A 72,089-nucleotide genomic window follows, 5' to 3' on the forward strand; every position below is an offset into this window, starting at 1 on the left:
CAGTGTCAGCCTGAATGGGAAAATACAACCATTTAATAACCTGCATCCTTCTTGACCACAGAAAACATAACAGCAGCAGAGACAACCATTATAATATTAGTACAAATATCTAACTGAATGTCAACATCTTATTCAATTAACTGGATTACAGATTCTTCTGCTCATTTTGCTTCCTCTTCTTAGTTTTCTTTGTTGACGCATTGTATGAAAGCTTGTATTTTTGCTTACCTTGTGTGAAAAGATTACAGCGGCAATTCCAATAGGTACATTGCAGAATAACAGGTTCAAAATGGAGCAAACCATGTAGGTCGGGACATTGGAGCGGGTGGGAGTTGCATTCATCGTTGTTGTCTGTGGATCACACTCGCATGCACTGCTGAAGATCTGCATAGGTGATCGGATAGCAGGTGTCGGAAAACATATAGCAAATGAAACAGGTGGTGCTTGCACCTGCAAGGAGGAGACAAGAGCATAGCAACATCTGTTAACCCTTTGAGCAGTAATAGTGAACAGGTGTAATGATGAATCCTGCACCCCCTGGATATCGTGCATCTCCTAGCAATCACCTTGATTTCGCACTTTTGCGCAGACTGCTCAAAACTGATTTGGTGCATGAGCATGTATACCTGCTGTAATATTTGGGACCCCATGTTTTCTAGGAATTTGAAACTTTATTTGTACCCATTTTTTGTATTACTCTACTCCAAACGGTACTGGAATGTAGCTTACAGCATTGGAATCTAGATTTTAAACTAAAGCTTCATACACTCTCAGCATGACACATCTGTAGCTTTAGACTTATTAACATAAAATGTATGTTGTATTATTTGCTACTCAGACATTAAACGTGTTTGGAAGTTATGATTAATTATGAGCTATGATGAACTCTGTTGTCAGTTTTGCATTTGACCCCATGTCTGCCTTAGATGGGTACACGGTGGGTCGAATGGCTGCCTCTCATTTGTAAACTTTCTAATCCACAATAAATGCCACACCCACAACTTGGGGTGGGGATGCCAAATATATTCAAATCAATATAGAGCCGTCTGCACAAGTGCGAAATCAAGGTGATTGCTAGGGGATGCATGATATGCAGGGGGTGCAGGATTCGTCATAACACCTGTTCATTGTACAATAGAAAGGTAATACAGTGCGTATAAAACTATATCAAACTAGCTGCAGTTACAGAACCAGTGGAAGAGACGAACTGGTAAGGAGGGATCTGCAGTAGTCTGTATGGGAGAGTTGTGCGGAGTAATTGGTGTGGAATTGCCATGTTGCCCAGGTAGAATTTGCTAGAGTGGAAAAGTACAGAGACAGCTCTCAACGCTGACATCTAGATTCTTAGCTGTGGAGGAGGGGGAGGTAGATTCCAGAGGAAAGGAGATACAGAGATCTGAGGGTGAGGAGGAGGGGAATAAAAGGAGATCAAATTGCGAGAGGTTTCTGTAGAGTAAGTAGAGCTGAAACCATTCTGGAGAGCACTGAGCAAGCAGTGGATAAATAGAAAAGCAGAATGTAGTTGGACAACCAGCAACTAGTTTTCAAGATGTCTAGGTCCTGGCAACATAACTTGATAAATTACATTGATAACTGTGGAGCAAAATGAAATACATACTCAATAATGAAAATGTATTGGTCCTTATGACTGATTATACCACAGAAACTAAAGCGACACAACGCGCTGGTGTGTCCCGGGCTTTTGTAGATGTATTAATTAAATCATCTTACTGTATTGTAATGCTATAAACTGATATATCAATCGCCTTTTTGTTTTATCACCACATTTATACATGTACACTTAGTAGGATTTTACTGGTAACTCTGTTTAGTGTTTAAAGTCCTTTATTTAATGGTTAAATATCAATGTCAGTTGCAAGTTTGGGAAATATTTACACATCATTAAAGATGCTAAACCACCTTCCCTGTAACAGCCTAGTACTTTATTGAGGAAGTCTGTGATTTATGATTATTTTTACATCCTTTCCCGAGGAAACAAACACAGATAGACAATTGTAGCTGTAAGTATCCACATGCGTTTTCCTAGAAAAAAAGTGAATGTATTAATGTAGATCAAATGTCTGTATAATTTTCTTGTAATCTCACATTTCATAGTGTACTTTTGCAAGGGATTTCCTCGATATTTTAAATTCCTTAGTTATTCAAGGCATGTCTTTGTTCCACCTCACCCATTTGACATTTCTCTGTATTTAATTATCTCTTTCGGCATTTATGTTACACTGTGTTCTATTCCCGAGTTCCCTATATTGGGTTACTTTCTTTTAAGATTTTACACTGTTCCCTGCTATTGACACAGTACATTCCATCAGCAATTCATAATCATTGTAAGGTAACATGGTCATAATTAATTAAACTAATACTGATGTAAACAAATTACATAATGACAGGGTGCACAACCGGGCTGGATTAACAAATTCTGGGCTATAATTCATTTTGCTATAACTTTTCATTAGAACATAAGAAAGTTTACAATCGAGAGGAGGCTATTCGACCCATTGTACTCCTTTGGTGTCCATTAATAACTAAGTGATCCAACGATACTATCCAGTCTATTTTTGGATGTTCCCAAGTTTTCAGCTTCAACCACATCGCTAGGGAGTTTGTTCCAGATTGTAACAACTATCTAATGGAAACCTCATTACAACCTAGCTACAGTTTTTTTTTTTTTTTAACACATCATGCACTGATATGCATATGTGACAGGATAGTCAGGAATGGAGGCTCAGAGCCAGAACTGCACTGACTGAACATAATGCTTTGACATACTCCTTGCTTGCATTACCAGTACTTTTTTATTTTGATTTCCTCTGTGCCTCCTTTCCCTTAGCTCTTAATGATGCCTGCACTTACTAGCTTTTACTATCTAGGACTTGTATTGTTTACTGTATATTTCCTATACATGCTTGTACATCGGAATTTGTAAATTGAACTCTACTGTATTTTTGCACTTTGTATTGCTCTTATGTTTTGTAAGTTGTTCTGGATAAGGGCATCTGCCCATAAATAAATAATAATAATAATCACAGGTACAGAAAACAAGACTTTTACTGAATAAACACACAAATTAAACAGACACAAGGCCCAAAACAAAATGCACGCACGCATGCATGCATGCACATCTCCTCTAATGTGAGGCTGAGGCCTGCTTTTAGACCCCAACCACCTGCATTGCATAACCAGGCAGGGACCCCAGCCAGCCACCCACCCCCTCCCTGCCACAGCATGAAAAATACAAATAAAATGAAAGGTGGTTCCTATGTTCTAATAGAAAATAACACAGAGAGCCTAAGGGTTTGCATGATGTAGCAGGGAGAATCCTCTGTCAAAATCTATTTGAAATGGTTATTTTAGACTGATGGAATATTACAATTACTTGTGATATTTATTTCTCTTTCTCTTTGTCTTTTTCTCTCTCAGACACAAAGAAACATAAAAGTTGTAAAATGTAATTAAATAAATGTAATACATATAATAAAATGAAAAAAACAACTACAAAAGTATCGGTAAGTGCCGTAGAAGAGTACATAAAATAAGACTAAGAAATCAGTAAAACAAAAAAGGAAAAACACTAGATGACAACAGCTTCTGTAGTGTCACACGTCACTCAGTTTCATGAACCCAAATGTCTGCTTCAACTGTGACAAGTTTGAATGTGGCTGAACACACAGGGTTCCAGAAACGGCACGGTTTACAAGATTGTGCGGCTTTCATAACCAGTGACAGGTTCCTGTTTCTTACGCAAGTGCCAAACTTAAGTGGCATAACTATGTTCAAATGCACATAGTACAACCACAGGACATACACACAGGTGACAAATTAAAGGAAAAAATGAGTGGAGGAAATAACGAATGCAGATGCCTCCAAACAGGTGTACTGCATGATACAATTAAGCATGCTCTGTGGCATGTATAAAAATGCTAAGCAGGCCCAGTTGACCTCAATTGTGCATCACGATGGTAAGTGGAAAGGCTCTAAATGGCTTTGAAAGAGGTCATTATTCGGGCAAAAATGGCAGGAGCTTCAGTCACAAAGATGCTCAACTGCCTAGTGTTCTTGACAAGTGGACGAGTACATGAGTGGTGACACCAAGAGAACAATACAGGCCTGACTGCATGACCCCTACAGTGAGGGGATCTGGAGGCTCTGTAATGCCGTTGGTGCATTTTCCTGGCAGGGTTTGGGTATGACAATGATGTGAATCATATGCTATGGCCTTCACAATCACCAGATCTCAGATCCCAATTGAACACCTATGCGAGATTTGGGCCCAATGTGTTAGACAGCATTCTCCACCACCAGCAAAACTCCAAAATGAGGGAATATCTTTTGGAAGAATGGTGTTCCATCCCTTCAGTAGATTTCAGAGACTAATACAATCTGTGCTAAGAGCATTGAAGCTGTTCTGGCGGCTCATGGTGGCCCAACACCTTACTGAGACACTTTATGTTGGTTTTTCCTTTAATTTGTCACCCGTCTGTATATGGGGTTTCATGACGTTTCTATTTGCTTCTTAAACAATTATATCATTACAGGAGTAACACAGGAGGAACTGTATGTCATGTTTAGGATAAATAGTGCTGCTGTAGATAAAAAGGAAACTGAGAATACTCCAACCGGTGAGAAGATGCATGCATTTTCTTAAGGTATGCTTTTGAAACTTACTCTGGCAAAAAAAAAAAAAAAAACATGTAAAGTCTGGACCATTCAACCCTGGGGGCTGTTTAGCTGTGACTGGATGTGTGTGGGTGTGGGTGAATGGGACCATAAATGAATCATAGCTGTCTTATGTCATATATTAGATAATTTAGATCTGAATTCTTGCCAGTGATTGAAAAACAAACAATTCATTGTAAGCTATGTCACAACTGTACCTTTCATGAAATGGACCAGCAATATGAATGCAAGTAATATATGTTCAAAATCGCATTATGAAATAATTGCAGAAATTGGGAGTGGTCCATGGCGTTGAGTACAGTGGGCTGACTTAGTTGCAAAGCTGTACCACCATCTTGTGGCGAACAGTTGTCAGGATAAAAACAGTTATTAGAGAGGCCTTCATCCTGCAGTGGCGCAATAAAGGCTGCTATTGCTGACACACACGCACACACATTGTATTCGATAAAATACATTAGAAATACTGTGTCCCCTTTTAATAAAGTGAAAAATTATCCTACAAGGAATACATTTGATCTTGTAATTGGCTTCAATAAATATAAATTAACTTCTATAAAACTTTTCACAATTATATCAAGTTGTATAAGTAACTGTAAGGTAATATACATTCCCATTTCAAGTGAACGCAGAAGATGGGTACACCTTGGGGGGTTGTTAAGTGTTATTGCATGAGAAACCCAGACAAAATCTGGAAAATCAGGAGCATTGAGTTGAGCCAAATCCCCCCATATTTTGTATTTAGGGTTGGTATGAGGATCTATGTTTAATCATATAATCAAATAATATGAAAATGCATTGGAGGGACACATCCATACCAGCAGATGGCGCAGTTCAATAGGGACCGTCCCTTAAACTCTAACTTGACCTTTCACCTTTCACAGGAAGTAAACAAACAGGACCTCAAGATGGAGTAACGTGTTCGAAAATATGTTTTTTTGCTGCCGACTTTTGTTTGTTAACTGGAAATATCGGTGTGATTGAGGTAAATTATAGATTTTAATAATGTATGCTGTTTTTTTATTAGACAATTATTTCACAATAATTTAAGAAGCTGATGCATGCAATATACAATGTACAACCACGTATTATTTTATTTTCCATTGATTGTGTTGTTTAAACTGGTAGTTGCTTTAGATGATCATTTCAAAGATATGTAAAACTCTCGAGTGTCGTTATTATTGCATATGATCCATAGCACGCTATTAGACAATAATAATAATAATAATAATAATAATAATAATAATAATATTATGTCAGTTAAAATTAAAATAGTCTAAGTCAACGTGCAGGAATTGTTTTTCCTTACATAAAAATACATACATATAATAAGCCCAACAAAGCAGAAAAATAAATAATTCAAATAAAACCGTTTTGTTGTTTGCTTGCTTGCTTGTTAGCGTGATTGGTGTGGTGTGGTGTTTTACAGGTGCTGACCTATGAGAAGAGCCATGACTCAGGCCGAGGCCATTCGTCCTAATTCCTGGCTGTTGTTCTTTGACCTTATGGGGCAGAAGAAGCTGCTGGGCTTTGGGGTGCTGCTGGTGTGGATGATGGTGTTTCACTTGCTGGTGAACGTTTGGCTGCTCTGCGTCTTCACCTGCCTTCTGGTCATCCTGGGCGGCTGGCTGGGGTCCCAGGCCGTACTGGACACCAACAGCGTGGTCCACCTAGAGCGCTTCATCCGGCTGGACAGGACACCACACTCACCCGAGTCTGAGCTGCAGCTGGACGAAGAAATTTCCAGTACGGTCAGCAAGATCATCAGGGACTTTGTGTCGTCCTGGTACAGGACTGTGACCTCTGAGCCTGAGTTTGAGATTGAGGTGCAGAAGGCCATGCTCTCCATGGCCCTGCAGCTGAAGAGCAGGGCCCAGAAGGTGGACAGGAAGGCCCTGGCCCAGAGAACCCTGGAGCTCTGCGGCTGCCATTTGCAGAGCTACATGAGGGCCAAGGAGGTCATCGCGGAGCTAGAAAAGCAACCAGGGGGAGACAACCGTTACGCTGAGGGCAACCTGTGGAAGCTTTATTGCAAAGTCAGCAATCCTCACCCAGCACTGAAGAGCTCTGCCATGGAGGTGAACTATGCGAGGGCCATCGTCGACCTGCTTTTACATGTGCTAGTGCCGCCCCCCCATTTAGAAACCAGGACAGGACGGTATGTGGTGGGGGAGCTGATAACCTGCAATGTCCTCCTTCCTCTCATCACTAAGATGTCGGACCCCGACTGGCTAAACTTGATGATTGTGGATGTCTTCACCAAGTCCAGTAAGCAAGGTGCAGACAGGAGTGACCAGCTGGCGCCTTCATCAGCAGTGCCTCCTGTGCCTCCTGTGCAGCAGCAGCAGCAGCAGCATGCAGAACAAAATAACCTAGAAATCCCAAGCTCTTTACCCCTGAAGATCCAGCTGGAAACTCCAAGTGTGAGTGGAGCCCCAACCCCAGAGCTAACGGCCTATGATGTCATCGAGCACTCTGAGATTTCCAGCCAACAGGAAACGGAAGAGGAGGAATGCAAGCAAGATGGCAGCGTTTCCATCTTCTCCGCTGCCAAGACACCCGGGATTGTTGCCATGGACTACTTGCGGCCGGAAACCTTCAACCCTTTCTACTGTGAAGACTCGGACCTGGAGTCTCCCCTGTCTGATCTCAGGAAAGGCTCAACAGAGTCCCTGTTGCCCACGGGGGCTGAAGAAACGCTGTCTGAGCAGCTCGGAGACGGTGTCATTGGGAGCCTGCTGGACCCAGATGAGGAGTTTCAGAGTGACACGGGGTTAGGAGATGACTGCCAGAAAACCTTTGTCCCACACGGGTCAGAACAGACCTCGGCATCCCAGGCCAGTGCTGTACTTATTGCAGCAGAAACCCCAGGGGGAAGGCCAACTAGCATTGGAGATCTGGGGAGTGTTACTTCCCAAGAGGTGGACAAGGATGGCACTAGAGCGGAGCAGGTGCCCTCGAACTCGGAACAGGCAGGGGACTGTAACCCTCATGAACTGTCCATTGTGGTGCCCCTGCGCACCTCTTCCCCAACCACGGGAGTGATCTCTCTCGCCACTTTCAGCTTTGAGCCCCTTAGCAGCCCAGATGGGCCCGTCATGATCCAGAACCTCCGCATCACTGGCACCATCACAGCCAAAGAGCACAGAGGCACTGGATCCCATCCCTACACCTTGTACACCGTCAAGGTAGCTCCCTGCAGCTCAGTTTAGCTTATTTTTCTTTGTCCCTCTGAGGTGTTTACATTGTGTTGTCTGCCAGGGAAGGGGGATGGGGTTTTGTGTTCTGCTTTTCCACTGAAACCCACATTATATCATTTTCTTCAGGTTTAGGTTGAGTTTGAGGTTGATTTATATAAAGCATCATAACAAAGTATAAATTAGTTTTTGTGCTTTTCATAACACACAAGGCAGATAAAAGGGGGACAGTGTAAAGCTAAAACAGACAAACAAGAAAACAAACATTTTCTTTTCTTTAGGCAGCTCTTTAATGTCTTCCAGTGAAAACAGCCTATCAGATTTATCTCAGAGACAGGCCTGTTCTTAAACTACATGTTGATTTGTTAACATGGTAAATATTTATTATTATTATTAGCTGCATGCATATACATTGTTATATAAACTAAAGTGATCAAAGAAAACCAAAGCAACTGGAGGATCAATTAATATATATATTTTTTATGCCAAGGCAGAGTTTCAGAGAATTTAGTTTTGTTTAAAACATGCATTCCAGAGTTACCTGCTTTCTTTAAACCTTTGGCGCTGTGTAAATTTTGCTCTCTCCTGTTTGTCTGTTGCCACAGTATGAGACCGCAGTGGACACCGAGAACCCAGGTACTCTGCAGTCTGTGGCCTACCACATGGTAAACCGGCGCTACAGCGAGTTCCTCAACCTTCAGACCCGCCTGGAGGAGAAGCCTGAACTGAGAAAACTAATCAAAAGTAAGAGAGCGAGCCACCTGAGTGTGAACAGACTGGATTAAGCAGAACAATCTCTGCATCATTTATAGCTCAATTAGAAAACCTCTGTCATGTTGATCTTATCTTTATGAACTGGAAAGGAAAAGTGTGATAAGGTACGAGAGAATTTGCTTACAATGTTCTTCTTTTTCTTTTAATATTCCCCCCATTTTTATTATTTCATAGCTTTTGCACCATTTCACATAAAATCATATATACACTCACCTAAAGGATTATTAGGAACACCTGTTCAATTTCTCATTAATGCAATTATCTAACCAACCAATCACATGGCAGTTGCTTCAATGCATTTAGGGGTGTGGTCCTGGTCAAGACAATCTCCTGAACTCCAAACTGAATGTCTGAATGGGAAAGAAAGGTGATTTAAGCAATTTTGAGTGTGGCATGGTTGTTGGTGCCAGACGGGCCGGTCTGAGTATTTCACAATCTGCTCAGTTACTGGGATTTTCACGCACAAACATTTCTAGGGTTTACAAAGAATGGTGTGAAAAGTGAAAAACATCCAGTATGCGGCAGTCCTGTGGGCGAAAATGCCTTGTTGATGCTAGAGGTCAGAGGAGAATGGGCCGACTGATTCAAGCTGATAGAAGGGCAACTTTGACTGAAATAACCACTCGTTACAACCGAGGTATGCAGCAAAGCATTTGTGAAGCCACAACACGTACAACCTTGAGGCGGATGGGCTACAACAGCAGAAGACCCCACCGGGTACCACTCATCTCCACTACAAATAGGAAAAAGAGGTTACAATTTGCACAAGCTCACCAAAATTGGACAGTTGAAGACTGGAAAAATGTTGCCTGGTCTGATGAGTCTCGATTTCTGTTGAGACATTCAGATGGTAGAGTCAGAATTTGGCGTAAACAGAATGAGAACATGGATCCATCATGCCTTGTTACCACTGTGCAGGCTGGTGGTGGTGGTGTAATGGTGTGGGGGATGTTTTCTTGGCACACTTTAGGCCCCTTAGTGCCAATTGGGCATCGTTTAAATGCCACGGCCTACCTGAGCATTGTTTCTGACCATGTCCATCCCTTTATGACCACCATGTACCCATCCTCTGATGGCTACTTCCAGCAGGATAATGCACCATGTCACAAAGGTCGAATCATTTCAAATTGGTTTCTTGAACATGACAATGAGTTCACTGTACTAAACTGGCCCCCACAGTCACCAGATCTCAACCCAATAGAGCATCTTTGGGATGTGGTGGAACGGGAGCTTCGTGCCCTGGATGTGCATCCCACAAATCTCCATCAACTGCAAGATGCTATCCTATCAATATGGGCCAACATTTCTAAAGAATGCTTTCAGCACCTTGTTGAATCAATGCCACGTAGAATTAAGGCAGTTCTGAAGGCGAAAGGGGGTCAAACACAGTATTAGTATGGTGTTCCTAATAATCCTTTAGGTGAGTGTATATATATATATATATATATATATATATATATATATATATATATATATATACAGTGAGGGAAAAAAGTATTTGATCCCCTGCTGATTTTGTATGTTTGCCCACTGACAAAGAAATTATCAGTCTATAATTTTAATGGTAGGTGTATTTTAACAGTGAGAGACAGAATAACAACAAAAAAATCCAGAAAAACGCATTTCAAAAAAGTTATAAATTGATTGGCATGTTAATGAGGGAAATAAGTATTTGATCCCCTATCAATCAGCAAGATTTTTGGCTCCCAGGTGTCTTTTATACAGGTAACGAGCTGAGATTAGGGGCAGTCTCTTAAAGGGAGTGCTCCTAATCAAAGCTCGTTACCTGTATAAAAGACACCTGTCCACAGAAGCAATCAATCAATCAGATTCCAAACTCTCCACCATGGCCAAGACCAAAGAGCTGTCCAAGGTTGTCAGGGACAAGATTGTAGACGTACACAATGCTGGAATGGGCTACAAGACCATCGCCAAGCAGCTTGGTGAGAAGGTGACAACAGTTGATGCGATTATTCATAAATGGAAGAAACACAAAATAACTGTCAGTCTCCCTCGGTCTGGGGCTCCATGCAAGATCTCACCTCGTGGAGTTTCAATGATCATGAGAACGGTGAGGAATCAGCCCAGAACTACATGGGAGGATCTTGTTAATGATCTCAAGGCAGCTGGGACCATAGTCACCAAGAAAACAATTGGTAACACACTACGCTGTGAAGGACTGAAATCCTGCAGCGCCCGCAAGGTCCCCCTGCTCAAAAAAGCACATGTACAGGCCCGTCTGAAGTTTGCCAATGAACATCTAAATCAGCCAGAGGAGAACTGGGTGAAAGTATTGTGGTCAGATGAGACCAAAATCGAGCTCTTTGGCATCAACTCAACTCGCCGTGTTTGGAGGAGGAGGAGGAATGACCCCAAGAACACCATCCCCACCGTCAAACATGGAGGTGGAAACATTATGCTTTGGGGGTGTTTTTCTGCTAAGGGGACAGGACAACTGCACCGCATCAACGGGACGATGGACGGGGCCATCTTGGGTGAGAACCTCCTTCCCTCAGCCAGGGCATTGAAAATGGGTCGTGGATGGGTATTCCAGCATGACAATGACCCAAAACACACAGCCAAGGCAACAAAGGAGTGGCTCAAGAAGAAGCACATTAAGGTCCTGGAGTGGCCTAGCCAGTCTCCAGACCTTAATCCCATAGAAAATCTGTGGAGGGAGCTGAAGGTTCGAGTTGCCAAACGTTAGCCTTGAAACCTTAATGACTTGGAGAGTATCTGCAAAGAGGAGTGGGACAAAATCCCTCCTGAGATGTGTGCAAACCTGGTGGCCAACTACAAGAAACGTCTGACCTCTGTGATTGCCAACAAGGGTTTTGCCACCAAGTACTAAGTCGAAGGGGTCAAATACTTATTTCCCTCATTAACATGCAAATCAATTTATAACTTTTTTGAAATGCATTTTTCTGGATTTTTTTGTTGTTATTCTGTCTCTCACTGTTAAAATACACCTACCATTAAAATTATAAACAGATCATTTCTTTGTCAGTGGGCAAACGTACAAAATCAGCAGGGGATCGAATACTTTTTTCCCTCACTGTATATACACTCACCTAAAGGATTATTAGGAACACCTGTTCAATTTCTCATTAATGCAATTATCTAACCAACCAATCACATGGCAGTTGCTTCAATGCATTTAGGGGTGTGGTCCTGGTCAAGACAATCTCCTGAACTCCAAACTGAATGTCTGAATGGGAAAGAAAGGTGATTTAAGCAATTTTGAGCGTGGCATGGTTGTTGGTGCCAGACGGGCCGGTCTGAGTATTTCACAATCTGCTCAGTTACTGGGATTTTCACGCACAACCATTTCTAGGGTTTACAAAGAATGGTGTGAAAAGGGAAAAACATCCAGTATGCGGCAGTCCTGTGGGCGAAAATGCCTTGTTGATGCTAGAGGTCAGAGGAGAATGGGCCGACTGATTCAAGCTGATAGAAGAGCAACTTTGACTGAAATAACCACTCGTTACAACCGAGGTATGCAGCTAAGCATTTGTGAAGCCACAACACGTACAACCTTGAGGCGGATGGGCTACAACAGCAGAAGACCCCACCGGGTACCACTCATCTCCACTACAAATAGGAAAAAGAGGCTACAATTTGCACAAGCTCACCAAAACTGGACAGTTGAAGACTGGAAAAATGTTGCCTGGTCTGATGAGTCTCGATTTCTGTTGAGACATTCAGATGGTAGAGTCGGAATTTGGCGTAAACAGAATGAGAACATGGATCCATCATGCCTTGTTACCACTGTGCAGGCTGGTGGTGGTGGTGTAATGGTGTGGGGGATGTTTTCTTGGCACACTTTAGGCCCCTTAGTGCCAATTGGGCATCGTTTAAATGCCACGGCCTACCTGAGCATTGTTTCTGACCATGTCCATCCCTTTATGACCACCATGTACGCATCCTCTGATGGCTACTTCCAGCAGGATAATGCACCATGTCACAAAGGTCGAATCATTTCAAATTGGTTTCTTGAACATGACAATGAGTTCACTGTACTAAACTGGCCCCCACAGTCACCAGATCTCAACCCAATAGAGCATCTTTGGGATGTGGTGGAACGGGAGCTTCGTGCCCTGGATGTGCATCCCACAAATCTCCATCAACTGCAAGATGCTATCCTATCAATATGGGCCAACATTTCTAAAGAATGCTTTCAGCACATTGTTGAATCAATGCCACGTAGAATTAAGGCAGTTCTGAAGGCGAAAGGGGGTCAAACACAGTATTAGTATGGTGTTCCTAATAATCCTTTAGGTGAGTGTATATATATATATATATATATATAAAAAATCTTTATATGTAAGCTTTGTAATTATACATGAAGTAGCCCATGATTGGTTAATGTGCCATGTAGGAGTGATCTGCATGTGTTATTGACGAGTAAGGAGATTAATTGAGCCTCTTTTCCCCTAATGTTTCTATTTCTTAGATGTGAAAGGACCCAAGAAGCTGTTTCCTGACCTTCCTTTTGGAAACATGGACAGTGACAAAGTAGAGGCGAGAAAAGGCCTATTGGAATCTTTCCTCAAGGTCTGTCGGATTCTTGTCTCAATTAATTTAGATTTAAAAACATCATGTAGTCTTTCAGATCTGTCTGCTGGCTACCTCATCTCAAAATACCCTTTGCTGTTTTTCTACCTTTTGTGATAAGGCTCTTCCTCCACATTGAAGTGGGTAATCCTGAACAGCACGCCATATAAGCACAACAAACAATTCTATGTGCGGATGTATCCACATAGCTGGGTCATGGGGGACTGTTGCACTGCGAGCTGCAAGGTGTGTTGAATCCCTCGTCTTTCACGTCATTTTGTCTTGCAGCAACTTTGTGCGATTCCGGAAGCAGCTAACAGTGAGGAGATGCAGGAGTTCCTGGCGCTCAATACAGACGCAAGAATAGCTTTCGTGAAGAAGCCCTTCATCGTTTCCCGGATAGACAAGGTGACGTGCAGGCCAGCACTGCTTTTAAGTGCTTTCTATTGTCGCAAGTGTGATGCGGCTTATGGACGGCACTGTCATTCAGGTTTACGTCACTGCATGTCTCGTTACTAGTTCAAACTTATATTCATGTGCAGTAACCTTTTTTTTGTTTTTTTATCCCCCCCACCTCCTTCCATCTCATTCTTTATTTATGCGCAGATCGTGATGAATGCCATTGCGGACACGCTGAAAACAGCCTTCCCTCGCTCCCAGCCTCAGAGCCCCACCGAGGACAATGGGGAGACTGACGCAGATGGGAAACCGTCTGACAATAAAAAATCTAAGTGTGTAAGACTGCAGGCTGGATACCACCTTGTGTATCGAGCTGCGCCTCACTCTGATTACAGATTAGTGCAGTATTCTGCAGTCAGAGGCCCATAGTAATATGTCAGACTGAGACTAACACTTCAATATTTTAAATGTGATGTAGTTTTCTCTAGGGAAGTGGGGTGTTCAGTAGGAATTTGTATTTGAGTATGTAATGAATTGAACATTAGTAGGTATGTTAGTTTGTTAAGGTAATGTACAGTGTTCCCCCCAGAAATTAGCCTAGGCATGGCTGTCTGTTTCAGATTTGTTGGCCTAAAGGTAGGGTGTGTGGGGGTGGGGGTGCTTGCAGATTTTTTTTTTTTTTTTTGCGATGTCGATTTGTCTCGACATTCAGACATTTGTATCCAGGTCTGGATATAGCTGGGGGAAACCCTCATGTAATTTTGCAGCCCAGAAGGCAGAATGTCCGCTCCTATATATCTGTATGGCTGTAAAGTATGATTTATTATTTTAGGTCTCGATTGAGGTTCTCCAGTAAAATTGCTCCTGTCCTCAGCGTATCTGATATTCAGCCTAAAGTGCTCTACTGTTTTGGAGAGGAGCAAACCGTAAGTATATTTTTCGACATGCCCCGTGGCCTGTTCTTCTGTTTGTTAGAATAATATTTAGAAACAGTGTACTCAAAATCTATAGTTGTAAGTTATTCTCCTTCCATATTGGAGAAACACAACTTAAGTTCAGGTCATATAGAAAGACAAGCCCTTTGTTTCCAAGGGTTATTAGCAAGGGTCAGTGCCCCCCAGGTTTTATTACTGCAGCTGAAACCCAAGATATGCCTTGCTGTGTCCAGGTCTTCAGTGGCCTCTCCTTGGCGGGCCTGGAGGATTTCCTTCAGAAGCAGGAGAAGCAGTTGAGCCTCCTGCCAGCCGTGGAGACAGGGGACAAGAGAGAGGGAGAGACAGAAAACAGGAGCAGTGAAGACCCGAGCGTTCCAGATAGGGGACTACAGGAAGAAGCCAACCGAAATGCTGGTAAGTTCAGCCTGGGATACCAGCGGACTGGATGAGGTTTGTAGTTTTACACTGGCTTCAGGGAGCAAGCTATAGGGCATCCTGTTATTATTTATGTAATATGAAATTAAGAAATTACATGTTTGGTTGACTTAAGGGTTAGAGAGTTCGTTTTGTTTTCCTTGCTATTATTTAGCTCCTCTTTACAGTAACCTCTCTAAAACATCTCTAAAATAAGATCCTTTTTATCTGTCAGAGACTCTGAAAAAGTCATTCATGCTTTTATTTCTTCTCGCCTGGACTTGTCAAAGTCAGAAAACCCTCTCCCGTCTGCAGCTTGTGCTGAACGCGGCTCTGAGGCTTCTATTTAGAACAAATAAGCGTGAACATATCACCCCAATCTTATATTCCTTATATTGGTTACCAGTTAGTTTTATAATTGATTTTAAGATTTTACTAATTACTTGTTAATTGTAAACAGTTTTTTGTGCAATTTTACAGAGGACATTTTCGCTTCTTCCCTTCCTCCATTTTATTCTTGGTGACAGATGCAATTATTTTGCAGAAGTGCATTCTCATTCGCTTCATTCTTCTCGGCTTGTCTGCTGTTTTGGATTTGCATAACATTTTCTGTCCTTTGGCAGTGTTTTTTAAATGTACACTAGTGTAAAATCAGTTTAATCATATTTCTGTGACGTACAAATGGGCCTCCTTGTGTAATTCTGGATATTGTTTTGTGCACTTGTCTGAAGCCACAAGACTCTATGGAGATTCAAACCATATTCTGTTTTACAAGATTACAACATTTTCAGATGACTCTTTCTTCCCATTGAACTGTGCTAAAATAATACCTTAAATAACACAAAATAACAGCAATATGTGACTCACTGTAGAAAATTAAGTAATTACCATTTGATCTGAAAAAGGATTTCATTCAAATGAAAATAAATTATCCAATGTATTGGTTGTGAAATGATGGCTAAATACATTGGATGAGATAAATGCTATAAGTATTGCTTTTAAATGGAAAAAAAAATCACACTTCAGGAGAATAACATAACTCCTGGTAGTCTGTGAAAATGAAGGCTTTTGCTCCATGAGGAAACCAGGCCTTCATCCTTTCAATGAGTGACTGTTGCTGAACGGGGGGGAGTATTTTATCTAATCCAGTTGACCGCTCCTACATTTCGCACTGAAGGGAAACTCTTGACTCCTGTGTTACTTCTAAGAGACAATTAGTCTGATCGTGCACATTCCTAGCATTTTATAATTGTATTAAAACGGAAATTAGTGTTGTCAGTGTTTGTTTTTTCTCTCTCAAGGCCAATGTAACTTGGCACTCAAGCCAAGCACTCTCTAATCCTGTCACAGTTGTTAGATGGCTTGGCTAAAGCCCTCTGCAGTTACCTACCCTTCAGTGTCTTGCGGGATGTCTTGTATGTGTTTCTGCAGTCTTCTTACTGTGAGTTGTATGTCATCTGCTTGCTCAGATTTAGCCTACATGTGGACCTCCATGATGAAAAAATAAAACGCTTGGAAAGAAAAGCACTTAAGAGATAATTGACTTAGTGTTTTTGTTGTTTCCATTCTTATCCTGTGAGGTTGTCCACCCCTGATCCAGAAGAGTCTCTTCGTGCTCGTTTTGTATGTAACATCAAATGGTCAAGAGGGTTTCCTGCAGAAATTAGCATAGGCAAGGCGGTCTGTTACTGAATTGTTGGGGGGCGGGCAGTGCCATCAGAATGTTGAGCGGTGGGGTTTTTGTGCCATTGGATTGTCGAGCGGGGGGATTTCGCTGTAGTGAACAAGAGCATGTGTGCCTGTGCTTTAAAGTTTATAATATTTTCTTTGCCATTCATTTGTTTGGCCTGAATAGTACTGCGGGAAACCCTGGCAATCATATTTAAACTAATTAAGCTAATTATAGATCCAGTTAAGTCATTAAGAGCAACCCCTGCCTCTACAGGAGCTGGTTTGCCATGTTCTGGGGTATGGGAAAGCTGGAATCCATGATCGGCATTTGTCTGCAGTCTGTTTATTTAGCTGGCATCTGTGCATTCTCCAGGCTAAAGATATGAAGAGTTTTTTTTACCCTATAGTTACATACCATACAGAAATAAATAAATACAGTACTTTGCAAAAGTCTTAGGCCACTCTGACAAAATCAAATTTAAGCAATTTATTTGAGTAGTAATTTAAAAAAAATAATAATACAATGAAACCAACTCTTCTTCTGGCGTCTTTTTGAATTGTGACTCATCGCTCCAAAAGACTTTCTGCCAATGGCTGTCGCTCCAGCTTGTTGGTCTTTCACGTACTGCAATCTCTTCTGCTTGTAGCCTTTCTGCAAGAATGGTTACTTAGCTGCAACACGCCCTACAAGATCATTTCTTGTAAGACTTCTCACAGTAGAAGCATGTACTTTGGTGCCAATTGACTGCTAGCTGCTGAGCAAGCACTTCACTGGATTTCCTTCTGTCCCTCAAGGAAGTGACCTTTAAGTACTGTTCATCAGATGCAGACAGATTTTTGGGTCTTCCACTGCATTTTCTGTCTTTCCCAGTTTCTTCAAATTTTTTAACAGCTAGAAAATCCAGTTAGGTGGCCTGTTGCTTGCTGAGAATTGCATGGTTTATACAAAACTATGATTTTATGTCTGTCAAACTGTTAGATTAGCCATTTCCAAATCTATTCTCGAGGCACCCCAGACATTCCTTGTATTTGTTACATTTCACCACTAACACACCTGTTTCAGCTAATCAATACCTCATTAAGTTGAATCAGTTGGGCTGGTGGTGGAATTCAACAAATACACGGATGGCTGGAGTGCCTCGATGAGAGGTTTGGGAACCAAAACTGTATTCATCCAGCCATCTCACAAGATATCAACTACCTTTTGGAAAGCACAAAAAATTCTTGTATTAATGTTTATTTGTATTTATTATAATGTTATACCGTGTTTTTACGAGCAGATAAACACTTACTGCCCAGATAAATAGCTTTAAACATAATTTTCTCAGGTGGCCTATAAATTGATTTGCATGTTAATGAGTGAAATAAGTATTTGACCCCTTCGACTTAGTACTTGGTGGCAAAACCCTTGTTGGCAATCACAGAGGTCAGACGTTTCTTGTAGTTGGCCACCAGGTTTGCACACATCTCAGGAGGGATTTTGTCCCACTCCTCTTTGCAGATCCTCTGCAAGTCATTAAGGTTTCAAGGCTAACGTTTGGCAACTCGAACCATCAGCTCCCTCCACAGATTTTCTATGGGATTAAGGTCTGGAGACTGGCTAGGCCACTCCAGGACCTTAATGTGCTTCTTCTTGAGCCACTCCTTTGTTGCCTTGGCTGTGTGTTTTGGGTCATTGTCATGCTGGAATACCCATCCACGACCCATTTTCAATGCCCTGGCTGAGGGAAGGAGGTTCTCACCCAAGATTTGACGGTACATGGCCCCGTCCATCGTCCCTTTGATGCGGTGCAGTTGTCCTGTCCCCTTAGCAGAAAAACACCCCCAAAGCATAATGTTTCCACCTCCATGTTTGACGGTGGGGATGGTGTTCTTGGGGTCATTCCTCCTCCTCCAAACACGGCGAGTTGAGTTGATGCGAAAGAGCTCGATTTTGGTCTCATCTGACCACAACACTTTCACCCAGTTCTCCTCTGAATCATTCAGATGTTCATTGGCAAACTTCAGACGGGCCTGTACATGTGCTTTCTTGAGCAGGGGGACCTTGCGGGCGCTGCAGGATTTCAGTCCTTCACGGCGTAGTGTGTTACCAATTGTTTTCTTGGTGACTATGGTCCCAGCTGCCTTGAGATCATTAACAAGATCCTCCTGTGTAGTTCTGGGCTGATTCCTCACCGTTCTCATGATCATTGAATCTCCATGAGGTGAGATCTTGCATGGAGCCCCAGACCGAGGGAGATTGACGGTTATTTTGTGTTTCTTCCATTTGCGAATAATCGCACCAACTGTTGTCACCTTCTCACCAAGCTGCTTGGCGATGGTCTTGTAGCCCATTCCAGACTTGTGTAGGTCTACAATCTTGTCCCTGACATCCTTGGACAGCTCTTTGGTCTTGGCCATGGTGGAGAGTTTGGAATCTGATTGATTGATTGCTTCTGTGGACAGGTGTCTTTTATACAGGTAACGAGCTGAGATTAGGAGCACTCCCTTTAAGAGACTGCCCCTAATCTCAGCTCGTTACCTGTATAAAAGACACCTGGGAGCCAAAAATCTTGCTGATTGATAGGGGATCAAATACTTGTTTCCCTCATTAACATGCAAATCAATTTATAACTTTTTTGAAATGCGTTTTTCTGGATTTGTTTGTTGTTATTCTATCTCTCACTGTTAAAATACACCTACCATTAAAATTATAGACTGATCATTTCTTTTGTCAGTGGGCAAACGTACAAAATCAGCACGGGATCAAATACTTTTTTCCCTCACTGTATGTGTGGTTCCCAATATACTATAGATGAGAAATGAGAAAAAAAAACACTCACCTCCATAAGATAGGCTTGCCTAGTTATTGTTATCAACAATTTTTACTGCATTAGTAGACAGCTGAAACTGTACAGTCTCTATCACATAGAGGAGAAATGTTTCTTTCTGTTATTGACACAAGATGGCAGTCTTCGATTAGGATAAAAACAGTAATGGTGGTAGTGAGCTTTATCATGACCTACATTGCCCTGGACTTTGCCACACATTTACTTCATCACAATTTTCTCGTAGCATTTCCTTCGTACATTTTTTTTCTACAATTGACCCAAGTACCACTTGACCGTCTACTAGTAAAACCATATTACTAAGTAGTCACTTGAAATTAAGAATGAATTGACTTGACTCTTCTTACTGACAACAAGGCAAAACAAACAGGATTGTTACCTTATGTTACTCTGTATCTTGAGCTATTAAAGCAAATTATTCAATTGCCTTGAAGTAACAAAGCTGTTCCATTTGACAAAGTTTGCACTGGAATTCCAATTTCTAAGATATTGTTAAAAACCTGACCCCTGGGGATCCAATACATCATGGATGGTTCATTTCAGGTAGTCTGAGGCTTTCTGTCTGTCACTGCCCTGAGACAGTTACACTCTCTGAAAATTATGCAATGATAACAACACCCCCCCCCCCCATAAATAGCCAATCCTAATGGGTTATGGGAGAAAAAATTTAGGAAATTACCCACTTAGGACATTAAAACAGGGCATGCAGAACATCTGAAATAACAGATGCATCTTAAGAAGGAAGTTGTTGGGCAGGCTGGTCCATTAGGTGTGCAGGACTGCGTGCGTTTTACATTAGAATCCCACCTGCAAGAGATTTTCGTTTCCGTGACGTATCCGTTAGGTAGTAGATTGACCTGTTGTTGTGATTTGCTGATTTCAGGCGCCGAAATGGCCCTAGCAGACATTGCCCTGAACATCCTATGCTTGCTGATGAAGAACCAGTGGAGCTGGCTCTGTACGCAGAACATCCAAAAGACGATTAGGTTGCTGTTTGGAACCCTCATTGACAGGTATGTGTCTTGGAACTCCCACAACTACATGACGTCATCATCTTTTCCTCTGTTGACTTCTCTTGTATGCTGGAATATGTTCTCCGATTTCTGAGAAACTGCCAAGAGAAGGGGTTGGGGGATGGGGGCTGTCTGTCTGAATGTAAAAGAAGATATAGCTAGGTTTATCTTTCCTGAGTCTTTAATTGTGTCCAAGAGTGAGTTCCACTCATGGAGGTAAATCCATCCAGCTGAATAGATACAAAGAGTCATGAGGGACATGCTATTTCCTTTATTTATTAATATTTCGTATAGGTTTTCTGCAGCACACTGCTATAATTGAGAAACCCTTCTGAAAAAATGTACTGTACAACAATAGTGTAATTACATATCTGATCGATAACTCTATAACTGGTTGTGTCTTAAAATGCTTTAACCTAATTTAAATTATGTCTGCAACATAACATATACACCGATCAGCCATAACATTATGACCACTAACAGGTGAAGTGAATAACACTGATAATCTGGCACCTGTGGGTGGGATATATTAAGCAGCAAGTGAACATTTTGTCCTCAAAGTTGATGTGTTAGAAGCAGGATCTGAGCAACTTTGACAAGGGCCAAATTGTGATGGCTAGACGACTGGGTCAGAGCATCTCCAAAACTGCAGCTCTTGTGGGGTGTTCCCGGTCTGCAGTGTTCAGTACCTATCAAAAGTGGACCAAGGAAGGAAAAGCAGTGAACCGGCGACAGCGTCATGGGTGGCAAAGGCTCATTGATGCACTTGGGGAGCGAAGGCTGGCCCTGTGGTCTGATCCAACAGACGAGCTACTGTAGCTCAAATTGCTGGAAAAGTTAATGCTGGTTCTGATAGAAAGGTGTCAGAACACCCAGTGCATCGCAGTTTGTTGCATATGGGGCTGCGTAGCCGCAGACCAGTCAGGGTGTCCATGCTAACTCCTGTCCACTGCCGAAGCACCTACAATGCGCACGTGAGCATCAGAACTGGACCACGGAGCAATGGAAGAAGGTGGCCTGGTCTGATAATCACGTTTTCTTTTACATCACGTGGATGGCTGGGTGCGTGTGTTTCGCTTACCTGGAGAACACATGGCACCAGGATGCACTATGGGAAGAAGGCAAGCCGGCGGAGGCACTGTGATGCTTTGGGCAATGTTCTGCTGGGATAACTTGGGTCCTGCCATTCATGTGGTTGTTACTTTGAGACATACCACCTACCTAATCATTGTTGCAGACCGTGTACACCCTTTCATGGAAACAGTATTCCCTGATGGCATTGGCTTCTTTCAGCAGGATAATGCGCCCTGCCACAAAGCAAAAATGGTTCAGGAATGGTTTGAGGAACACAACAGTGAGTTCAAGGCGTTGCCTCCAAATTCCCCAGATCCCCAATCCAATCGAGCATCTGTGGGATGTGCTGGACACCTCGCCTCTTACAGGACTTAAAGGATCTGCTGCTAACGTCTTGGTGCCAGATACCACAGCACACCTTCAGAGGTCTAGTGGAGTCCATGCCTCGATGGGTCAGGGCTGTTTTGGCGGCAGAAGGGGGACCTACACAATATTAGGCAGGTGGTCATAATGTTATGGCTGATCGGTGTATATACATACACACATACAGGGGTCGATCTTAATGCTAGCCCCCTAGCCAATGGCTAGTGCAGATCGCTGCAGGCCAGTACAGATTCTCTAGAACTAGTCCATGTGGCTAGTGCATATTATCATATGTTTTAAATCTGTTACGAATGATCGGTATGCTACTTCCGGTGTGCTAGTTTCCTGTATGCGTGCTACCGACCACGTGCTAGCAGTCGGTTTGTGCTCCCCAGCCTTACTCCGGTAGTATTTTATATAGAAATGTACTGGAAACGATCACTACTCGCGCATGTCAAGGTGTATTCGAATGTACCACTTGCAGCAGACGACAGAGGCGGTCTTTGGAGTGACCAGAGCATCATTAAACGTGAGTATAATCCTAAAACAATGCCAAAAACCAAGAAAACTTGTGTATAAATCCTTAAACACAGTTGCATAAATAAATAAGACCATAAATAAGCTACACAGTAAGTTAAGCTATAAGCAAACTTATATATTAAATAGAGATTGATATTGTGGAGTTATTTTCACCATATTTTGTACTGTGCCTAGAGTATTTAAACTACAGCCACTGTCACTCAATGTACTTTAGGCAAGCAAGAGTGGACGGGTCAATTTCACTCACCTACAGCAGAAAATCATACAAAAACTGAGCACAAAGAAGCAGCAGATTAATCATTATCTACATATTTACAATCATTTTTTTATTCCTTTCAGGGGAACAATGTTTGTTACAGTTTTAAATAACACAATTTGTCAATATTTTTAACAACTTTCTTTTTCTGACAATAATTTAAAATAATTACTTGATCCGAATTGGCGGGCTAGTGAAACTTTGTGCGGGCTAGTGCAACTTGAGAGCCACTAGTCTTGCTGGCTACTTGGGAAAAAAGTTAAGATCTACCCCAATATATATCAATTTTTCCAGTTTTTATTGAAATGTAAGCAGTTCAAGTCCAGTGAATAACCTGAAATGGTACAAAGGTAAGCGGTAAATTGCTAGAGGTTAAGAAAATAAGTTTCAGTTACCAAAAACTGATATACATTTCAGAGTTATATACTGTGTTACTTTGGCAGTGTTATGCACAGCTCCTTTGCATAGAAGTTACACTGTATTACTGTATGCACACATCATTTGAAAGCTTATTCTCTTGACTACTAGCGCGTTACAGTTTCCGTGTCTCCTGCTCCTGGGGGGGTTGGGGGTCTCATTCAGATGTCACAGATCACTGAATTTCGATCGGATTTCTTTGCAGATAGGTTTGTATTGTTCAGAATAATCTAATGATTATAATTACTATCGGCTTCTATCAAACACAGAGAAGTTCAGATCTAATTGTTTAAAATTGTTGTGTTATTAGTACACTGTAAACAGAGTTTTCCATCTTGACATTTTGAACTCTCTGTGGGTGTGTGTTGCTTCTACCAAAATGTGGATGGTCTTGTTTTGATCAGTGGACTGTTTGGTTCCAGAATATGTCATAATTGTCAATATTTTTTGACATTTTGTATTCCTACTCAGACAAAGTATCCCCCATCCCCCCATTTCAGAATGCAGAGGGAGAAAAATTGAAAATCACATTGTTAGAAAGATGAGAGTCTCAGCTTTCATGGGATACTAAACACTTGGCGAACAACACAACAGTGAAAAGTACACATGGGATTAAAGAGAAGCACACAGATTTGGTGCCCTTTTAAGGGTACCAGAGGGGTTTGTCAGCTTAAGGGGTTAAATTTTGTTAAACAAAATTATTCCATTATTTCCTTTTTATCTCCAATTGTTTATTTGTTCTGTGCTTTAATTTCAGGGTACATTGAGACATTAAACTGTGTACATTTCAATAAAAACTGGAAACATTTGAGGTTCTAAAACTTTTGACCGGTAGTGTATGTATATACACTCACCTAAAGGATTATTAGGAACACCTGTTCAATTTCTCATTAATGCAATTATCTAACCAACCAATCACATGGGATGTGGTGGAACGGGAGCTTCGTGCCCTGGATGTGCATCCCACAAATCTCCATCAACTGCAAGATGATATCCTATCAATATGGGCCAACGTTTCTAAAGAATGCTTTCAGCACCTTGTTGAATCAATGCCACGTAGAATTAAGGCAGTTCTGAAGGCGAAAGGGGGTCAAACACAGTATTAGTATGGTGTTCCTAATAATCCTTTAGGTGAGTGTAGATTATATATTAATAAATTACCTGTGTTTTCAATAAGGAGCTGAAGTGTGATTAAAAACTTGGCTATATGAAAACCATCAGATAAACTCAAACAGCAGTGATTCATGTGAGTCAGAAAGGGTAATAGGAAAATCATGAGAGAGAAAAAACATATAAGTATACAAAAGTAATTTGTAAATATTTGTAAAGTAATTGCCCCAGGCACTGGGAGGTTCTGGAACACAATTTGCCAGAGCGAAAAATCTCCTATCAGAGAATTGGACTGAGATCTCTGAACAGCGGGCAGTTTGTTTCCCAAGCGGCTGTGCCAGGAAGACCTCAATGCACCTGATGTTACCAAGGGCTATACAGCATAACCATACACAATGTACCCAGAGTACATCTCTTTTAAAGTGAGTGAAAATGGCAATTTTCCCAAAAAATAAGCAGGAATTATTGTGCAGTTAAGGTACCTTGTGACCCATCTGTTTAACTTCAGAAATGGATGTTGGGATACAGGGTGGACTTGGCATTGTCAGTGTATGGTGGTCTGCTAGTAAGTAAGCCAAGACCAATGTTTTTTTAATACACAATCCTGACCACTTGAGTAAAATACATGATTTTGTCTCCAACAACGTGCTTTAGCATGGGAAGAAAGATGTGAAGGCAGGTGTCTTTCTAGAAGTAAAGTCCGATATAATTTGTGAGTAATGACTGTGGATATGCAGTAACATGGATCATTGTGGAACTTTCTAATGGTGTGTGTTTGGCATGTTTTGCATAATTATAAATCAGCTGTGCAGGTGGTCTGTTATTTTCCCCATGTTTGTAACAGTTGCAGTAGTTTGTGTGACAGATATGGCAGTTCAGGTCAGGATGGCTCTTGTCCAATTTCAATTCTCCACTTAATATTCTCCTTATATGTCGTGCATACATTGAATACCATAAAGGGGAACTGCTTCCTTTTGAGCTGAGAACATGCTATAAAAAAAAAAGAAACGTTTCTTGTTCCATTCATCGTGTTACTTGTTCAGCGCAATCATTTGTCAAGCCCTTCGGAAAGTGAAATGTAATTTTTGTTTAAAGGCTCTAAGCCAAACTCTTTTCACGCTTGTGAGTTCCAATCTCTTATTTGGCATCTCTGGATTAAAACAATTTAGAAAGGGGAAAAAAATAAAAATAAAAATATATATTATTATATTTTAAATCGCCTGTTTCTAATGCTGGTCGTGGAAAGACTGAGGGTCTTTTTCCAGGTCATTCTGTTTTTCCTGCATGTTAAACAGCCTGTATGCAGTGCTTCGGTTAGATTCTAATAGTACCTGAGAGGGGCAGGTATGTTCCCTTGTCGTGTAGCCCCACCCAGAAAGAATAGGGCTACACAGCTTTACTGGTTGCCCTGAAGAATAGCCTTTTGCTTATGAATGCATTTCGAGGCATCAGGGAAGTTCATAGGATAGTGTTATCTGTCTTGCATTATGACACTTACCTCTATTCCCCAAAAATAAATGCATTCAAATTCTCCTCAGTGTCTAGTGTTACAGCCATTAATACAAATCAAGGCTAGCTCACAACAAGGCCCTTAATCACAGCACAACACCCAGTTGGACTTTCGTAATATTGCTTTAGTTTCCACAGTGTAATGAGGTGCATGATATTCTAGCTTACTTTGGATGCGGTCTGTTGTAGCAAGGTCTAAAATGTTTCAGCTGTGCAAATCTCAAGTATGAGCAATGTTGAGCATTGTAAGGATCACCATTCTGTACACCATTCTGACAACCGCTTCAGGAGGGCGACACTCGGTCAAGCGGTGTGCCTGTTGCACGTGCCAGTTATGTATGTAACTTTGTATGCTAACAACTTAAAAAAAAAAAAAAAAATGGAAATGGGGAAAAAAAAAAAGGAAAAGAACGAGGAATGATTTGTATACATCGGAGACGCACTATAACATAAATATCTTGACTGCACTGTATGTTTTCCTATGAGTAGTACTTATTCATCATGCGATACCCCAGAGAAATCAGTGCGTTTTCTGGCACTCAGTCACATTGATAAAGGGTATGTGTGCTGTTTACTGCTTAATGAGTGTGCGAAAGAAAATGGTTGACCTACTTTTTTCAAATAAATTAATTTTGATCCTATAATAGTTTTAAATGAAAAGCTACACTTACTTCTTGAGCTAGCCTGCTATTATCCGCCTAATGACCACCAGGCGGAAAGAAAACCTTGATTTTTATTCAACTTTTCACATTTGAATTCAGTTGATGAAAAATACCTTGGCCAGGAAGGGATTTTTTTTTTTTTTTAAATGGTCAATTCTGTTTATTGTTTCACTGCCCAGGACTTTTAGAAACACAATCATTAAAAAAAAAAAAAACATTCAGCTATTTAAATAATTGTTATTTTATTCAAGAATTACTATGTCATGTCCAGTTAGAACAATTTGTTTTTAAATCATGTTGTAACAATTGTGCAGCAGGCACTTAATCAACTGCTACATGTATACTTGATTCAGAGTTTCCCCTGTAGATGACGGAATGCCTGTCTATACATTTTGCTTGGAAAAACAAATAGAAGACAACTGTTTTAGATGAGCACACAAGTACTTGGCAATCCCAGGTACTGTTCAAGAGGAACCCCCTGGAAAGACTGTGCTGCAGTCAATACCTCCTGAAGATCCAAACAGAACTCTCTCCCTCAGGATGAAGGAAATCGAGAGCAGTCCGATGTAGGCTATTCGTTTCTTTGTTTTTTGGGTTCACTTCTTGAAGTTTGCAGACGTGTGGCTTGTGTCCGTCCGCTTGTCGTTCTACTCAGCCAAGTTTTCAAATTAGGATTCTGAGAAATGCATAGCCAGACACATACGGAGGACTGTAAACCCAAAGGCAGTGCTTTGGGATTTCATATCTCCTTCCATCTAACTTTGCCAATTGATCTGAATGGAATGCAGCCGTAAGGTTCAACAACCGACCACACAAACAACAAACAAACAAAAACAAAAGAACGTTTGAGTGTTATTTATTTATTTATTTACTACTGAAGGAATTGTTCTAGCAGCTAGTTTAAAAATAAATTAAAATGTTCAGTGACACGCAACCGTAAAATAGCAGCAAGCAGCTTTTTTTTTCCACTTGAATACATGAGTGCATAGAGGAAACTCTTTGAAACAGCATAAAGCTGGACTTGGACCATGGATTTGCCAGTTGGCGTAGTTATGAGAATCCTTCAGTGGCAGGGACTTTAACAACCATGCTCATTATTGTCATTACAGATCCCTGGAGACACCAAACCAAGTGTTAGTTTTTTTTTCTTTCCCCCCCCTCCTTTTTTCTCCAAGCTCTTTCCTATAAATGCTGGAACGTGTTGTCTTCAGGGTGCTTTCTGTGTTTTCTCAGCTTGTAAAAGGAAATATTTATTGGAGAAAAATGGGCAGCTTCTATAAGCAGAATAAAAGTCTTCAGACAACTTTAGAAAACTGTGTTTTTGGCACTTCTAGTCCTCATCATCTCCAGGACACACAGATACATGGTACAATAGATTCTGTCTCTGTAATACAAAATTAAAAAAATAAATTGAACCAGTAGATAAATACACTCACCTAAAGGATTATTAGGAACACCATACTAATACTGTGTTTGACCCACTTTCGCCTTCATAACTGCCTTAATTCTACGTGGCATTGATTCAACAAGGTGCTGAAAGCATTCTTTAGAAATGTTGGCCAATATTGATAGGATAGCATCTTGCAGTTGATGGAGATTTGTGGGATGCACATCCAGGGCACGAAGCTCCCGTTCCACCACATCCCAAAGATGCTCTATTGGGTTGAGATCTGGTGACTGTGGGGGCCAGTTTAGTACAGTGAACTCATTGTCATGTTCAAGAAACCAATTTGAAATGATTCGACCTTTGTGACATGGTGCATTATCCTGCTGGAAGTAGCCATCAGAGGATGGGTACATGGTGGTCATAAAGGGATGGACATGGTCAGAAACAATGCTCAGGTAGGCCGTGGCATTTAAACGATGCCCAATTGGCACTAAGGGGCCTGAAGTGTGCCAAGAAAACATCCCCCACACCATTACACCACCACCACCAGCCTGCACAGTGGTAACAAGGCATGATGGATCCATGTTCTCATTCTGTTTACGCCAAATTCTGACTCTACCATCTGAATGTCTCAACAGAAATCGAGACTCATCAGACCAGGCAACATTTTCCCAGTCTTCAACTGTCCAATTTCGGTGAGCTTGTGCAAATTGTAACCTCTTTTTCCTATTTGTAGTGGAGATGAGTGGTACCCGGTGGGGTCTTCTGCTGTTGTAGCCCATCCGCCTCAAGGTTGTACGTGTTGTGGCTTCACAAATGCTTTGCTGCATACCTCGGTTGTAACGAGTGGTTATTTCAGTCAAAGTTGCTCTTCTATCAGCTTGAATCAGTCGGCCCATTCTCCTCTGACCTCTAGCATCCACAAGGCATTTTCGCCCACAGGACTGCCGCATACTGGATGTTTTTCCCTTTTCACACCATTCTTTGTAAACCCTAGAAATGGTTGTGCGTGAAAATCCCAGTAACTGAGCAGATTGTGAAATACTCAGACCGGCCCGTCTGGCACCAACAACCATGCCACGCTCAAAATTGCTTAAATCACCTTTCTTTCCCATTCAGACATTCAGTTTGGAGTTCAGGAGATTGTCTTGACCAGGACCACACCCCTAAATGCATTGAAGCAACTGCCATGTGATTGGTTGGTTAGATAATTGCATTAATGAGAAATTGAACAGGTGTTCCTAATAATCCTTTAGGTGAGTGTATATTGGAAATGTTACCTTCAATTTTCCCTTTTTTCTTTACATAATCGGTTTAATGGACTGAGAGATGGCACTGTGGATCTTGACAATTTCCACAAAACATAATTTCCAACACGTGTCTTCAGTGGATTGTGCTCTTTTTTTTTTCTGTTCCTTTACATTAATAAATTACGACCAACAAAAACTGCATTATTGGCTCATTGACATGTTCCAGTGTAACCTATTTTAACCTTATTCTGTCTACTCACAATTGATTTTTCTTATCAGTTTGTTGATTTTTGATTTTGTTTTATAATATGTTGATTGAGTAAAGCATGAATCACTGCATTTTTCTGCTTGAGAACTTTCAACAACAAAAGTTGAACTACATTTGACTACAGTTAAATAGTATTTATTATATTTGTATTATCATTATTATTAGTGAAAAGTAAACAAAGTTGTGAAATGAGAGAGTACTCTTATTCTGTATTTGCAGTTCTATTGGGAACTCTAAAAGAAGCAGGATAGGAAACCTGAGATCCACAGGCACATCACTGGAAAGACAAGTATTTCAGAGCGGTTTGATTCTAGAGCTGAAAAAGGAAAAGGCATCATCCAAGAAACGTTTTTGAGCCCGTGATAATTATTTGGCTTCACACTGATGCTCATAAATAGGGTTGAAAGTTTTGGCTTTGCATTTTCAGATGCTTAATATTACTGACTGGAAGCTTTGAAACCAAAGGGGGACAATTCATGAAAAATATCCACCCCTGGTCTGGCTCTTCGCATGTTTTTCCAGAACATTTATTTATTTAATTGTTTTACACGCAACATGTGCAACCTTCAATCTGTCACTTCTGGTACCTCGGTACAAATCCAGTGAAATTTGAATTGAATGCATATTTAAGTAGGTAAATAAATAATAATTCCATCTATTTAGTAAATTTCAACTTATTTTCAGGACTGATGGCAAGTGAAAATCATATGATAATCAAATAATCATTCATCTTTCTCACTAGTGAATGCTGTCTTGTGCCATTTCTAACTTCCAATGAGTTCTGCAGTACTTCTGCAAACCCTAAAGCAGACCTGCTTGTGCATTTTTTGAAATTCAAAATAGAAGACATTTTCTTTCAACACCTTGTGTTTTTTGGGGTTTAGGAATCACTCATTAGAGAAAAAAGAATAGAAGGCACACCTTGCTATGGTTCAAATGTAATAATTGCTGGGTTTAAAAATTTGCAACCACATAAGATCAAGACCTTATCAAGACCCTACTCTGTCCTGACTTCCTTCTTCGTGTTCTCTTGTCTACAACAATTTCTCAATGCCTTAATGAGGATTAGAGAGCGGTTGCATTTCCACCCAGTTCATCCAGGTCTGCAGTGAGACAAACGGAGAGAGAGTGTCTGCTCAGTTCCCCTACTTTGAGTGACCAGACTGGTAGACTTGCTGACTTGCTGTATTTTTGGTAGTTTATTTGGTGAATAAAGCTAGCCTTTGACCTTTAGAACACTTGAAGGCAGGCGATCTCCTGTAGCTAAATATAAATGTCAAATCTGTCTATGGGATTTTAGAAGTGGGACTGGAGGTCGCTCTCAGGAGTGCATTCAGGTGATATTTTTTAATCCCATCAACCTCTCCTCACAAGTAATTGCTTGAAAGAAAGGCAGCTCTGGATTGCTGTGTACAACCACAGCCATAGATGCGATGTTTGTTCGAACTGTAACTCCAATGAAGCTCAGTCATATTCACTTTGGTACCGCTCTAACGGTTCAGGAAGCACTACCACAGAAACTATGCCTCGTACAGCCTGCCCCGGACCTCAGAAACAAACAAGCTGTGGTGTCAGCAATGCACAGTGTATTTATTAATTTATATTTCTCATAATTTCCTTTGCACGTGTTGCTTTTTATTTAGTTTTAACTTCGAAACAGACTTTCCTGAGCCCCGCCTTTTAGATCCCAGATGCCGTGTCCAACCCCATATGGTGTCAGGGGTTGTGGAGAATGCGGGCATAGCTTTGCGCATTGTGTAACCTAAATACCAGCAACAACGAATCATGGAGGACCTCATCAGACAGCTTGTCAAAACTGACATCGCCCAAAAAGAAATGAACCGTTAGCAGAACACCATGTCAGCAATGAGAGCTTACAGCGGGAGCTGCGCCATCTCAGCGGCGCCATAGCAGGGGATCATGGACTCCCAGCCGGGCCGCCACTAAGATGATGTGGAAGCTTACCTGACAACCTTTGAGAGCATAGCCCAACACGAAAACTGGCCAAAGGCCGACTGGGCAGACATCCTGACTCCATACCTCTCCAGCGTTGCTCAGCAAGCATATCATGACTTGGAAGAGAGCCAGGCTCGTAAATACTCCGTTCTAAAGGAAGCAACGTACTGACTACCCGGAATACGACCCATTCCTGGCTGACAATCCCCCATGGAAAATGAACACGAAACGGACTCTCATAACGACTCTGCCTAATCCTCTTAAACGACCCCGTATTAATGCAAGCCACAGCCACGACCTGAGACACACATGGCCTGCACCCCACACCGTGCCACAGCACGAACTGATTCAAACTTCAGTTCCATAGGTCTGAAAAGCCTCCCTTTTATGGTCATTTTTCTCTATTGTGTAAAAATGGTTCCACTACCAATGTTAACCCTAAACCTCAGCCTCAAAGATACAGTTGGAACCAATTAATAAATAACTAACAAGTAACAACAGAATTGCTGCTTGTTCACGATTTATGCAATTGACCCATAATTGTATCCAGAAAGGTTCTCTGTGTAAAAGGATTAACCAAAATAATGGACAAATAAAAATATTGGCATAGCATGGCATAGAAATCTAATATATATATCTAATATATATAATCTAATATATCTAATAATTCTTATTTTCACACTTGGCAAAAACACAGCAGCTTTTTGGCAGTGAAAAATATACATAGGGTGCACAGGTGCAAGTGCAAGTATAGTTCTCAACTTGTTGCATCTTTCTTGTCCTCTAGTGTGTCCTTCATTGTCTGAAGCAATCTCATGAGCTACAGAAATTTGTGCAGGCTCAGTGATTGTCCTCTCTGGTGCAGGCAATATGAATATTTTTATAAACAATAAAATGAACTTGCAATACCGGAAGACATTTTGATGAAGTAAGTGACAGTCCTGGATTTTAAAGCTGTCATCAAAAAGCTGTTTCCAATTCCCCTGTCGCCTGAGGTTAATTTCTGTTAAGGGGTGTGCATTGTGTTACATTGCCCAGGAGTTTAACCTTGCAGTTTTCAGTGCATTGTTTGCTTTAACCATAGTGGTTGCTGTATGACTGAGTTTTATAAGCATTTCATTAGGCTTACAATAGCAAGGCCGGCTGCTCTACTAATGCAACTAGGAGTGAGGCTGTAATCTACTTGCATAATATTTGGTACAGCAACTTGTGTGACCTCCGCACATGGCAGTGGACCCCTGATCCAATAGGAGTGGCACCACAGACCCACTTAAACACAATATAATACAGAGTAGCCAAGCTGAAAACAACAATATATAACGCGTGGCAGCAGGAACATTCATGCTGCCTCCGTGCAGCACAGGAGCATCCTACTCAACTGAACAGTATGGAGTGGAGAGCTCCACTGTGCTGACAACTTAACATTTCGTACAAACGAACTATATACACCACGGGGTGCAGCAACCAACTCGTGCGCCACCCATGGAACATAGGAGCAGTTGACGCCTGCTGATTAGACCAGGTAATGCAGGGCAACATTAGCTCTACTGTGCTGACAAATGAACTATGTAAACAGCAGAACACGAGAGCCTGCTCAAGTGCTTACCGCTGAGGATAGTAGCAGCGGTCTCTTGCTCTATGGCACACAGCCAAAGCGGGCCACAGACCTGCTGACCAAGGAACTGTGTACACAGCGAGGCAGCGAATAACTCGAGCGCCATCAGCTGGAAACAGTGGCAGTGAGCTCCATTCTACACAGGCTAGAGCGGAGCTACAGTCCTGCTGTTTAGAAGTTATATATACATAACGGGGTACAGGCCAGACGCCTGCACCACCGCAACACAATGCAACAATGAACAAACTATATACATAAGGCAACATACCTGGTGGCTGCATGGCACACCCTGGGAACACATCGACAGGCTGTCAACAAGTCCAGGAGCAGCTTGTGTTGGTGCTCGACTGGAAGGCATAGTCCGGTGGAAGGGAGAACGTGGTTCAATACCTCCAAGCTTCAGCCGCACAAATGTCTGCCGAATGGGCGCGTTGAAAAAGGTGTTCAGGCACTAGGGTCCCGGTGGGCTTGTAGGCTATGGTAATAGTATCCACAATCCAATGTGAGAGGTGCTGCTTTGAAAGCGCCTGGCCCTGTGTCCATGCTCCATAAGACACAAACAGTTGGTCTGAGTGCCAAATGTCCTTAGGGCAGAGCAGGTGAAGCCGACTCTCTTGCTCCGAAGCAAAGGGAGCAGGATGAAAAGCCATCAACTCAATAGGCCTGTTGACATGAAATGGAGACGGCACTTTCAGGATGAACGCAGGGTTAGGCCGTAGCATGACCCTGGAGCCATCTCTTGCAAAACGTACACATGATGGGTGTATAGATGGACAGTGTAACTCGCTCACGTGTTTTGCAGAGGTGATTGCCAGCAAAAACGCAGTCCTTAAGTGACACTAGCTTCAGCTCAGGTGAGGTCAGTGGCTCAATTGGGGCTTGGGAAATTGCATCCAGCACTACATCAAGGCGCTATGCGGGCATTGAACTGGTGCGAGGAGGCCATAGCCGTCAAGCTCCCTTCAGAAACTGCGCAGCCAGGAAATGAGACCCAGGTGGCTCGCCATCAATCCGGACATGACATGCGGAGATGGCTGCCAGATACACTTTGAGTGTGGATGGGGACTTGCCCTGGTACAACAGCTCTTGTAAAAATTGTAATATGACCCCAATGGGGCAATTAATTGGGTCTTGACTGCCGTCTTGTCAGTTAGGTGCTAAACATCCACCAGCGGTAGGAATGCTGCGACCTCGTAGAGGGAGCTCTCACCGAATAAATAGTGGCTACTGCCGCGTCTGACAATCAAACGCTTCCGCTCGGGCCAGGCCGATGGCTGGAGGAGGCCCGGATTGGGGTGCCAAAGGTTGTACCAGGTGCAGGGCACGAAGGCTCTCCGTGAAGGAGGGCGATCAGGTCTGCGAACCAGAATCTGTGAGGCCACCGTGGGGCTATCAGCAGAACTGTCACTCGTTCTCTCCAGGACCACCGGACTAGCGTGTCGATCCCTAGAGTTCCTAAGTGGTCTCGGACGGAGAACCATACTGAGCAGTGGGTGGACTTCTGCTGAACTGGCTCCACAATTGCTGTATTACAAGTGTGTGGAGCCGTCATTCCGAAACTGGGGGGCCACCCTGAGAGAGGAGGTCTGCCGCCATGTTGTATAGGACGGGGAGGTGGACTGCTCTGATGGAGCGGAGCCATGGCTGCACCCACAGAAGAAGACGGCGTGCTATGCAGTACAGTCTGCATGACCGTAGACCTCCTTGCCTGTTGATATAGGCAACCACCGCTGTGTTGTGCGTCCGTACCAGCACGTGTCTGTAGGACTGGCAGGAAATTAGACAGTCCGAGGAGTACTGTTTGTAACTCCAGGACGTTGATATGGAGCACCCGTGCGGGCTCCATCAACCTGCCTTGGACACCATGTCTGTCGCAGACTGCTCCCCAACCTTGTTTGGAGGCGTCTGTTGTCATGACTGCTCGGTGGCAGACTGGCCCCAGGGGCACTCCGAGGGTCATATTGTGAGGGCTTTGCCACCAACGGAGCGCCTTCCAGCACACCAGAGTGACTGTGACTCGGCGTGCTCGATCGCGGTGAGGATGCATCTTGAGAGACCTGAACCACCACTGCAGCATCCTCGGTTGGAGGAGGACGAAGGGGAGGGTCTGTGATGCAGCCGCTAGGAGGCACAGCAGCCTCTGGCAAAGGGACACCCTGACATGAGCTTTCCGTAGCGGACCCGGAAGTCGCGACCAATTCATGCCTGCTTTCGTTGCCCAGACATACGATGCATAGGACCTCCTCACTCCAGGCAAGCAAGGTGTATCGGCCACAAGCGGCACAATGGTGGGGGTGAGAGTAGCTCATCACCGAGCGCACACACGCATGACCAGGGAAACGTGCAGCAGTGGCGCCGATCAGTGTTTTCACCATGTGATCGGGGTCAGGGGTCCGAGGGGGCCAAAGGGTAGTAGACCACCAGCCGTAACGGGATTTAAAACCAAGGCCTCTACACACGGACAAGGAGGCATAGTAGAGCTCTTTCTCAGTGAGCTGAGAGAACGAGATCTCCTAAAGCCACAGTTGTGGGCTGTAGCGCGGGTGAAAGCCGATGGAAGAGCCCCTCACGCAGGCGAGATCTCTTACGACACACCGAGGCTCAGGCTGGGCAGCCGGGCCTACAATTATATTGCCACTGCTAGCGCTCCTGCTGAACAAAAACAAAACCGAAACTGAAAGTGCTACCGGAGCCCCGGTGCACAGACGGAACAGAATCGGATTAGCTCTCAATAATAACACACTAATAACGTTGGCGAACAACACAGCCATGAAGCCAACTAACTGAAACAGAGGTGATAATAATAATAATAATAATATAATAAGGTCTAGTACATAGACAAGACACCGAGAGCTCACATTCTCGGGTCCAGTGAAATGGCAAAAGAGGACAGACCTGCGCAGACTTCATGTTTTATAGAACAGGAAGTGGGAAGGGACTTGTTCTGAGTGATGTGCGCAAGGGCCAATGGCAGGTTTGATAGAGTGATATTTTTCTATCAGGTTCCTATGGAAGTGTGCAGAAACCCCTCCCCCTTGAGCAGTGCTTCCAACTTGAATGTTAACTGAATTGTGTCTCTGTGCACTGCATTCAAGATCTGTGGTTCAGAGAGAGAGAGAGAGAGAGAGAGAGAGAGAGAGAGAGAGAACATGATTAAAGATGATGTGTTGATATGTTTGATAGATTTTCATCCAGATGCCTTTGAGGGACAGCAGAGTTGCATTTAAAAGCAATTAACAGTTTCTGTTTCGAAAAGGGCTATATTGATTTGCGGACAGGGTTCCCGAGGGGCTCAACCACCTAAGGACACCACTTAAGGTCCTGTGGGCCAGATGTGATATGTTTGAATCTGGGCTGCCCATTCTTGGGATTCCTCCCCAGGTGGCTCGCAGCTGCCTGAACTGTTTTTTTGATGGTTAACAGGGCTGCAAGTCAGGCAGCTGTCCCGGTGTTTGTTGTGCAACAGCCCTGTTCCTTACTGGGTGCCTGAGCCCACAGTGTGCTAAGCCTAGTTTTTTTATTCTTGTATCTCTTTGAGTGCCAAGGGAAGGATGCATGTGTTCCCTGTAATATTCTGCAGCTGTAATACCCAGAGTGCAACAGCCATCCTCAGCAGTGTTATTGTTCCATGTTTCTTGCTTTTCGCCAGTTTGTGTGAGAGAGACAGAGGGAGTTCCCTTGTTTCCTGTCTAAATCATTGGTCCCAAAGCAAAGATCTTTCAGTGGCAGACTTTATAACAGCACTGGATATTTTCCCAAATGCTGGGGATGTGGTGTTGCTCACAGCTGAGTTATGACTTCTTTGCGTCTGCGAAACGGCTGCAGCCTAGTGGTGCAAGAGAAAGGATATGCTCTCTTAACCCCTGACAATGGTGAGGGCAAAATAAGTTGGTTGCCAAGCAATTTCCAAACCTCACTCATGTGATTTTTCATGTATTCAGATTCTGCTCCTTTTGAAATATAAATTAACTGATTTGTTTACATAAATCCTTTAAAAATCACTTGGAAACCACATTCTTACCTTGCCCCATTTGCAAAGCATGCTGTTCATGTCCTGCCTATACTATTATTAGAAAATTAGTTTTTTTATAAATGTACATATATATATAAAAGAATTGCCCAAATTGCTATGGTTGCTAACTTTGCAGCGTAAGACATTCTGTAATTTGTTTGATTTGGGTTTTAATCCCAGGCCAAATACTGTTTCCTGTTTTCCAGGAAATTTGCATGGGCAATGAATAAATCCTAAATAGTAAAAGCGAGGGTGAGATTGACTCCGCTGACAGTTGGGTTTTGACAGTTACAGCATCACGCGTCATTCTCCTCTCCCAGACGAAGTCTTGACATTCCAGACAGATCAGGGATTGCGGCTAGAGAGGGCTGACGGACTTGGCTTCCCTGCCTTATTCACTGTTACCGCTGGTTAGACATGGTGTGTTCTCTCCCAAAAACTGCAAGCAAAAACTAAGTTCACATACTAAAGTAGGCTGTTTTGTACTATTGGTACATAACAAAGAAAAAAAAATGCACAACTGTAGTGTTAATATTAAGTCTTTATCAAGCACAGATTTTACCATGACTAATCTTGGCAGGAGCAGTGTTTTGTTACCAAGTTATGTTTTTATTAGAAATATTTCACCTAGTAGTGTTTTATGTGTGAAGCAGCATTATTTCCCTGTGCATAGAATAACATGATGTCTCTTTTGGTTTACTTGACCTGGAAATAAAGTACTTTTTTGCATACTAGTACTGCATATTTTCTTTCTCACACATTTTTTTCTCATATACTCTCTCTCTCCCCCTGTATATGTTTGCCTGTATCTATGTGACAATTGCCTTAAAGCAGTTGGAATTGGACCAAAGCTTTTTCATTGATAATCTGATCTGTATTTGGGATTTATACCATCTGCCCACATGGCAGGAGGAAAATAAAACTGCATGTGTAAAAACGCTGGTCAACACTGTCAGACCACAAGGCCCACAGAGGATATTGTTAGATCCCAAAAACTGCATGACCAGCAACATTATCCTGTGTGTAATATTAGCATGATGCGTGATAAATGTGCTTGCCATAAACACTAAATGACATGATGTCACTGGTTAATATGCACCAGGTCTGCCCCTTTTAACATTCTAGATATCTTTTTCATCCTATACCTGGACTGGGGGGCTTAAGAGATTGCTCCATCGCCCCCAAACAGTAGGCATATTTCTGTCCTGACTTCAGACTTCCAGAAATTTAACGGGGTAATTTTAGTTCAAACGGGAGTGTGGTGATACTCTTTGACCGAAAATGGTATCGTTCAGCTAAAAGTAGTGGGGCTTAGTGTCAACAGTTGGATCATGTCGAGCTGCTCTGGGCCAGCTAGATGATGTTTTCTCCGTATAATGACTTATCAGTACTTAGTAAAAGGATTCTTGATGCCTAGCCAAGAATTTAATCCATCCCTTGTTCTTCTGACCAGAGTTTTAATGAGAAAAATACTGGGAGGGCGAAAAGAGATCGGGGGCCTTTTCTGGGTAGTATATGCTTATTTTTTGTTTGTTTTTTTAATTAATGAAATGTGCCTGACATCTGTTTTTATTTTTGAAGCTCACACATTTGTGTGTTGTTTTGTTAGGGATGGCCAATTTAATATTAAGACACAACCTACAGAGTTCTGAAACTAGTAGGTTACTAGTATGCACATACACACACAAACAAACACCTATATGTGTGTGTGTGTGTGTGTTTGTGTGTGTATGTATGCATGTATGTATTTTGCATGGAGCTTTTTTTTGCCTTTCCCATCTTTAGAAATGGCATCATGGAAAGCAGCAGTAACCCCAGTCATTTTTCTACCCAGAATCCCAAGCACAGGTCATTCTATAGCTGTGTCCGGCGCTCTCAGCCTTTCCAACTTCCAGTGCGGTTTTTGCATTCACTAGGGTGCAAATACAAAAATATCAGCTCTGCAGTCAGAGGTGCTGTGTGTCTGGATACCAGTCCTGCCAGTGAACAGCCCTGCATTGGTTTGTAGAGTATCTGCTCTTGGTAGATGGGTTATGACAAGGCAGTATTTGTGAATCCTGAGGCATGGCGGGGATGAAATAGAAAAAAAAAAAAAAAAAAAAGTTTGCTGGGGTGTAAAAATACTGGTAGCACTATTGATGGCAGTTATTTTGATAATTACAAAGTCGTACATCAATCGGGTTGACAGTTTTAATAGTAGCCTTAAAGCTGTCGGAAAACATGATTGATGGCTTTGCACCAGGTTTTATTACTCTGGACATTTCAGTAGCTTCGGACAACTCCATCGACAAGACGAGAGGAGTATTTTTAACATGGCAAGATTTGCTGCGTGTACCGTGAATTTCTTCGGGCCAGCCTCTTGTTTGTTTCATTTCATTTTCTGCTAGGTTTGGCACATGGTACCATACAAGCTGGCCTGTCCTTGTCATTTGCAATAAAATCAGGAGAAAAGCCCTGTGATAGCTTGTGACATTGTGTTTAATCATGGCAGCTTTAAGGATTACTAGTGTCACTTGTCTGCTGTGATGTTTCCTTTGTGGCACGTTCAGGCTAACTAAATTCGGGGTACTGAGTTAGGTAGTCTGCAAAGTAAAGGCAAGGCCCATCTGATATAAATGCCTATTTTGGTCTTGTAGCATAGAACCCACAAGAAGAAGAGTAATTGCACTATTGGCTTACAGGGTTTGTTAACGATGATAGGAATACTCAAGGTGTGTTTTCTTTCACATAAATGTAGTGCATCCATGGTAATTTAATTAGAAAGAAGCTGGATATGGTTGCCAAGAATGTTGCCAAGAATTCAGTCTTTTCTTCTAAAATTGTGGAGTGCTAAGTCACCTGTTTTTGGCAGTATGTCTCCATGCTGAATGAGCAGGTTCTATTCCTTTTTTTGCTTGAATCCGGCAAGTGTTTAGCTGAAAGCACTTGCTACATCTATATTTGTCTTTGCAAAGGCACCTGATGAACACTCAGAATTCTTTGACCTTTTTTGCCTTTTTTTTTTTTTTTCAAGGACCTGTATTTCAGAGAGAGCGAGCCAAAAAAGGAAGCCTAGATTTGAGAGATGTGCTCTGTGTTTTTTTTAGAAATTAAAGTACTGACTCGATTCATAAAACGAAAACACTGAGTGAAGGTACATTTCCTCTCCTCAGAAGAGAGACCAGGCTTTGGCTGTAAAAAAGAGAGAGTAAATAGAAAACAAAATACTCTACTTGATACCTAGATTGAAGCAGCCTGCAGCTAATGGCTTCTAATAGTGTAAAAGAAAAAAGGAAAAAGTATAGTTTCTTGTTTTAAAAAACAAAAACTGAACTAACAGAGAAGGTCTTGGCCTCGGGCTGTGATAGGCTGACCCACCCTTCAGAGAGGGAGCCTGGGTGGAAATGTGCTGTCGCCCTGCCAGGCTACACATTTTCTATTTAGAGCTGGTTTCCGCTCCGGTCCCTCAAGGTATCGTCTAATTTAACCACCACATACAGACACGGGAAGCGATGGCAGGGACCAGCGTGGTGTCAAAGCACTGCAGCGTGCCATTGTAAATACATCACTTTACAAAAGGTGAAAAAACACAAACATGAGAGAAGTGGATTGTCGGGCAAAGCTTAATTATTTTTTATTTTATTGGTACCGTAGCAGCACATTTTGTTCAGAGTGATATTGCCATGTTGACCTCTGCTTAAGCTCTGATTAGATTATCTGACACATTTGATTGCTTAAATAAGCTTTTCTTTCCATTTTATTAACAAAAATGTTTTGACAAATACAATCAATGTTCAACTTAACCTACATGGATTTGTTTACTGAAGTACCCTTAGTTTAGGTCATGTCCTAGCAATGCAGTACATTTGGAAAATTCTGGTGATTGTGTTTGTGGTTACTTCAGCATTGCATAAGTGATGTGTCTATCAGGACATACATTTTGCATGCAGAATTACAAGCAACAGGCCTTGTTTCATGAAATGTGTCCATCTCATGTCTGATTTTTTTTTTTTTTTTTACTAAATCTGAGAGCAGTGATTACAATGTTCTTCATAGCATGTGGCCATGCACTTTAGAGTGGTTTACACTGATGGCTAGAGGAAAGGGTTTTGGGGGATTGCGTTACTCCTCCTTGACGCCTCTGACAATGCTCCTCAGTGCTGTGTACTGCTGGAGCCATCAGCCAAACACCGATTCCTGCCACATATGAAATTAATACAGAATATCAAAACAAATATGACTGTTTTCAACACTCAATCCTAATTTGCAACATAACAGTTTTGATTTCCACAGCACTCACATCCTTTGGGCAAGGGTATAAACTGGATGAGGTGCCAGCTGGGTATTCTGCGGTGTTAATTTAAACATATGTACTTGTATACTTAGATGTACTTACGCCCACCAAAATAACCCTCGACGCCATCCCGGAAGAGCTGTATTCATTTAGCAAGCCTTGTTATTTTGCCCTCTTTGCCATGTACGTTTATCATGCAGACGTGTTGTTGAATGTAAGCCTCCTTGGACAGATAACAATAATAAAAGTTGTAAATTAATATGCACAGAGTTATATTGTTAGTATATTTCTGGTGAAGTGAAATGTGATTTTGGCCTACTCCCATTTCTAGGAACTTGTCTTCCTTTACTGGATTTGGATTAGTGTGGATTAGCACCTTGCACCGCTGCCTAATGGGTTACTTTGTCAGAGACTAAACAGTCCCCACATTTCCCGTACATCTTGAAGCACTTATGGTAAATGTAGCAGAAACCACCTGACATGGTTTAATTATAACTCACAGTATGTTCTGTAAATAGTCCAGATTCACAAGCTTGCTTTTCATGTTTTAAGAGAGGTCTGAGGACTCAGAGAAGCTTGAATTGCCAGGTCATAGGTTTTCAGAAGTGTTTCAGATGAAAATCCACCATATCAGTTAACAGTTAAACGGTTAACCACTGCTAATAATAATAATAATAATAATAATTTTTGAACTGTATTATCAGTCATTTCGTTGACAATAATATCTAAAGTAGACACCAGAGGGCAATGTCATGCTGAGAAAATCATTGCATTGTTCTTCTATCAGCCAAGATTGAAAGTATTTGTAAAAAGTTTGGAAAGGCCAACTTGTAAGGGCCTATTATCGCAGGCAAATTTTTCATCATAAACTTTCCTTTTAAGCATTGTTATTGTTGAATGGTTAATTAGATTTGGTACTGTAGGAGTCGATTCAAAATGATGACCTGCATTTTAGTTTAGTTGTATTCCAGTTGCATAGTCTGTACAATGTCTTTGTTGTTGTAGTTGTTTTTTAAGTGTCAGCTCACCCCAGCCACTCACTCTACACCCCTCCCAATAACAAAAAATATTTTTATGCAACAATGTAATGGATATATCCCAAGGTGTTTCATATTCATGTTGACAGTTTTATTTTTCTCATTATTACCATTAGTTCCAGCAGGACTAGGAATAGTAATTACAGGAGCGGTAGGAATAATAACAGTTATTATATCCATTGCAGGTACAGAAGAATGAGCAGTATTATTAGTAGCTTTAATAACAGACTGTAATAGTAATAGCAGTGATAATAGGTGCAGTAGTAAAAGTAGTGTCACCAAATGGATATCTGGAGTCATCAATAAACACAGCTAGAACAAGTTCTTGCTCACGTCTTAATTACTTTCTCTTTGAGGTTAAAAAGCAGAGGGTAGAAACCAAAATGTTGCAGCCAAAATGTGAAAATCGACAGTGGAGAAACAGGACACAAATGTTTCCTTCCTGTTCTTGTAATTATGCAACTAGACACAAGATGTCAGCAGACTCTGAGAAATACTGACATGTGCCCAGCAAGGCTGCAGTTTCTCTGCCTTGGTACCTTTATCATGTGTGTGTTGCATTGCCACCATCAGTTCATGTTGAGCAGCAAACCAGAGAACTCCCATAGTGAAATATTTTATTTCAGGTAGTTTATAAGCATTTAAAATACAAAAATAAAAAAATAATTGTGCGTTACATGTATTATTATTATTATTATTATTATTATTATTATTATTATTATTATAGAAAAGGTATTAAATGGTTACTTGTGTTTGTTTCCAGTTCTGTGTTTTTAGTAGAAATTTTAAAGGCGAGTCTCCACACATTTTGGACTTCAATGCATTTTTCTTAGAGACAATACTTTAACATCAAATCTCCACTAAAAAGATGCTTTTGAGTTACCTAATGCGGGTAGCAAAATATTTTTACCTCTAGTGTTGCTTCTCAATGGTTAATGCTGCACCTGTGTTCACTTTCAGTCCAGGCTGAGCTGAGTATTTGATTGCTGGTGCACTACACACCCACTAGACACAGAAGTACTATAACTTTTTGATAAAACTGAAATAAATAAATAAAATATATATTACAAAAAAAAAAAAGTTTGTGTGTATATGTTTCCAGAAAAAAAAACAACCCCAATGAATCACAATGGTCGAATTTTCCAACTGCGCACTCCATTAATCTGTATGCTAATCCCCATAACAGCCACACATGCTTTTTCTCTTCCCCCGCCTCTCTTTTCTTTCCCTGGTCTCTTGTCTTGCAAATTGAATGAGTCGCGTCTCAAGGCAAGGTCAGAACCTGAGGAGATTCATAACGTTTCCCCACAAACGCATTGTACTGGAACACTTGGCCCAGTGTGTCACCAATGCCTGTGCGCTGCATGCCCTGCTGAGGTAAAGTCAGCCATCACAATAGACCCCTAGTGCCCTGGGTGGCTGCTTAATTGTCAAGGACTCCACCACTCCATTATTCACCTGCTATCGGATATTAATTTCGGCCTGGGTATTCACTGAGGTTTAATTATGACTTGCCGAAACCTGTTGTGGAAAAGACCGAGGCACATTAGACTTCCAATGAGTGTGAAAATGACTTTTCACATTTTCACACAGAAGGAAAAGAGCAGCACATAGAGGAAGTGATCGCAGTGCGCTTTGATTTGGTTAGCATTTGTCTGTTTCCCCCTCATCCCACCTGAGTCTCAATGTAAAGGACACTCACCTTGAATTCTTATCACAATGGCAGCATTGAAAAATATGAGTTTTGGGATTATTTTTTTCAAGCCTTAAAATAATACTTCAGATGAAGTGATGTATGTATTTTGTGGAGTATTTGTTGTATTTTTAACAGTATAATATTGTTTTTAACTACAGTTCATGTTCAAGTGCCTCAGTTAAAACAGCAGGTAGTGTTTTATGAGTACTTGGCAACATATTTTGAACATAATCTTGCAATTAAAAAACATGTTTTAAAGTGTGTTTCCAGTACATTTTGAGAAGGTGGTAGGAGAACAATTGCTAATGTGTTAATAAAATATTTGCAGGGAGTCTCGTACCTGGAGCATACAGTCTAAAGTTTCAGCATTGAATCATGGTGGCTTTAAGCTGTCTGTTGTAAATTCCTTCTGATCTATGACTGTTCATTTGGAAATGTGTTTTGGTGTCTTCTCTTATTTCAGTACAATTTTCTCTGTTTTTAGCTCAGTTTAATTCCTGTTTTGACATTGCTTGTCAACCCCCAGAAAGTTGGATTTCAATTGCTGTCGTTTCCAATTTACCCAAAAACTGTGAGCATGGTATTGTTTTATTATTTCCCAGCTCTTAATGTACTCGGTTTCCAGTAAGAGTTGCTTGACAAATACTATCTCATTGTAGCTGAAGTCAAGTAATGGCAGTTGAACTTATGGGCATTTTAGGTTTCCTATATCTGCTTGCATTTAAATCTTGTGTAATTCACAGTCAGAAATGAATCAGTCTGACCAAGACAGATAAAATAGGGTCTGCGGGCACAAGTGTGAGTGATGTCAGTGGTTCGATTGACAGTGACTGTGAATCAGTCGAGACATCAAGGTAAAAAGAAGCAGTTTTGTTTGAACATTCCCAGGTTTTCCCAAGTTTGTTTTTCTTTGGTCAAAATAGAGTTAAAGAGACATTCCATTCAAGTACCATCTCTACCTTAATACGTTATGCTAGTTATAATTCAATTTATATACTATTCTGTAATGTACTGTAGCTGTACTTTGTTAGCCAGATAGGTACCTAAACTGATATGGGGATGTTTGATTATTATATTTAGAGTATCTACAGTTGTCTGTGGTATTTTGCCATGGCCATGATCAAGGTCTAATAAACACGTATTAATGCTTCTCAGGATCTAAAATTAGTTTCTGATATCCAGCCCATTAGCATTTTCCACAACAGTTAGAACAGTAGTTGAGTCTGAAAAATCACTTGCTACAACGTCCTTGTCCTACGCATCTTGTACAGTGCATTGCTATCCCGAGAAGCACTTTGAAAAGTGTAAGTCAGTGTAATGATTTGTCAGGAGCGTGGGGGTCAAAGGTCACCCCATGACATCTCCCCTCCTATAAGCCATGTTGGAAACCAGCTTGTTGGGAGAGATAACACTGAAGGATAGCGTGCCTGCTCTGGCAAGCTTGGGGATACCACCAAGATGATTCCTTTTGGTTGAAATGACTTCCAGCTGAAACCCACACACACATTCCAGTTTCATAGCAAAAGGCCATTAAGATTAATTATGTGGATTAAATTAATCAGCCACTGGCTGCAATGGCATCTGGAGGTAGTTTGGGGTTGCGGCATGAGGCGCCCATACATCCAAAAGAAATATTAGAGATATCTGTTTGTTTATTTTTGTTTTGTTTTTCCTCTGTAGACCCAGATCGACAGCTTATTACCCTGCTTACTTGGTTTATTGATGTGTTCGTTTATTAATTTTGACAAGTTTTTTGTTGTTGTTGTTGTTAATGATGTCAACTGATATTGGTGATTTAAAATTGATACAAAAATAGAACATTGATTGGAAAATATGAAATATTCGGGCTGTACAGTTTAAAATAAGCACATCAATATCAATAACCTACTTGGGGAAAACACCTTGTTTGTGGTCTTAAGCAGATACTTTGCTCTTGTATAATACATCTACATTTTAAGTCATGTTGTTGGGTTGACAATATGACAATCTAAAGCTCTGCAAATGAACACAATTTCCCTGAAACCTACTTCAGATGCCTGTTCCAGCTGTTATTACAACGAAAATAACACTAATCACATAACACTGACATTTGACATGTATGGTACCTCCCTGTGAGTTATAACAACACAAGGAATAATCAGAGAATAAACAGGAGCCCAGCCTACGCTACTCCAGGGCAAATGTTCTATTCACTTTTAGTTTTCTTATTATAAATCATTGTGAGGGAATCAGATTCCTTATCTGATGGCTTCCTTGCCTGTAGCCAAGAAAACAAAATGTTCCCAAAACATAGAAGTGTCACACTGTAAAACCTGCAGGCTTCACTAAACTGTCTGCAATGAAACAGAAACATCAGCACAACTGAACAGTCTTATCATGGGCACGATTTGTTTTGGACACAATCAGCATCAATACAAAAGAGAACAAGGTCAGATTTTGCACACCGCAGTGGGCAGGAGTGTTTCATTTTTTATTTTTTTTTAGGAAATTGTCTGTTTGGTTTACTGGATAATCAGCTAATATGTATTGCCGTAATTGTTGAAGTAAATTGTAAAATGGGAATGAGCCGAAACCTTTCTTCTAGTCGCCAGTTAAATTCTTTGCTTTAATCCTTACAGTTCAACTGTGCTTGAGGCTGTTCTTAGGTTAGTAGTATTTTCATATTCCCATATGCCATGGCAGATTTTCAAACATTTCCATGTTTTTATTACTTATTGCTTTATTTTTGTATTAATACTCCCCCTGATTCCTCAAAATTGTGTTTTACATTTGAACATTTTAATGTTTACTACTTTTTTAATGTTTGTGTTTACATGGCTATGCAAAAGAAGCGTTATCCCAGAAAACCCTTAAAATAGACTGTCCCTGGTGGAACATTGATAATACATTGTAACATTAAACCACCACATCACACCATTTTGACACTTCGGAACTTAATTTCTTCGATTGCATTGTTGGTTAAATCTGAACTAGACCTTGTTCATTTCACAGTGTTTTTTATTTAGGGCATACCTGATGTTCTTAAAGATGTTTCCAGTATTCATATCTGCATCTTAATATTTAAAATAAATCAAGAAATACCCCCTGCAGACAGTATAAAAACAGATTTGGTTCAATTTCCATTCTGCTAATTCAAAGTTTAGAGATCACCATCATCATTTACCAAAACTGTAAAAATGTTTTGATTTAGTCAGTCATTGCACTATTATTTCATTTAATTTGAAATTGATTCGTATTTATTTGACATAAATTCAAAACAAATACCAAGCAATCCTTGAGAAAATAATCATCCAATGATTGCATGCATATGTACTATATATTTATAATATTTTGTACAGCAAAATTCCAGAAATGTCTTGGAAGTTAAGCTTCGAATGATGCTCCAACACTACTTTTGTTTTTGTTCATCTTAAATGCCTGGAATATTTTACTGTCACTGTTTTATAGGTCATTCACACCTGCTGAATGTGAATACAGTTAACAGTACAAATGCATAAATTTCTCCAAATGTGATAGGGTTTAAAAAAAGACACATTGTAAAAGCAGATGACATTTGATTATGCTATTAGCAGTACCTCTTGCCTACTGGGAATCTGTTCTTTCCTCATTGTCACAGAAATTCTTGGCTGGGTTTTTGTCTCCGAGACTGTGCAGAGTTTACTTTACCTCCCCTCCCCCCTGTCCTCCTCTTCATTTTTTTGGCAACATAATATTTTCCAAGTAAATTTCAGATGCCAATTAGGATTAAGTCCAAGTGGAATATAGTTATCATGTTTATGTTTTTGGAGTGTCAAGACAAATCAGGGACTCTATTAACTGTTGAAAGGCATTGTTTAAACTTTACTGGATTATGCAGACCCGTAGTAACACCTTTTTTTTTTTCTCCCTGTTTCCATCCTTAAGAGATTGAGAAATGTTGTTCTGGTTAATACTGTGTATCCCTTTTAAGATACATGCCTCACTCTTTTTATAAGCTGTGCCATTGCCAGAAAAGGAATCAAGTGTACGTCTGTTGATTAAAAACAACTTATTACAAAAATATTTTTCCATCATTGAGCATTAGCTGTACTATGTCACAGTATATTTTAAAAGGGTTTGTTAGATTTTATTTGCTTTTATACAGCTAATACATTGGTAACCAAATTCTGAAAAAAAAAAAAAAAAAGTGTATGCTGAAAATTGTATTTGTCCATATGATACAACAAGGATTTTCATTTGCTTCTTCTCAAAATGGGGGGGGGGGCAGTACTTGTAGTATATGATTATATAAAGTGTCTCTCTCGTTTTAATGTGTCAGTGTGGAGAATGTACACACACAAGATAGCCTGCAATCAAACAAAATGAACATCTGTGGCAGCTGCCTCTATTGCAAACTGTCAGCATTGTTGGGCTATTGATCCCTGTAGACAGACCACAGCACAACCAAAGCACAGAACACGTCCTTCCTTACTGTGTGTGCTGTTTTAAGTAACACCCTCCCCCCACCAAAAAAGTCAACTAAGAAATGCAATTGAGGACCATAGGACATCTCATAATGTACAGTTACACAATAGCAGGTGAAAGATCAGTAATATCAAGAACATAATATAATGGGCTCTCTGTTGACAGCTTACCTCGAGTCGTAATTCATTTTACATTAGCTGTTCTGTTACATGACACTGGATTTTTTTTTTTTTTTTCATGTTCTTAGCTGTGTTAAGGTGTATATTTTTTTTCTCATGGTTGTAAAATGTTTCACATTTCTGGTTCATTGGCTTGAACCATTCTTTATATATATATATATATATATATATATATATAATATTTATAGTGACTGTGGGAGGTAGGTGCTGGGGCTCTTAGGTAGGTTTAAATAACACTGAGGCGGGATATGGTGCAAACCCGTGCTTTTTATTTTACAGTGCGCTGAACCAAAAGAGACATACAAAAAAGGTATGAGCCTAAACTATCCCTACCTAAACATATAACTAATAATAATCTAAAACGCAGGACAAAACCAGTCCGAAATATGCAATCAAAGTCCCATAACCTTAATCAGTTTTCTTCTCTTGTTTGTTCTCTCCAACACACAACTCAATTAAACTCAGCTCAACTCTCTGCCTCTGCACCTGAATATGGGACCTGTAGGTCTATTACAGTTTTTGTATTGTATTCCTTTGCTTAACCACCTTGCGATAGTTGTACATCCGAAAACTATTTGCAATTGGACAGTTGTATCAGCGGGCAGAGCCAAGAACGTTGGGACAGGAATGTCTAGAAGCGGAGGTTCTGAAACCAAGACCCTCACATTTTATGCACAAATTATTCAAACACATGGTAACTTGGCAGCTGAGGGGAATGAAGTATAAGGAAGCATGTGGATTCAATAAACAGAAAAACAAGAACCTACAGAACTGTAAATGGTAACATTTTCAGACAGTTTATGCCATGTGTCAAGAAAACGACAGTGAACGGCAGTTTAAAATTATACAGTCTTTGAAAAGGATGCAGGTGGAAAACTATGATATTAAGATAAATCGCATTTCTAGGAATTGAGACATTTATTGTCAACACATTTTTGGGAGACTGTTCAGTTTCTTTTTTTGTGTGCAGCACACATTCTTCGTCTAGGCTTTCTGTTTAGTCTGCTCCTTCGCCTCCATGGTCCCAAACTCAGCTCTGCCAAAATACATGTCTTCTGCGCATGTCTGTAGCTTCTCTGTTTGCAGTTGGACACTCTAAGAGAACTTTTTATTCTCTTCCAAACAAGAGCTCGAATGTGGAATGTGGCAGCAGATTTATTTAAATATGGATTGCATGATTGGAATAAAATACTACTAGAAATAGGTTTTTAAAAAAAGTGTTAATACTTTTAATACCATAGCTTTGACTGTATTTTTTAAATGCTTTCTTCTCTGAAAAAACAGAAGCTGCATTGCTAAGAATACCTCATAAGCTGCAAAAATTGCACCACACTATAATAACCTTTTCCTTTTCATCTTTTTCTTCCCGATCCTTAGAACTGATTAACAGGAAGGGCATAACTGTGATGTGTGTGTTTTTTTTTCTTTAGTATATATATTAGCAAAACTAAGAGTGAGACGCTAAGCTAAATGATGCACCAAGTTTTTCAACTTCCCTGTTCAAACTAATTAAAATGCCGCCATCTAAGTACAATAACAAAAACAAACAAAGCAAGAGTGGTAATAAAATAATAGCTTGAAAAGTCAGCGTACTGTATGACTGAAAAAAACTGTTTCCCTTTTAGATCATTACAGGTCTCTGTGTCCTCATGTTAAAGTGCAGAGCGGTACCTTGGCAATGATTGCCAAGTACTTAGTATCCCACTTAGGGAATCCTCTGCTTCCTGAAAACATAAAACCCAGCCACATGGATGTAAGATCAGTCTGCCTCGATGGGGACCTGAATGCTCAAAAGGTTTTCTGCAGAACATGTTGGGAGGGGGGGCATCTTTGTGTCTTAAATGTTTAACACAGGCGGTCGGTGAGCTTTTACTAGTATAGCCATGTTGCATAAGAGTGATTTAAAGAGCTCCTTTCTACTGGAATGCAGTGATGAATGGACACAGATCACAGTACATCCTCCCAAAGGTTTAACGATTCTGCACAAGGCCTAAAATAAACGATGTAACCCTAGAGCACGGGGAGGCTTATATCAAAGGTTTGACAAGCGTCAGGGCTTATTTGTATTTCATATGTGGGTTTCTCAAAGATGAGGATTAAAGCTTGTTTCTATTTTTTTTTTTTCTCTAATTAATATTTATCACACCGTTGGGTGCTGTATCTGATCAGTACACAACAAGATTGTGCTACTTACCTGTTTTAATCATCTGAGTTATTGGGAGTACCCAAATGCTTCCTCCCTCAAGGAAAATGCATGCCAGTATTTACTTATAACACACAAACATCTTGTATATAGTGCATGAAAGAAATAATCATATGAACACATACATTTTTATAAAGAAGGACATCCTGTTTTGGTGGGGAGTTGCCTGTTAAGAAGTATTTCATCAGTAGAATTATTCCCAAAAAAACAACTATAAATTATGAAAGGATAAAAGCATCATTTCACAATCCTTTTTTTCAATCCTCCACACCACTGGAAGATACTGATGACATAGTGTCTCTATTAGAGATTGGTTTGTCTCAGTACAAGTTGGTATGTTTGAAATATTGTGGGGTCCACTGCAAACATTTTACCACAACATGGCTCCAAAATTTTGATCACACTGATCAGCAGACAAAACATGCACACTAGCAGATTTCATTAGATAACCCCGAAATGTACAAAACAATCAAGAAATCGCTGCTTGAAGGATACTTGCTTCTCTCTCCATTAAATCATTTTTGTGGAATTTGGGGAATTATATAACGACATCTGTAAAATGTTATTTTAATGTCTGTTGGTTTTGTATAGTCTATATTGAATATAAGATTTTAAATCTTGTGTCATCTTGTTTCTTGTGCAGTATCAAGTGTAGGACATTTTAATTTCTCAAAATAAATCCAAGATTTGGCATTTATGATATCGGCGTTGAGTAGCAAGGGGTCTCGGAATACTAATACGGCTTGTTCTTAATCTGCTTTACGGGATCCGTGCACTCTGTAGATTCTCAGTCTTTGGTGTGCTTAATATATCACATATATACAATGCTTGAATTCCTCTGTGCTGTGCATTATGTGAAACATGTGCCAAGTGCATCACAGGGCACCATTAACAGCTCCCAACTATATCTCTGTGACAGCATGGCACACGTTGTCACTCCCTGTCCAGCTGTAACATACCACACTCTGGCACAGCGAAAGGTCAACGCACACCGACTAGGATGTTGATGCTGCCACTCATTAACAAAAAAAGACAGTGGAAGACTTCACTGTGTGAACCATCCAGCATGCATTTACTTTATTGAACCTATAAAGTGTGTTTGATTTGTGTTTGTTGAAGGAGCTCCCCCTTTTTGTTGGTTGTGTTTAAGATTAAAGGCCATTGCACAATGGATTCGATATGTCATTTGTAGGCCGTTATTCCGAAAGGTTGTGCATCAAGGACATTGCACATTGAATCTGTTACAACTGCACTAGTTACAAAGCCTTTCCCTTTATTTCCCTTTTGGTGTGTGTCTCGCAAGCAACACTACTGTTTCTTTACCTCCTGAACTACAATGATATGTACAAAAAAACACATTTTCTCACACAAACTACACCTCATCATAAAGACAGAGAGCAAAAAGCAGAGTGCATGGTTCAACATTAAACTACTACTACTAAGTGCATATCTTTGTAAATAACATAGGTCACTTTTGTGTTTTTTAGCTGTGCTTAACCAGATTTTCTAGAAGATTTCTCGCTACATCAATAGGCACAATTCATGGCCAGCTCCTCCGCGAGAGCTTGCCATATATTGTCTTTCTTCTCGATATCCTTGTAGTCTTAATTTGCTTTCTTGTATAGTTCTTCATGGTTAGACATGCTTTTTCAGGGACATGATGGACACAAATGAAGTGCATCTGTCCAAGTCTTCCTCTCATTTTTCATTGGTCAATAACATTTTTAATACAAGTAAAATTGCATAATATCGATCTACTTTAGACTCCAAAATTGACGCATCATCGTTATACGACAATTATGTACTCTGCATGCTGAGATAAGGATGCACACACTAATTTTGTTCTCTTTTCATGCATTTAAAAATTGGATGCATCATTGGATCTAGTGTGCAAAGGCCTTTACAATAGGGCAAGTAACGACCATTATGGATGGGTGGATGCTCTTATTTAAAGTGACGCATCATTGCAGACCAGTAAGGTCAAGTGACAGCTTCACCCTTTCTCCTCTCTGGTCCTGCAGTGTGGAATGAGATACCCTTGAGTATCAGAATTGCACAGAACCTTACCACCTTTTGCCACTTCTTTAAGACATTTTTAAGTTTTACCTATAGACCATTCTCTTCTTCTCCTCTACCTTAAAAGGCAAACAAATGTAAAAGCACATAAGTCGCCTTCGATAAAGGCTTTTTAATTTTTCGCTGTCCCCATTTACAGATCTGTAACCGAGGACAGAAGTTCCCTAGTGTGTTCTGCACAAAAACGTGAATAACACCTTTTCAATTCTGCAAATAGAAATGTAATTAAACTCAATTTAAACAAGCTTACTAAACAAAATCATGAAGTTGCACTGGCCCTGTATCAGCCTTGGAGCAACAACAGAGCGGGGCATGTGCTGCTGGGAGGGCTCCAGAAAATGTTTAAAGATGTATTGTCACAGTTGACAAGCTCAACAAATGCCTTTCTACTGGATAAGGATCCAAGAGCAACATTTAATTATCGTTTTCAGATATTTATTACCCCCTCCTAAATAATTTCTCAGACATGTTTTTGGATCCCTGGGATAGACTTTGACATGTGTGGTGATAAGTTCATGCTTTCTTCTGTGTTAAGGCCTTAGTGTTCTTGGCTCTGTCTGAAATGGTTTAAAATGATAGGGGTACAGCAAGGAGCCAGGGACTGATCAGTGAGGTCTCTGCATTTTGCCTTTATGTTTTGATCAATTAACTTCTTTTAAATAGGAAACTGCCAGGTATTAGGTCAAAGGTGTGACAAGTATTTAGTCAAACTGGTATGTTCAATCTAAGAGTCTCACAATGTTTACACATCTGTGATTCATGATCCTGTTCACTTTCTACAGACTATTTTGTACTATTTCGTATGTTGTTGAACTCTGCAGTCCTTTGATGTTGAACAAATATCTTCATTTCTTTCCCTTCAAAAGCTTATTTCAAGTCATTGTTTCAAGACCATTTTTAATAAGCATGCTTTGTGTGTATTTTACTTATTAAGTGTAATTATATATTTATAATAACTATTGCTGAAGAATTTATAGACATACACGGTGGGGAGAAAAGCAACTTTATAATGATATTGATTACGTTTCCTGTTATAATTAAGGGTTTGATGGTGTTTTCCAGGTGGCTGGATGTGCACATTGCTAACCTGACTTGCACCCAGTATTGGGTGATCTACCTCAGGGTTCTGCAGGAAGCCATCTGGCCAGGGGGCTCCCTGCCGGCCCAGCCCAGGCCGGCCCGCACTGCCCAGCAGAAGGAGGAGGCCCGAGAGCAGTCCCTCCAGTGCCTCATGAGGCTGCTGCCTGGTGGGTGAATGAATGCAGTTCAGTCCTGTGCTTGCAGTATGCTTTATGCTCACCTTCAAATCTGTTTGCCTTGTGAAATAGGCATAGTTTTCCATCTCAAACGTGTTGCCTGCCAATTGTAGCTCTCTATTGTAACCCGCGGGCCTTACGACTACAGTGTTTTGAAGTCACAGAGCAACTGTCACGCCAGCCTCATTCTCCATAAACTTAAAATAAAAAGGCAGTTGATTTGACCCTCACCTCGTTGACTCACGTCAGAGGCTTAGTATGCTTTAGGACGTGCAGAGCAGGTATGCTGTTTGATATTGCACAGCCGACCCTGCTTCATTCATCTTATGTGCCCCCTGTTGCTGCCCCAAGCTGCTTTACCCTTTCACTGCAGTGCACAGCATTACTGTAATACAGTGAGATTGATGGGGCATTCAAATTAGTGATTTGTGATGGATTAAAGATCTCCAGAGGCACACCTTAAAGAAGCCAGTACACGAGTGTGGGCGATAAAAACAAAAGGAAAATCACATTGTGAGAGTAGAACCTCTTCAACAGAAAACAGAGCTTGTTTTAAACACTGCAACAAAGAATGCCACGTTTACTGGATGGATAATGAACTTCGAAATGATAGCATCATTTGTTTGTTTCTCCTTTATAATAATGTTTTGAAGAACTAATGTATGGTATGAAGTTGAACAAATTAATAACATTCAGAATCTTTATGATAAGCTGTGAAATCCCTTTTCAGTGCTAAAATCGGAGACATGACACTATAAACAGTTCAATTACATCAATAGGTTACCCTAACCAACACAAAAGCGTTGAGTTAGACCCATGCAAATCTGCACGTGATTCAGTTAGGTGAGTAGCAAAACAAACCTAGCCTTAATGAGCGCCTAAGTTTACTGGGTACTAACCCCAGCCCCCAACCCCTAACCCTAACCCAGACCAATTTGCAACCACTAATTTGATTTTAAATACCATACATTTGTGAAAATGAAATTGAAGATCATTCTAAATGTAACTGATGCACTGTTCCTTTCTACACCTGAATCCCTAATTTAAATTTATCTTGGTCAAAGTTTTCTCATTTTGGATTGTTTTTTTTGGATGCACAGAATATATATACTATCATTTTTTGTTCATAGTGTCTGTGGCCTTTTGATGCTCACTCTGCCCTCTCTCTACAGATATTGTGCCAGATATGCTGGGCTCTGAGAAGTACAAACTGAGCTGGCAGGTGATCTTGGAATCTCTACAAGACCCCTACATCAACAGGTGGGCAACACACTCTCCAGATGGCCAGCGCTCTTAACTGAACATCACGGGTGAAGGGATAACTAGGGGGGGGGGGTATTCCTTAATGTTATTCATGTGTTATGCAAGGTGGAGAGGTAGCAGTGAACAGTGCAATGGTTGTGCATTGTGAGATTTTTGGAGCGGTGCAGAATTTATTAATAATTACGGATTGTCTCACGAGAGAGGCGAGGTATACACACTGTGGGCCGGTAAGCGTATTCAATTCCCACCTCAGAAATACGACGTTCTTGGACTGGGGCACTGCACTGAATCCTTGTGTGCAATGGACTTTGTTCTCTGTTGGCTCATATTCCCAAAGATAGATATACACTTTAAAGTAGAAACGTGACTAATTGATCTCAGTTTGGGAGTTTAAATCATACAGAGCTCTTGCTTAGTCTGTCACGTCGGATCTCAAAACCAGGCAAGGATCTGTTTACAGAGCAGCATAACAGATTAACAGAATGCACAAATTATTGTCTTTATACTCTGCTGTGATTTTCTCTCGCAGCTGGATGTCTGACTTCAGGTCATTTTCATGATGTGAAGAGAAATGGCGCCAGATTCAGTCCATGATCCATTAATTCTGATATGTAGCAAAAGGAAAGCAGCCACAAGAGACGTGCTGGAAATGCAAAGGTTTTCGTTTTCGTCCGACGTTTGTTTTGATGCTTACTTCAAAGTGCATCTGTGTGTTTACTTTCACATATCAGAAATGGACAAAACTCTCTCTTTTTGCATAATTTCTGTTTGTCATATGATAATTTAAAAGCGATCTTTAAAGTGACTTATTTTATAAACAGGAAGCCATATTTCTCTGTTCATATAACGTCTACAGTGTGCCTTTCTGGTGGACTTGGAAAACATTTAGTCTGCAGATGTGTACTGGAAACTCTGAAGGGAAAATTCTTACCCCGAGAATTAAAACCGTGCCTGTTTAAAATATAGGGACATCAGGACTGTCATGACAGAAGATTGTGCGCCATTTTTAGTTTCCTGTTTTCTCAATGCTGAACTATCAAAGCAGGAACCTAATATAATGACAAGGTGAACCTAAAGTGACAGCACCCAGGTCAACAACACATTTGTTTCTACAGTTAGGCTACTAATCCATCTGATGGGAAATGCACATTTATGAAATTTATAAAATATTGAAGTTATATTAATGATTAGATTTTACTGTTTTCTGCAGATATACTTGGCTATAACAAATTGCAAAGTTAGTATTGACTGTGGTAAGAGCAGCAGCATTAGAATGACCTGGTTGGGAAGCTTTTTGGCTAAGGAAGGCAAAGTTATCACGTCGGACTCATAATTGTGGGCAGCAGTTTAAATTTCCCTGTTAGCATATTAAGTTCTTATGTGATTAACCAATTACAGAGACCCTTTATTTTTGTTACACACTATTTTTATTAGTATGATGCATCAGAAGAGTTCAATTTCCTTTTCTTATGTGTTGTTCTTATCTTGATGGCATTCTTTCGTACATTTAATCTTAGACGTTAACACCTGCACTGTTGGCACATAAGGAGCAAAGTTAAAACAGTCAGTAGCAGACGTTCTTGCCTTATTTTGTGCCAGAATCCAACTATCAAAGAGCTGGTAACCTCTGGGTCATCTTTAGGTTTGATTGAAATACAATTTTGGGCTTCAATGAATGCCATGTACTGGTTGTTGTGTCTGTCTATGTCTGTGTCTGTGTTTGACGGTTTGATTGACGTGTCTTCTGATTCCTCGCAGGCACCTGGTTTATTGTGTCTGGGATCTCCTGTTGGAGTTTCTGGTTCCAGAATCTTCAGACGAGGACTTTCAGAAATCTCTCCTCGACCACGTGTCCGGGAACACGGAGTAAATGTTGGCATGAGATCGCTCAAAAACGCAGTGGTGCAGTAACTCTGTTTTCAAGACCCAATTGCACATGCTCACACGTGCACATGTCCCCCACAGACACAGAGTCAACCCCCTACGTGTGCCCAAACCACAGCATGTTCATTCAGCTTGTGATTCAGGTTTCAGCATTGATGGTTTTCCCCCACTATATCAGAGCAAGAACTCACTGCACACAGGTCACCGGCGATGTCCCCACCCTCACCTTTGTCATTTGGACTGCAGTTCCGGCGTCCTGTTCCTCTTCCACATGACCTTTATGGAGCTGTCACTCTGAAGTAATTTGGATCTGGACTGAATTTAGATTAGTGTGTTCAGTTTCCAACTCATACACATATCCTTGTGGGCTTTGATTACTGGGCCACCTGTTTCGTGTTTTATCGAATAACTCTTGGATTCTAAAGTTCCCCGCGCACCGGATCTGGTTTTGGGAAAAGCACCCCTATCCTGCTCCCTAAAACCCCCACCAGCTTTAGCCAAACTCATTTCAGATGTACTAAACAAATTATAATCCCTCCTCCTCATAGGAAAAGTCAAATGCACTCAAATATGCAATACTGAGGGGGCTTAGAAGCAGACAAACAAGAGCCTTTTCCCCTCCATATGTTTTATGGAAGTTCTTCATGACGTGCTTTGCTTTGCAGTTGTGTGTCATTCATCTTGCTGTTAGTCTTGCTGGTAGTCTGTTTTGTAACTAAGCAGTTACATTTACATGTATTTAATCTTCCCCTCCTTGTATTAAAACCTATTTTATTTTGCTTAATTGACACTTTTGAGAATGCAACTGCATGCTTTTCCTTTTTCCTTCTCATTTTTGTGCTTTTCCTTTCCACTTTTTCTTCCCGTGCGTCTGCTGTATTGACTTATTCCTGTCTTTGTGTAGATTGTGCTGCGTGACATCATGGGAATTTCCTAGCAGATAGAAGTTTGCTGTTTTTCAGAGCTTACCACAACAATTATTTGTCTGTGTATGTATTCATGTATTTATTTGTTCATTTATTTATTTTTTGGAGGAGGTGCTTTAAAACTATATAACTATTGTGATGCATCTTGATCCTGAAAAGAAAGATACTGCACTTTAAATCATTGTTATTACCATTATAGTGTTACACTTTGTTGTTAATCCTCTAAGGTGGTGTGTTTTTTCTGTCGTTTGATCCTCTGCATGAAGGAAATTATCAGTGCTACTGACATTTTCTGTTGAAGTGTAAAGAAGTTCATATTTAATCTTATTTGATTAAGTATTGTATGTAGCTTTGTTGTTCTTACATGTGAGATGGCATTATTCTGTAATGTACAGTGTTTCTGTCTTTTACAGTATATAAAGGAATGGTTGTTACATTCCCTTCAGAAACAGCAATTTTCCGCATTAGAAATCAAAAACAATACTAGTTTAGACAAACTTAAACCAATGAGAAGGGGCCTAAAGTAAGAATTCAAAATTCAGCTATAAAGACATATAGATGTATATGTATATAAGATTGTTATATACTCTTTGTGAGAAAGATAATTTAAATACCATTCAACCAAAGTCTTAACACATACTGTCTTAAAGGATGCTGCTCTTTTAGAGTGCTCCATGTTCCAGAGGTTTCCCAAGGATAACTAATCACTACACAGAGACTTTAACAAATATGCACAGTGTGTTATGAGGATAGAAATGTTTTATATTTTCAGTCCTGTGTTTAAGATAGAGATTGTGTTTATTTATTTATTTGTCTAAAACACATATACCCACACATCCTCCCATACACACACACATACATACATATATTTAGAAGGTCAGAATAATATTTTTTACTAGTCCTATACAAGTGCTGCACATGACATACGGCATGATGAGAGAAAAATAACCATATCTAATTTATATAACGTTGTTGTTGTGTTGTTTTTTTGTTTTGTTTGGTAAAATGCATATGAAGTAAATGTTTGAAGGAAGTAAGAGAGCATTCTGTGGAGATGTGTAGAGTGTCATAGGGGAACCTTATGGTAATCTCTGTCCTTCGTTCCTTATCACCAGAAAGATTGCTTGTGTTGAATGTGTTGTTAGTGTTGCTTTCACTGGGTCACGTGGTGACAACAGACAGCAGCATTTTCTGTCCTTCCAAGATTTTTTCCTGTTAACATTCCATTTGGTTTTGCTGCTATTTATATGCTTGCTACCTCTGTAATTCATATTAGTGGTAATAGTAGTACAATTATAGTTCAAGATAGTATAGTTCATCTGGGTGCTTCTGCAGACACATTAAAATACCATTTGCTGATTTTTCCCCAATCAGGGGAATATACAATATATTTTCCTTTTATTTTCTTGGATTAAAATTGAGAAAGAGGGAGCTCAGAGTAGTCTGTTAGTGTCTCCAGTGTAAATAAAACTTTCATTGCTGATATTAGAGACTCGATTCATATATGCTAGAGGTTCCTTCACTTACATTTGCATCGTGTTGTGGAAATGTGTGTGCCTGCCTGAACACTTCCGATCTGTGTCTTGCTGTGCCGTACTTCATATGTGGGATTGTTATTTCCATATGCAGACATGTAATATGGGTCTTCAGTATTCAACATAACAAGACAATGCATACCATTGCACTGTATATCAAGTGGTGTTTCAAATCTTATGCCTCCTGCTAACTCATTCAGTTAAACTTGTGAAGTACTGTTGTCTGACATAAACAAGCGATGTTGGAAATGTTTACAGACAATAAAGAAAAAATCTGATTAAATATATGGTAATATCTCCATTTTCATATTTTTTTTCACTAATTCTGTCTAACCATAGAGAGTCCTTTCCTCCATCCTTCTTCTAGTTTGTTCTTCATCAGTGAATGGGAGTCTGGATGTGAGCGTATCAGCACGGCCATTGCAAGTGGATGACCCCACAGAGGGAAGACAGTTGTATAGGTATAGCTGACCAGTTTGCTTTCGTCAAGTATGAAATCTGTACCGATTTGTTCTTGTCTTTTGAGGTCTTTGTTCAGCAGATAGTTTCCTCTTCAACTTGACAGCTTCTTCTTTGTCCTGTAGGCACTTTCTTTCTTTTGGGCCCAAAGTGTTTCCTTCGAGACATTAGAAGGAGCAAGAGTCTTGAATGCCATGGCCATATAGGTGCTGGGGCACATGAAAAGATCAGTAAATGAAGGATTCAGTTTTTTCATCAATGATAAGTGAAAACCTTTAGGATGTCTTAGGGTAGTTGTCTCATTTTTCATTATAGTGACTAGCCTATGTCTTTTTCATATAAATAGAAATCAAATATAATTGCAGTCCAGGTGCTTCCTGTTAATAATGCATTTTATAATTTATGAATAACACCAGGCTAATCCATCTTTTGCAGGATCCACTATGGCATTAGCCAAAGGCATTATTTATGTTTTTGCTGTGTAGAGGTCTGCAATTGTCAACACCTCTGGATAAACTGTTTGATCTTAGATGCAGATGTGTTTGGCTAGCCAGATCATTTTCCCCTAACATCTGCTTTATACTATGAACTGAACTGATTAAAAGAGAGGTGTGTGTTTTTGGGGTCTGTATGGAGACCAAATTATATTTCTGAATTGTCCTCTATCCCTTAATAAGGATTTATCAAAGCCAGGTATTATTTTACGATGGACATAAGTGATCAAATAATACTTTCTCCTGGATTCTGCAGACACAGTATAATCTGACAATGCAATGATGAAAAAGGCATTAATTAATTTCAAGAATGTAGGATTATAGTTCAAAGTTTATTAAAAATAACTTGTTTGTTGTACAAATATGTAATAAAATAAATGCAGAAATTGTGGTGTTCACCTAGGATAAGAAAACAGGCAAAAACCCATCACATGGCAGGACAGTATAACATGGAGATTTTCAGCTATGAAAACTGTTGGTTAAATATGTAAATTATTTAGTCCTTTATGTTGATGATCCTGGTGTGCTGTAAATGTTGTAGACATGATTTGTTGTTTTCAAAATAATGCCTCAATTTTTGTTTTGTATTATTTAATGAATTTAATGGCAGACAAAACTTAAAAAAATAAAAAGCCTTTTAATATTACATAAATCAAGACCAAATACAATTTTCCTTAAAGCTTTTAAAATTATTATTTATAAATGAAAAGTTATATTAGAAAAGCGCTCGAACTCCAGTGCAGATGTTGTTCCTAAACTGCTTTCCAGAAGTGGGCATTCGGACAGCAGTGACCTACTTTCAGAAAACAACATGATGCCTGGAATACTGGTTTGTTTAGAAGTCAGACAAAAACAGTTCAGGGACTTTTTTCTCAGCCGTTTGGCAGCAATAAAACTTACCTGCCAGCCCCTCGGTCTCTTGGTCATTGTGTGGCAGATTGCAGCAACCACAAAAATGGATTCATGAGTTAATTCACATAGAGAGCAAACGGTGTTAACTATAACACTGACATCTTGAAAATTAGTGTACTGGAGTTAGAAGCTGTCCAAGTTAATAAACTTGTCAGGATTTGAACAATGAAAATGAACAATGGAAGATGTTTAACACACCACAATACAGTGTATTTGCATTCTGTATATTTTTTAGAACTTTTGTTTAATATTTAGTAATTTATTTCAGGAAGATATCTTATCGTGGCTCGTTTTAACAAGATAATGAAGGCAGTAGGTCAACTGAGTAGATATTCAGTAACTGAGCACGATAAAATAGATCAGGAACAAATACAAATCTAATTTTGATTTGATACCTTTTTCCTTTATATGTATATGATTATTATATGCATTTATTTATTTTTTTGCATGTTAATCATTGGTTTATGGACATTCTACTCAATCTGGCTGTACTGTATGAAAGACCAACTAAAATTGCATTCCTCATCCCGTTCAGCCAAACACATTGATTTGATCTTAATGGTGATAAAATCGAGCAATCTCACTATCTTGGCCACTCGTTATTATGGGAAAAGTTGGCCCGTTTTTGTGCTTTTGGCTTCAGGCTTCCCACATCAAAAGTGTTATGGTTGGAGGTAATTGGCGGTTCTGTTTCCCCCTCTGGCCACATCGCCTCACGTTTTCAAATGCATGACTTCAGATTGTTGTTTCAGATGTGGGGTAGACTGCTGAGTGAGGGTGGATGCCCGGCATTGCAGCTGGCCACAATGTTTGCATGACATGCGTCTCCTGAGAAGCTGGGTGATGTTACTGGGTGAGAGCATTCAGGGCTATCCTTTGCGGCTGATCCTATGCAGATTGCACAGAAAATATTTATATATCTTTCTTTAAATAGTTGTGTGTTGCGACTCTCTTTAAGGAAACTGCATTTATTTATTTATGTAAAGTGGCTCTCAAACGTATTCACCCTCCTTGGACTTTTCCACATTTAATTATGTTATAACATGAAATCAGAATCGATTTTATCAGGAGTTTTTGCCACAGAAAATGTCCATAATGTCAAAGTGAAAAATATAAATTATTTACAAATACAAAACAGAAAATAATTGAATGCATAAGTAATCACCCCCTTTGCTATGACACCTGATTGAGCTTTGGTGAAACCAATTGTCTTTAGAAGTCACGTAATTGGTTCACCTCACCATGATTTCAGTTTAAATACACCTGTCTCTTGGAGGTCCCACAGTTGGTTAGTACTATTCCTAACAAAAACTACATCATGAAGATGGAAGGAACTTTCAAAGCAAATTTGAAATAAGGTTCTTCAAAAGAACATTTCCAAGGCATTGAATATCCCCCACAGCTCAGTATATTTTTATAAAGAAGTCCATTATTAAGAAATGGAGAGAATATGGCACAACTGTGAATCTGCCTAGATCAGGCTGTCCTCAAAAACTGAGTATCCGGGCGAGAAGGGCACTAGTCAGGGAGGCCACCAAGAGGCCTATGGCAACTCTAAAGGAGTTACAGTCTTCCACGGCTGGGAGACACTGTGCATACTGCAACAATAGCCCAGGTGCTTCACAAACGTGGCCTTTATGGGAGAATCTCGGATAGAGTTTGCCAGAGGGCATGTGGGAGACTCTTGAGACCAAGTGGAGGAAGATTCTATTGTCTGATAATAAAAAAAAAAAGCTTTTTAGCCTCAATGCTAAGCGCTACGTTTGGCACAAACCTAATACCGCACATTATCCTGAGAACCCCATCCCTACTATGAAGCATGGTCATGGCAGCATCATTCTATGGGGATGCTTCTCTGTGTCAGGTCCTGGAAAGCTTGTAAAGATAGATGGCAAAATGCATGCAGCAAATGTAGCCGATGTGGGTCAGAGCTGCCCCCCGGGATTCTAACCGCGCACTACCAGCGCTCCTCCGAGCGCTCCGCACTGCAGCGGCTCCAGTGCAGTACAGCGTTAAGCCCTCTATGTTAAAAGGCCGGGCCTCCTACCACGGGAGGCTTAACTCTGTACTACATTTTACTGAGGGGTTACATCACTTTGTTACGGGCTCATTATACACGGATGAGCCCCGTTACACAAAGTACAGAGAAATCCTGGAAGAAAACCTGCTAAAGTCTGCAAGATACCTGGGACTTGGGAGAAGATTAATCTTTCAACGGGACAGTGACCCCAAACATACAGCCAAAGCCACACTGGAGTGGCTTAAAAACAAAAAGGTAAATGTCCGGGAGTGACCCAGTCAAAGTCCGAGAATATGTGGAAAGAGTTGAACATTGCTGTTCACCAAAGGTCCCCATCCAACTTTATGGAGCTTGAGCAATTTTGCAATGACGAATGGGCACAAATTGCTGTGTCCAGATGTACAAAGCTGGTAGAGACTTATCCACATAGGCTCATGACTGTAATTACTGCTAAAGGTGCCTCTACCAAATATTGACTGAAGGGGGTGATTACTTATGCATTCAATTATTTTCTCTTTTGTATTTGTAATTAATTTATATGTTCTGTGCTGATCAGTGGCAAAATGTAATCTTGTAACACAATGAAATGTGGAAAAGTCCAAGGGGGATGAATACTTTTGAGAGCCATTGTATGTATATACAGTACCATGAAAAAGTGCTTAAGGTTCATGTTGATTTTGGTCAAAACATTGTGTGGGTTGTCATAGTTAATAGAGGGAATCTAAGAGAAAAAATGACACCGAAGTTTGGCGTTTCAAAAGTTCAAGGTAATCGAACATGCAATCTTCAGATTAAAAAACTCAACCCAATAAAGGGATAATAAGGTTCAGCTGTTTGAGTACTTTGTTTATGCCACCATCAAAATAAATTAATACAAAAAAAACTTCATACCAGTGGTCAAGCATGGTGGTGGTAGTGTCATGGTTTGGGCATGCTTTGCTGCATCAGGACCTGGACTCTTTGCCATTATTGAAGGAAACATGAATTATGCTCTGTATCAGAGATTTCTACAGGAGAATGTCAGGCCATCCATCTGCGAGCTGAAGCTGACACATAGACGGGTCTGTAGCAAGACAGAGATCCGAAACACTCAAGCAAGTCTACATCAGAATGTAAAGTTTTGAAATGGCCTAGTGTAAGTCCAGACCTAAACCCCATTGAGATGTTGTGGCAGGACCTGAAATGAGCAGTTCTGCATCGAGGAGTTGGCCATAATTCCCCCACTGCACTGCGAGAGACTAATCAATAACTACAGGAAGCATTTGGTTGCAGTTATTGCTGCTAATGGTGGCTTAACTAGTTATTGAGTCTAAGGGGGTGATTACTTTTTCAAACGAGGGCATAACTTTCTTGAATAAAAAAAAAAAAAAATCAACATTTTGTGTTATTTGTTCACTTTAGTAACTGATAGCATTCAGTGTCAAATATATGCAAAAGTGCAGAAAATCAGGCATCAGGCAAAATCATACTTTTTCATGGTACTATATGTGTGTATGTAGTATGTATGTATGTATGTATTTATTTATTTATGCACTGAGACGAGCATTAAAAATATAGCTGTAGACAGCTAGTCTAGTGTTATAATGAAAACCAGTATTGCAGTCCACTTTTGATCCAGTGTATTTTTAGAGCTGTCCTGCAATGTTGACAGTGTAAGATTGCAAAAGTATTTATTACCTGCTACTGTAAACGCTCACACACACACACACACACACGCACACACACACACACGGCTGTTTTTTACTCTACAGTCAGTTCTTTTTTTTTATGCGTTTTATCTGTTTTGCATTTAATCCCACCAAATGTGAGAGAGCAAGTCCATTTTGTCTTCTGGGTACTTAGTAACAGCTGTCAATTTAAATATAACACTTGTCGATAAGTTAATTGACATTATTCCATATTGAAGCCTCTTTGGCCAAAGGACAATTTAATATATAATTTGTATTTTTATAACCGTAACATTGTTTATTATTGTTATATGCAGTAGCAATTTAAATTGTAAAGATTTCCCAAATTATTGGGTTCTCTAGTCAAGACTCTTTTACCACCAGTGAGGTTTTCATCAGCAGACAGCAGGACTGTTTTGTAAAACTTGTTTTGCTTTCCAGCATGAGTTACAATACTTAATTCTCATTGTTATTGATGAGATCAATAGATGTTTTAATGACAGGAATAAAACAATTGGTGGGGGGCAAATACAAAATTCACGTTCGTCTCCATATGCCGCATAGACTCACGTGTATTTTGCTTTTCATTCATGGATGAGTACTGTCTGTTCTATTAAGTAACCCCGTTCCACAAGCTTGTTTAAAGACCAAGTACACGCGCCCCTCTGTGTTAAGCTGTGCAAAAGGGAGACAACTGCTGTTGCAAGAGATCCAGCATTAACATTTTCTGCAACATATGGATCACTGTGAAGAAAAGCAGCATGTTACAGAGTGAGCCAAGTTCCCAATGTGCCCTAAAGAAAAATGGGCCTTGTCCAACGTCAATAAAATGACGGATAAAACTTGTCTTCTGAAAGACCTCTGATAATTAACATCAGATCAAACCTGGGATCAATCTCTTTGTGTTCGTATGACAAAGGGGGAATGTTTGGCCGAATGACTGTTTGTGTTAACATGAAGGATAATGTGATGAAGATAAAAGAATGGTAACGCAGGGTACTATCCAAAATTTAATGAGACATATCAATAACAGGAGACTTCTTGGTTGTTGCATAAGCCACACGTAGCTTTGAACTTAAAATAGTTCCTGAATCTATTAAAACAGCAGTTGTGTATTTTTTTTCATATATATATATATGGTCTGTAGGAACAACTGTTTAAATAATTACCTAAACACAGGGATTACATATTAGGTCATTCATCATCCAATTTATTGACCTTTAATTTGGTGAGATCTGTGAAAGGGATGGAATTCACATTCTCTATTTTAGTGTATGCTTTCAATTATGAAAGGATAACAGTTTATTGGACACAAGCGTACAATTAAAATATTAAAATTAGTATAGATGTTAAAAACTAGATCAATAGCAAAACTTAATAAACCATGGTTTGAACTTGTTAATGAGAGAGAGGGAAGTTCAGTTTCTGTGCTCCTGACACATGCAGGCATGCAGTACTACACGTGACTTGGAGACCAAGAGCATGTCATTGTTTTTATGCACAATTCATACTTGTCATTGGGTGTTGGGCACAATTTATGTGGTTACTGGTGGCCCTCGTAATAGTCTATATTTTTTAAACCAGTGAATGCCATAAATATCTGTATTCAGCCTCTTCTGTTGCTTGGATTTTTGTCAATTAATCATATTATGTGTCAGCTATTTGTTCAAAAGTAAAATGCTGAATACTGTTAATCTTAAAATGGATATGTAAATACAATGCTACATCAACAATCCGACTGCACCAAGACACGAGGTCAAACTCTGCAAAGGAATACATCAAGGAGACAATCGCTCAAAATTCCTTCATGTCAACTTTTGAAGAAGTGTTCAAGACAATGGACTAGGAAGACAAGGGAATCAAGTTGAACAGAGGTTATTTGACTTATGATTTGCTGATGACATCATTTTTGCTAAAACACCCGAAGACCTGCAACTTCTAATTGAAGAACTCTCAGATGCAAGCAAGAAAATTCGACTTAAATTGAAATTGAGTCAAACCAAAGTCATGTTTAACATCTTTGTTAAATCTAAGAAATGTTAATTATCTTAAAACAGATATTTGAAGAAGTCAAAATGTATGTCAATGGAAGAAATCAAAAGAAGACAGAAAATATGATGGAGTGCATTTGGAAGCAACAGCATGCTGTTGAAAGGAAGTCTACCCATTTGCCTAAAGAGAAAAGCATTTGATCAATGCATACTACCAGTGCTCACTTACAGCTGTGACACCTGGTTATTTAATGCAAAAATGATACAGAAACTGCGGATGACACAGAGGAGCATGGGAAGATGTATGCTTGGAATAATAAATAAAAAAGAATGAATCCGTGCACAAATGAAAATCTGACATAATTGGAAGGGCCGAACACATTGCAAGGAGAACAGATCAAAGGAAGCTATGGAATGGATCCCAAGAAATAAAAAAAGAGATACAAAAAACACCTTGAAGTTGACCACATAAAACTTTGCAGGTGTGACATGGAAGGGGGAGACTATAGATTGAAGCAAGTAGAAACATCTTGAGGAGGCCTTTTTTCAGCAGTTGATCCATATAGGTTGATGATGATATAGTATGTTGATATGAAGAAGAGCAGTGTGTCAAACTCGTACACCACACATTTGAAATCAATTGTTTAAAGCAGGGTTTCCCAAAGTGAGGTCTGGGGCCAAATGCAGCCCTCGAGGATGTTTGCTGTGGCCCCCCCCAAGCCAACCTTCAACACCCCCTTTTCTGAACCTTTACTATATTTTTACACTTTCTGAAAAATTTGTACAAATTGCACATGTAATATGTGGAAAAATAATAAAAACAACAATTAAAGTTCATAAATGTTCCCCAACAAAAATGTATAGGAAATTAAAAGGTATGATTTTGGACATATTGCGTTTTCATTGGTCGTTCATTTTCTACTGCAGCCCCCTGATTCCATGCAATCTCTGGAAATTGGCCCTCCATCACCAGACATTGGGACCCCCTGCTTTAAAGTCAATCACAGCCAGATTGTTTGTTTTATGACATGCTTTTATTTCCAGATATATTAGAATTATACTAAGATAATAATAATAATAATAATACAGAAGCAGAATTAACTGTTGAGTGCTGTGTTTAATTTAGCAATTAAATGGATAGAGAGAAAATCTTGCATTTATACTATACATTTACTTACTCTGTGGAAATGAACTTTACAATTGCCAGTGCATCTCAAAGCATTGTGTGGCTAATTTCCCTTTCACCACTTTACACAGACTGCTGATTCATCTCCATCAATTCTGCATTATTTCCCAGGGCTTCAATTTGGTTCCCATCATGATGTCATGGTATGCTTGAAAATACTCAATGAGGCTTTCAAGGAAGACACATTAAACTCAATAGACTTGAAACCATAAATCAGAGAAAGACTCCCAATTATCTGAGAGAGAGAGAGGTCTGGCAATTATCAGAAGAAGCAATGGGGACTTTCAAACTAGGAAAACAATAGATTTCTCCTTAAAGCAGGCCTCTGGATTAAAGATGGCTGGAGAGCACCCTCAGGAGTGAAAAGCCTGGCCCTTTCCAAAGCCTCATATCCTTGGCACTTCATCTTCATAATAGAGCAAGAGTTTTCGATGATGTTTGGTGTTTTCTTAACTTTAGCCCCTTTTTTTCCTTTTACCTTTTCTTATTTTCTTGTGAGAACTGAGGCATAATCCTTTTAGCCACAGCTTAATGCGGTTACGTCTGACGCTGACATTTCCCAGTGGAGCTTGTGAAGAGTCAGCAGTGGGTATAGCACGATGGGTGATGGCTAGCTTTACTGGCTTGACCTTTAAAAGAACAAGGGAATATTTAGAGGAAGAATTGAGCATACGCACAGCCACACACGTACGCACCTCAGAACCCAAAAAGTAGGTCACTTTCCGACTTGGTTTGCTATGATATGCACTTGGATTCGTTAGCTTCCCATAGTTGATCGGTCTTTCAAATTATGCCAATTTATGAGTATGCAGTAACACAAATTAAGAAAAACTAAAACTATGTTGTATTAATGTTGTATTTTTTAATTGAAAAATGACTGTCTTAATACAGAGTAAAGAAACAAAGTGAAATTGGCATCTCCTTACAATGAGTAGGACCACCTACAGCTGATGGAAAATTGTATTATACATGTGTGGGAACTCTTGTGTATTTCACAGCATGCAGCAAATAACACAAATCAGATGTACATTGTTCTTCCTGCTTGATCTATTCATGTTATTGTGTGTTAGACTGGTTATCAATATCAACTATAATTTTACAGCTTCCAAATCTGGCATTTGTGCTTAATCTTCCAGCAGTTGTATGTATGTATTTATGCATGTATGTATACATACATCTACACAGTGTGCACTGACCCTTAATATTACTTTTTTTTAATTTTCTTAACCAAACTGAATGTTTATCTTAAGCTGGTGAATTTCTAGGTCAGTGTTTCCACAAAGTACTGAATTTCATGTCAATTCAGCTACAGTTTTTCCACGGTTTTTATTTATTTATTTTTCCTGCTTTGAGTGCAACTGGTTTGATTAAAATAAATGGTCACATAATGGCTCGGTGAATTGCGGATAAAAATAATAAATTAGGCAGACCAGGCTGTTCTAAGTCTGTGCTTTCATTGCCAGGTTTCTGAACCATTAACTTTTGGCAGGTGTCCCCCAGCACATGCACCGAGACGCTCACCGCTTCTATTCACCAGTCTTTGTGCTGAGGCGAGGTTCAAGTTGTAGGAAAATAAATTACTCCTGGTGTTGATACTCTGGATGAAAGAGCCGGGTTGAAAGTACACTATCATCACGTAATGTTGACACAGAAGATGCCCTGCCAAATGTATCGCAACACTTAGTACTAGCACTGTGTGATAGAGAGTTACTGTTGTTTTTAAGAATTGTTCTGAAAGTTCTGTAGCTAATTGTAGATTCCTACTTGTGTGGCTGACTCAAATGGAGGTATCATCTCATAGTTGTTTATTTTTATCACTCCATGCACACACACACCTTTGAATAATCAAACAACACTTTATATATCCTCGGAGTCTGCTGCAACCTTATTGTTATTATAGTACCGTCTTCTGAGTTTTATTTGTTTATTTATTCAGTTATCAGTTGGGCCCAATTAGAATTTGATTACATGCTGTATATATTAAAGCAGCACTATAACAACTCACATTCAATATTTATGTAATATTTTGTAAGATTTTTATATCTATATGATCATTAATGGAATATATGACCTCAGTGTCATGTGCCATAAAATTCTAAGAAGGATGAGGACATTTCATCGTGTAGTGGGGGGTCTGTAAATGTTTATACTGGAAGAGGCATCACTACCAAGAGATATTGACTTGGATATCTAACCACATAAGGCTTTGGATGCTGCAGAATGTGCTCTGCAGTGAGTGCTACTTTGTAGATTCTGTATGCTGTTCAGTAGCTAAGTGCTCTTACAAATGGAAAACTGATAAAGTTGTTAACAAATCAGGATGCACCCATAAAGCTGGAGACAGTGTGTCCTGCTGATCTGGAGAACAAGAATGAGCAAATAAGACACAGACATTAAATAGAGCCTCAAATATTACTCACACATGACTTTAACTGCTCTCTTTCAGAAATGTCTAAACCCTAATGATTATGTAGGCTTTTGAATGGCTACTCACAGGAAGACCTTGCTTTGCTTGTAGTTGCACTATATATATATATATATATATATATATATATATAGTGTGTGTGTGTGTATATATATATAAGTAAACTAAAATCTAAATACAAAACTATACAATATAGACAAGCATGATTGTTTGCAATTAAAAACATTATTACAAGCAAATTAATTTTAAATACTTGACTTTATGGGGGGGGGGGGGGTTGTTTTTCTCTAGATATCTATTAAAATATCTTTATAAAGTTATCAAATTGCAGTATACAACAGCTGTCTCTTTTTAACGACCTGTCTTTGTTTGAGGCGTATTCAAACGTAGCTTGGCTGTTTTTGCAGTTTATCATACATTCACGGGTAAATGTGCATTTCATTACATTTTTATAGGACCCTTTTCTAGGGGTTTCCTTGCAGACCAGTTTGCATGGTAGTCATGCTTATGTTTCAGATACCCTGTTGTCAAGGCAAGGATTATTCTTCTTTCTTTGCAAGTGAAATTTAAGGTCTTTTGTGTGGGCCATGTCCACCATATAATAGGATATTTGTGATGAAAATGACTTTGCAGTAGTTGTTGAATGAAGTAACCAGGCTTAGACGTTGAACAAATGAAGTAAAAGGGGGCATTAGCATTGCTTTTGCATCAAATTTTCCCCTCGGTACACAGTAGGTAGAATATTATTAACCTTAATCTGAAAAGAGAAGTCAGTGTTCTCTGGGTGGCATTCGAAGCCCCCAGTGAAAGAGTTAGTTTCGTGGATATGGCAGCTATCTCCTCAAACTTGCAGACTGTGAAGAGTGGGTTGCCTTGGTAACCTTGTAGAGCTCAGCTCTATGTTGTCCGAGGCCGAATGTCTAATCTGAGGCAAAATGTCACTGAAAACTAGGCCCTGGGTTGTCAGCTCACAGCCAAGACAATCTAGTGTGTGCATATCCAGCGTGAACCTTCTGGTTGCTGGGGCGAAAAGGCCTCTTTAACTCCACGGGGAATGGGGAGCAGATGAAGCTGAGGGAGTGAGAGAGCGAGAAAGGGAATTGCTTTATAACAGACTTACCCCTGGGTAAAAGGTTCTTTATTTCACCACTTCAAAGCTGAAGTGGAAGAAGCAATAATGGGAAATATTGCACGGCTCTCAGCAAGGGAGTAGTTTACCAATGCCTGTGTGAAAAACTGAAAATGGGATTATAAATGTCAGCTTCCTG

General features: G+C 40.2%; 1 protein-coding gene across 1 annotated transcript; it reads left to right on the forward strand.

Moving 5' to 3' along the window:
- Window positions 1–5,599: 5,599 nt before the first annotated feature.
- snx19b (sorting nexin 19b) lies at window positions 5,600–59,954 on the forward strand. The gene is made up of 12 exons (XM_066708598.1): window positions 5,600–5,677; window positions 6,122–7,880; window positions 8,495–8,633; window positions 13,117–13,217; window positions 13,506–13,625; window positions 13,824–13,948; window positions 14,449–14,542; window positions 14,785–14,965; window positions 20,348–20,477; window positions 53,866–54,050; window positions 55,232–55,319; window positions 57,081–59,954. Exons 2-12 carry the CDS (start codon window positions 6,132–6,134, stop codon window positions 57,190–57,192), a joined length of 3,024 nt encoding a protein of 1,007 aa, XP_066564695.1. The 5' UTR covers window positions 5,600–5,677; window positions 6,122–6,131; the 3' UTR covers window positions 57,193–59,954.
- Window positions 59,955–72,089: the final 12,135 nt, after the last annotated feature.

This window comes from Amia ocellicauda, chromosome 1 (assembly GCF_036373705.1).
Source record: "Amia ocellicauda isolate fAmiCal2 chromosome 1, fAmiCal2.hap1, whole genome shotgun sequence".
Classification (NCBI taxonomy): domain Eukaryota; kingdom Metazoa; phylum Chordata; class Actinopteri; order Amiiformes; family Amiidae; genus Amia; species Amia ocellicauda.

Coding starts and splice junctions, on each gene's coding strand:
- snx19b (XM_066708598.1), top strand. CDS start 6,132: ATGAGAAGAGCCATGACTCAGGCCGAGGCCATTCGTCCTAATTCCTGG. Junction 13,626..13,823: donor TCGTTTCCCGGATAGACAAG/GTGACGTGCAGG, acceptor ATTTATGCGCAG/ATCGTGATGAATGCCATTGC. Junction 13,949..14,448: donor TCTGACAATAAAAAATCTAA/GTGTGTAAGACT, acceptor TTATTATTTTAG/GTCTCGATTGAGGTTCTCCA.